The 72,089-nt window shown below is 42.7% G+C and overlaps 1 pseudogene; it reads right to left on the bottom strand.

Annotated features, from left to right (window-relative positions):
• Positions 1-40,954: 40,954 nt before the first annotated feature.
• On the bottom strand, positions 40,955-45,444 carry LOC114300302 (putative mediator of RNA polymerase II transcription subunit 26c; annotated as a pseudogene).
• Positions 45,445-72,089: the final 26,645 nt, after the last annotated feature.

Genomic DNA, 72,089 nt, shown 5'->3' with positions numbered 1-72,089 from the left:
ATAATACAGGCCAAATAATGAATCAACTATCCTAGCTAATTAATTATTACAAAACTTCTAATTAATTAACAAATTAATTACGAAAACAGCCTAAATATGAAAATAAAGAGACCGCTACAGCTCTGCCTCGGAATGCGTGGATGATGCATGCTCGATTTGCCTTGCTCGGAAACCTATTACCATGCCACTGTTGCCTCTGTTTGCACTATTCTGCACCTCTGAGGGATGTAAAAATTCTTGAGGCACCTCTGAACCATTCCCTGATCATTTTGGAATGCCACCGGCCAATGAAAAGCACCACTGACCATGTAAATGTGATCATCGACCATAAATTGGGTCACCGGCCGGACTCTGATGGTCGGTCGGCACTGAAAGTGGCCGGCCGGCCATTTATTCCTGCAGAATCCTGTTTTTGCTGCAGCAGTGGACAGACAGTGCATGGCAAGGAAATTTCAAAGCAATGTATGCATGGCCACACTCCCTGTCATGTTATGGACTCAAGGGAGTATGGCCCTTGGTCCTCAGGCCACCAATCACACATCTCGATACATGATGGCCAAAGGCACCAAGTTTGCCAATCAATGTAAATGAATGCAACAAAACGAATGAATGCTTCACGCCCTATCATGTTGAGATCAAGGGCATCGGCGACCGAGGACTGAGACATGTTTCGTCACTTTGAGTACGAACACACCTCACTCCTCGTGTTTGGTTTGACACCCCAAACCAAACACAATGCTATGTATGTATGCTATATGCAATGCGAAGTAATGCAACTAATGCAATGCAATATGAGCATGCTAAGCTAATGCAACATGACACTACCTAACCATGCAAGCCAAACTAATGCAATATGAACATGTCAAGCATATAACGAGACTATGTAATGCAACTAGCTAAACAACATGCAAACATGCAAACATGATACAATGTAAGCATGCAACCAATGTAATGTAACATGTCAATCATGCAATTTATATACAAGGATGGACTTAAACTGAAATGGGAGGCCTCGGCCATGCCCCAAAACAGTGGCCAAACATACTAAAAATGAAGGACAAATGCTCATGCAAACACGCACACCAATGGGCCTAAAACTAAGGCATAAAAGGGAGCATTCCATTACAACTATCATGACCACACATGGCATGGATTATGCAACCAAAAACAGAGTTTTAGTGCGTCAAAATACACCCCAAAATCCACATGAATGGCATCCCAAATGACTTAAACAAAAGGCATGCACTATGACCCATTTCAAGGCACAAAAGGACGACTCTTCAAAGCATGAAAGGGATGATGAATGCAAGCATACAAGCATGGATTATGAACTGAAATAGCATGGGAAATGACTCCAAATCACTGAAACAACCCAACTACAGCATGCTTATGGCTCACACACTAGAGGCCTACAAGCTAGAATGCAAAGGGGCTATACAAAACATGGCAAACATGACTCTAAAGACCCAAGATAGACCTTAAACATGATGAAATAGGACTAAAAGCTTCATGGAGTCAAACCAAAATCATGCTGAAATGTCATCTCACAACATGATACATGTTAGGCCAAAACATGGGATTACAAGGCAAGCATATAATGCATGAAATGGACCATCAAACCAACTAAAAACAGAGGTATAATATGACCAAATATCACCAAATACCTACTGAAATGATGCTAAAAACAACTAAGCATGCGTGCTACTCTTATGAGCCAAAAACATAAGCAAAAGAGAGACAAAGGGAGAGGGGTCTCCCTCCCCTATGCAAGACCTCAAAACCTCTTCTTCACCACTGAAAATCCTCTAGATTTCATTGGCGAGAAGGCCAATACACGAAGGTTCCCAAAGCTCATCAAAGAAAGCACAAAAAGGGCCAAACAAGGCCAAAGAGGGGGTGGACGACCCCCAACACCAAAGTGACCTAATGAAGTATCTTAAACACAAAAAAATAGAACTTTTATATGTTATACACAAAGCTCAAAACAACATGCAAAGTAGGTTAAAAGCTAGTGCAAGAATTGGGAATATAAAGCAATAGTGCTCACCCTTGAAGAACACTTCAAGAACCAAAACTGCAGCCCTCTTTTTTGATCAAAACCAACTCAAAAGCTCCAAGAACAACCTCTCAACACCTCAATAACCAAGGCAAGGTGTAACACTAGGTGTCTTAGTGCAAAACTAAGAACAAAACACACTTTTAGGCCCTCTAACACACACAAATGAAGAGAGAGATGGAGATATAGAGAGAGAAAGTTGTATATATCATATATCTCTGGTTTTTGCTGAACCTCTTCAAAGGAGAGGGAAGGCTCTCTTATATAGAGCAAGATAAAGACCTAAGCTTCTTAAAGAAGCTAAACAAAAGGGGTCAAGGGGGTCAAGCTTCTCAAGGAAGCTAAGGCAAAGGGTGCAAGCTTCTTGAGGAAGCTAAAACAAAGGGTCAAGCTTCCTCAAGAAGCTAAGGCAAAGGGTGCAAGCTTCACCAAGAAGCTAGAGCAAAAAAGGTACAAATGGTGTAAATCCTCCATACACGCGTATGGAGGACAAGTCCGTGCACTGCAGCTGGCACAGCTGGCATGCACAATGCCTAAAAAAGGCAAAAAGGAGGTACCAACCAGAAAAAGAGACAATCGGCCAAATAAATGGCCGATCGACCAGATACCCGTGCCGACCGACCAAATATTTGGTCGGTAGAAAGAAAGAAAGGCCGGTGGCTTCATGCCACGGCTGGTGGGTTTAAGGGATGGCTAACAAGCCACTTCCTACCCTCAGGTGCAAGAACCACAAATTCTTGGTCCACAACCAAGCACAAAATAGTCAAGTCGAGAGATCCTAAGGCAAGGCGCGCAGCTGAGTCCTTCGGGATCTCAAAATGAACACGAACATGGATGATCACTGAGTGTTCAAACGATGACGTCCAAGTCTTGAGGATGGTCAAAAATGAGGTGTCTATAGCGAGGAAGTTACACGTGAGGTTGTGAGAGTAGTGCAAGATGCTCTAGCTCGTAATGAGGCGGACAACGGGCGTACCCTCAAGCTTACTAAGGAGTTTCTTCGCTCCAATGCATCGGAGTTTTTGGGGGAGGCAAAACCGCTGGAGGTGGAAAGTGGGTTGGAACAGATTACCAAGACTCTTGATATGCTCAGAGTCGAGGACAAGGAGTTGAGGGATTCTTTGGCGACCTTCCAATTGAAGGGAGATGCAAATAATTGGTGGAAGTATACGAAGGGTACTGTAGGTGCCACGTGGGTTGTGTTTACCGAGGCCTTCTTGGCCAAGTATTTCTCTCCTTCTGCTCGGGAAAGGTTGAGGGAACAGTTTGTTGAGTTGCGTCAGGATGCTACTCCTTTGGCCCAGTTCGAGATAAGGTTCTCTAGTTTGTCGAGGTTCGCTCTAGAGTTGGTGTCAACAGAGGAGCGTCGGTGTTATGAGTTTGAGAGGCGGTTACGTGATGATATCCAGGAGAAGGTGGTTGGATCTATGTGGAAGAATTATTTTGATCTAGTAGAGGCGGCGGCCCATGTGGAGGCCATGGTTAGCAGAGTTGGTCAAGTTAGGGAGGAGGCCACTTCGGTAACTCCTACGGTTCATGAGCACTCTAGGCTCAGTAAGAGGTGGATACAAGCGCATGCTCACTCCCAGACTCAGTCCTTGTCTTCGTCGGGGGTTTCAGACTCGTCCGTTGGAAGACCCAGTGAGGTCCAGGTTCCAAATCAGGTTCACTGTTGGGAGACTACTGTTTGTTTTAGTTGTGGTCGGCAGGGCCATGTGAAATGTTTTTGCCCTTTGCATGTAGATCCTTTGAGTGTTTTAGAATCTAGTCGGACCTTGTTCCATCAGTCCAGTCAGGGACGTTATTGGTATCAGACCCGAAGAGGCCAGGCTTTGGAAGCTTCACGACAGTCGGCTTTTAAACCAGCACGGTAGTATCACCCTTGAGAGGGATTTTTGTTTTAGAGATCTATGCTATAAATTGCAAAACTTTTGTGATTGATCGGTGTGTTGTAGGATGCTAAGGCACCATGGTTATGTGTTGTGTATGTATTGTTATTTGTTACCCTCACGTGTTGGGGCTTGCTTATGAAACTTGAATTCCTTGTTATGTACGTGTAATGAAAGGTGTAAATGGAATTGGTGATCCTAGTATTATTGTATGTCAACTGTAGAATTTTGTGATGGTTTGTGATGGCCTTTGATTCTTGACTAGTTTATAAATTGTTGGTGGGGATTTAGAAGTCTGTGGAATTTTTGTGACTAGCGTAGTGTTAGGATGAGGGCAAAAATTTTAAGAGCTTTATTGTGTTAAGTTTGAGAAAGTGGGGCGTGACACCTCATTCTTGGACCAAGCCTTAGTCTTTCAAGCCTGTAGCTTCTGGTGGTTTGCCGGCCACCTTTTGAGGCTGCTGGCCATCACTTTTGGGCTACCGGCCACTGATGTGGCTTGCCGGCCACCAGTGTATTTTGCAGATATTTTATGCCAACTGTGCCACCTGTTTGCACAGATGCATGCATCTATCCCCACGTATAGGGCTGGATCTCCTTAAGGGAATTTCATGTTTTCTATATATAGTAGGCCCCTCTCTCATGTTTTAAGGTTAGAAAATTTTGAGATTAAAAATTTTCCTCTCTCTAAAATTCTCCCTCTCTCTACCAAATCTCTACACTTTTGCCTACAAATATTCAACCTTTGCCTATACACCCTTAACCAAATCTCACCATCTTTGAGCTGAGGTACTTTTGAGCTTGGTTTGAGCTCTAGAAGGTGTGTTTACTTGGTTTTGTTACTTGGAATTGCTTTTTCTTTCCAAGAGGTATAAGGCTTTACATATTTGCTTACTTTCTTTACTATTTTTCCTATTGTTTTTCCATTGTTTTGGGCTATCAAAACTCTACGTTTTTTGGGCTGGAGCTTGGGTTTAAGGCCATTAAAGGTTGAGGGGTTGATAGCCCTTCTTTGTACCTTGTTTTGGAGGCTTTCGCCCTTGTGTTTCCCACCCTTTTACTATCTTTTTCCAAGCTTTTAAATACTGATTTTTAGAGCTTTTTTAGTGGCCAAAATCATATTTTGAAGTTCAAATTTGGAGAGATTAACCTCCCCTCCTTGTGTCTTGCTTACTAGCCTAGTTGGTGCCATGTTTTAGCATATTAATCTAGCTATTTTTAGCTCAATTCCAGCATATTTTAGGACTTGTTTTAGCAATTTTTTGGGCTGTTAGTTGCATTTGAGCTTTATTTTGCATGCTTATAGTGCAATAGTCCTCATGAGTTTGGTGTTCTAGGCCTTAGACACCATCTTGTTTGAGTTGATAGCATTTATTTATGCTTTTCTCACTCATTTTCAAAACTTAATCATCTCTGCAACCTCCATCCTTTCTTGGCTTTTTATTTTGCTTTGAAAGTGGTTCAAACTATTTGTTTGTTTAAAGCATGAGATTGAGATGTCATGCTTAACAGTTTAATCCCTTAGGGGGTTCATTACTAATAGTATGATGTCTCTTTCATGCCTACAACAACTTTTGGTTTGAGCCCTCTTTCCATTAGAGGACTTAAAATCACCCTTGGACTTAATTGAATTAAACGATGGAAAGGTAACTAAAATGGAGTAATTAAAACTTGGATTAAAAGTGAGCAAGATAATAATTTGGTTGTGTTCAATCGGACGTTAATTGAACACATGGAAATTTGAACCATTTCATATTCATTAGTGATGAAATGATTCAAGATTCCAAGGTCACCATTTCCCTTGATCATTCTTGAAAGCGAGGAGGTTTGTGTCTTGTTTTGCATTTATTAAATTTGCACACTTGGTTTCACAAGCCATCATGCATTGAAATTGCATCTATTGATGGTTTGTGAACTGAGCTTGCTACTCCTTTGATTTGCTTATGAAAAGGAGGGGTGAGTTGTGCAAACAAACTCTTGAAATACCCTGTATATGCTCTGTTTGTCCTTTGTTGCAACAAGATGAACCTGTGCAGCAGTGGCTGGCAGGCTATTTTCCATGGCCAGCAGGTGGCCGGGAGACCACCTTTGATGGCCGGCCACTGGTGCAAAACTGAGCAGTGAGTTTGTAAGGCAGAGCAGAGTGAGCAGCAGTGATGGTGTTCAACTATGCAAACAGAGGCATTCCGAAGCAAAATGGTGGTCTTTTCGGTTGGAAACCGAGCATGCGCATGAACATCCCTCGTTTCTTGAGGCGTAGTAGTTAATTACTTATTTTATTGTACTTGTGTTGTAATTATTTAATTAGTTTATTAACTAGTTAGTTAATTCAAGTGTTGTAATAACTAGTTAAGTAGTTTAGCTAGTTTATTCGTTTCGGTTTGTAATAATTAGTTTAAGTAGCTTTAGCTTAGCTTAGTTAGCTTAGTTTATTCATTCGGACTCTTCTTCGTGAGAGTGTAATGTAATAATGTGTATGTTTTCCAACCCCACGTCTTTCTCCCTTTTATTTACTAGCTTACGATGGTTAGACTACGGACATCATGTTTCAATTAGCATTTTCCATATTTGCATCCATTTGTATTGCATGCACCAAGGCTCGGTTAATCATTCTAACTGCATTGTCGTTTCAATACTTCTTTGAATACATGCTTAGACTGTATGCTATTTAAATGTTTCATATGACATATTAGTAGCCGAGCCTATTTAGATTACACATTGCATGTGCTGCATTAGTCATATTGTATAAGTTAGGATCATGCATTTTCCTAACCCATATCTCTTTGGCTCGGAGTACTAGGTAAGCTTTTATTAGCTTTAGCATAATTACATGAGTGTGCTTGTTGCCATGTTTAGCGTGCTTGTTGCCATGAGGCTAAATGCTTAAGTGTTAAACTGCTTGTATGCCTGAGGATGAGGGCTTGTTGCTTGAATTGGAATAATTTGAGTAATGTTCATATGCGATCACTTTTTCAAGTGGTACATATTTCGAAACAATTTTCAAAACAAACATGACTCGAAGCGTTCCAATTCTTGCAAGTTAGTCTATACTTGCGTGTGTGCGTATCACATAGTAATGCTAGCCTAATAAACCAGAATAAGAGCATATAATGTACATAAGATTCATATCATGATTAGTAGAGGCCGATCCTTGATCAGGCGAGCGGGGGTGCTCAAATTGATTCATGGCCTTCCTCTCTCGTACCTAAGTTCCAGAGCTGAGACAATCTTGGTGAATTGGAATAATTTGAGTAATGTTCATATGCGATCACTTTTTCAAGTGGTACATATTTCGAAACAATTTTCAAAACAAACATGACTCGAAGCGTTCCAATTCTTGCAAGTTAGTCTATACTTGCGTGTGTGCGTATCACATAGTAATGCTAGCCTAATAAACCAGAATAAGAGCATATAATGTACATAAGATTCATATCATGATTAGTAGAGGCCGATCCTTGATCAGGCGAGCGGGGGTGCTCAAATTGATTCATGGCCTTCCTCTCTCGTACCTAAGTTCCAGAGCTGAGACAATCTTGGTGATGACGGACACGTAGCCTTTGGCACGAGTCATGGGTTTCCTAAATTTTCCAAAAATATTTAGGTGGCGACTCTGTATCTGGCAAAGTAGTCTATTTTTGGCAATTTGCTTCAAAATCAATTTTCCTAAAGATTTGTCGGATTTGGACTCTTTGGTGTTTATCAATTTCACATTGCACTTGTGAGATAAGATTCAGAACCGTGGGAGTCCGAATTGTAGGGCTTGTTTCGAACTTCCAAAAAAGGGGATGCGAAAAAGTTGAGCTACAGTTTCTGGCGACTCTGTTGGGGAAATTAGAGAACTTGACTCGAACTCGTGATATGAAATTTTATCTATACTTATATGATTTTTTGCATTGCATTTGCATTGGTGCGCTTAAGTCACTGTGTTTGCCATCTGCTATTCCTGGATAGTTTACCGAAGGCTTGCCTAAAAAGCTTGCCAAAAGGTTGGCCGGTCACGGGTTCTGCCATGATGGGAACACAACCCTTGGATTTGGACTATCGCTGTACCGTTTGATCCTCCTTTCACTTCTCAATGTTAGGTGTGAGAGGTATATTAGGTAGTCTTGCTGAGGTACCCTTTTTGACCATTTGGCCTTGTTGAACATCGAAAGTCATAGAGATTGTTCCAAACTAGGACAGGATGCTCACCCGACTACAGGATTGTGTGAAATCACTTTGTTTGAATAGTTAACCCTAGTTCCTAACGAAACTAGGACAGGGTAACCCTACCCCCTCATAGGGGTGTTTTGGTTCTCACTTAACTGGTATGTGCTTTACAGTGAAATTGTACAGGAACGTGCGTATCAGTTGCAAGATGGGTATCAGTTTTGGGGGCAGAATTCAGTTTTGAGTGTAGTGCTACAGCTTTGATTATATCTATATGTTGTTAACATCTGAGTTGAGGTGCTGTACGATTTTTGATTACTGCTTTCTTTTTGCTAGGTAATATAACACCATAGCGTCAGATAGTTCGGATACCCCTAAGCGCTCTGGACCCGTGTTAGGAGGATTTACAGATCCGAAGATCTTGTTAGGGGACAACTTGTGTTTGCTTCGCTCCCACCGGTTGCTAGACGGAGAAGAGTTAGGCGCAATTCACCAGTCCAGCAGTCACCTGCACCTAGTTAGGCTCAGTCTTCTACATCCAGTCTAGTACGAGATCATTCACCCATTCCAATGGCACAATATCCCTCGGTTAGCATGGAGGACCTAATCCACCACCTTCAGCAAACAGTTGAAACCATGCAGCAAGACGCTGCTCGTCAGGCCGAGGTTACAGCACGTCAGACAGAGGTAATAAACAGGCTGCAGCAACAACAACCACAGTTGGCAGCGACTTTTACATCTCATGCACCTCCTATGGGTGTCCTAGCACCCGGAGCCACAGTTCATACTGCTAATGCCCAGGCTGAGAATCAGAGCAACCCAGTAGAGCTGATCCCACCATAAGCCTCCAAAGTGCCTGTGTATCAAACTGAGGTTCCATTTGAGTTTGAGGTTGACCCGACTGTGCTTAAGGTCAACAAGCTTGAGAAGCTATTCAAAAGGGCACAGGGTGTGAACTCTATTCCTGACATAGAAGATGGGTATACCGACTCTGCAGTGACATTTCCAGATCGGTTCAAAATGCCACACATCGATCGGTTCGATGGCTCTGGAGACCCCATGGTTCATCTTCAGTTGTTTTCAGACATTCTGTGACCGATGGGCCTAACCAGATTGTAGAAGCTCTCACTCTTTGGCCGGACCCTGTCTGGTATAGTTGCAATATGGTATGTGAAGTTGGAGGATTCTGTGAAGCAGAGTTGGGAGGAAATGGCTGAGGCCTTTATTACACAATATTCCTACAACACACAAATTGAGGTCACAACTCGTGATCTCGAAGCAAAGCGCCAGGAGCCAAAGGAAGGCTTTTCAGAATTCATGACAAGGTCGAGGGCCAAAGCTTCAATGATGACCACATGGCCTTCTGAGAAAGATTAGATAAGAATGGTAGTTCGCAATCGGCACGGGAAGCTATTGTAGAAAATGATCGTCTTACCCTTGTTCATGTTCACTGAGCTCCATGAGATGGGGGTTCAGATTGAAGACGCCATGAAACAGGGCTTGATTACTGATGAGCAGGCCAAGAGGCCTTTTGTGCGCAGTTCCAATGCGACCACTAGTGGTAGCACAACTGCATGGCCATCTGATATGAGTGTTGTCACCACCACAACCAAGACCACCAATCCCTTTACCAATACAACTCCATAAACTTCAAACAACCCAGCCCGATCCTAGAGGACCTTCACCCCACTCTATATGCCTTTATCCCAAGCCATGAGTTGATCAAAAAGGGGCACCTCAAGCCGTTAGAACCCCGCCCACTACCTGATCCTCTCTCGCCGAAACACAACCTAGCCAAGTACTGTGCGTTTCACCAGCAGTACGGTCATGATACTGACCAATGCTTCAGGCTGCGTCATGAGATTCAAGACCTCATCAACAACAAGGTGATCGCACCACCCCAAAACCCAAATGTAACTACCAACCCTCCCCCGACCCACAATCAAGTCCCCCCACCTCAAAACATAAACCTAATCCATACACTGGTCCTTCCCTACGACCCTAGCGTATATATTACCCCTTCCCACCTACCTAGACTGACGGTGTTCATTCTTGAAAGCACAAATTTGTGCATGATGGACACGTCCAAACTGCAACCTAGACCTGTCGTGGTGATAGTGGTAAAAAAAGGGAGGTTGACCGCAAAGGAGAGTATGAGTCCCTTGCCTGAGTGCTCTGAGGACTTGTCTGAGCGGGTGTACAATCCAAGCTGCTGCATTGTGTCGATTGATCAAGTCAAGCCAGAAGTGGTATTGCTAACTGTAGTGGAGGTCAATGCGGTTAGGAAGGATGGCCTGAGCCAAGGTTTGGATGATTTGGTAGAGCTAGAAGAGGACTTAGACAATCTGCAGTTCTTCGATAAACAAGATCAGGGGGATGTGAAGATTGACTAGTTCGATTTGTATGGGTCGACGGACAACTCTGGGTGGTTGAGTGATGAACCCGACAGGGAGGAAGGAACTGAAACAAAATCGGAGGAAAAGGAATCAAGAATTGTTGCAGTGGCCATAATGGTTGATGAAAAGAAGAAACTGCCGGAGAACACCGGGGTGAATGATTTAGCTTAGGAATTGGGCACTTTGAGTACCGCGGACACAGAACAGGAAGCGGTGTTGAAGTAGTTTGAACAAGAGAAGGTTGAAGACAAACAGAAAGCTGGAATAACCCAACACCTTACGGGGGGATACTCATGATGTGAGAATGATCAGAACGGAGCTAGACAATTGTTTATCAGTTGCCGGAGGTGTATGGTGGGATGATAATGATCTACTTTTGGCTCACACTGATGAAGACTGGGATGAGTCCCTTCCAGATGACATGTGGTACGTTGAAGAGATGGACCACATGACAAGGAGTGGGTGGTATTTCAAGCCACCGCACTTAGACCAAGCTGAGGCCTCTAGGAAAGATAGAGAGGTTAAGAAATAGAAAGAGAAGCAGTTTTGAAGCAACTGAAGAAAATCTAAGCCGACATCTCAATCTGGGGTCTTCTTATGGCCTCCCTGGTGCATCGACAGGTTGTACTATCAACAATGGACAAAGCCAAACTGTCCATCGACACTACCCATGAACAGCTTGTGGAATTAGTTTTCCTAGGTGGCGCCAGGCCAACCCTAACCTTTTCTGATAAAGAAATGCTGCTAGAAGGCTCAACACACAACAAACCCCTGTATATATCTGTTAAGTGTAGAGAAAAATGGGTGCCAGTGGTGTTGGTCGATACCGGGTCAGCTATCAATGTTTATCCTTCTCGCACAGCTTATGCCATTGGCCTTAAACCAGCAGACTTCGTGCCACAACCCAAGTGATTCGGGCCTATGATAATACTAGTAGGGAGGTGATGGGCATAGTACAAATCCAAGTTCAGGTGGGCCCAACGTAGCAGGATGTTGAATTTCATGTCCTAGATGTCCCAGTCACCTTCAACTTACTACTAGGGAGGCCCTGGCTACATCTAGTGAAGCAGTCTCTTCTACCTTCCACCAAATGCTGAAATACCCTCACGGAAAGGGGGTGGCAATTGTATTCGGAAATTCGTCTATTCATCCCTCGCCAGAGATAACTACACCAGTGCTGGAGATCATTCATAGTGAAGAGGATGTTTTCCTTTTAGGGTTTACGCTGGCTGAGGCCCGGGTGTGGCTCGACTTTTTCACGCCCCCTTTTGGAAACTCGAAAGAAAAGCCCTACAATTCAGACTCTAACGGTTCTGAATCTAATCTTGCAAGTGCAATGTGAAATTGATAATCACCAAAGAGTCCAAATCTGGCAAGTCGTTTGGAAAATTGATTTTAGGATAAAAAATGCCAAAATTGGATTGCTTTGCCAGATACAGAGTCACCACCTAAATATTTTATTTTTGGAAAAATTTAGGAAACCCATGACTTGTGCCAAAGGCCACGTATCCGTCATCACCAAAGTTGCCTCAGCTCGGGAACTTAGGTACGAGAGGAGAAGGTCATGAATTGATCACCTGCGCTCGCCCGATCAAATATCAGCCTCTACTAATCATGATATGATTTTATCAACATTATGTGCTATTGTTCTGGTTATTAGACTAGCTTTACTATGTGATGCGTACAAGCAAGTATAGACTAGTTTGCTCAAATTGGAACAATTCAACTTCATGTTTGTTTGCGAAAAGGTTTTGAATTTGCCACCTCAAGCGGACTTAAAGTTTGTGAATTTTGCCACTCAACAAAGTGGGCTTAAAACATGCATTCATTGAATCGCTCCAATTTAAACAACAAGCCTTTATCCATAGGCATTCAAGCAGTTTAACAAGTAAACATTTAGCCTCATGGTAAGCATGCTAGACATGGCAATCACTCACACTCATGTAAGTATGCTAAGGCACTAAAAACTCACCTAGTACTCCAAGCTAAGAAGATATGAATTAGAAAAATATGCATGATTTCTAACACATGCAATATGCAATTACTAGGCTCAGCTACTAATATGGCATATGAAGAAAATTGATAACATGAGGTTAAACATGTATTCAATGAAGTAATTGAAACAACAATGCAGTTTGAATGATGCGCTGAGCCTCAGTGCATGTAAGACAAGATGAATGGATGCAAGCATAAGGTATACTAATTGAAATATGACCCTAATCTAACCATCATAAGCGATTAAATAAAAGGGAGAAAGACTTGGGGGTTGGAAGACATACACATTATGACATTTTGCTCTCGTGAAGGAGAGCCCCAATGAATAAGAACAAAAACTAACTACCTAAGCTAATTAAGCTAATTAGGCTAATTAGACTAATTATTACAAACCAAAATGAAATATAGCTAAGCTAATTAACTAATTATTACAACAATTTAATGAACTAATTAGTAAGCTAACTAATTAAGTTACAACGCAACACAAATGTAAGCAAACTAAGTAATTAAGATATTAACTATGCTGCCACTACTCCGCCTCATGAAATGGAAGATGCACATGCTCGGATACCACCTGAAAAGATCTTCGTTTTGCTCTCGGAAGCCTCTGATTGCAGAGTTGAACACTTCCAGAACAAATCTACCCATCTTACCAAAGTTTTGCTGAGATTTACATCAGTGGCTAGCCGGCCACTGGGAGATACTGTCGGCCATGAAGGTGGCCTGCCGGCCATGGATGGTGGCCTGCCGACCACTGATGCACTGGATCATCATGCTGCAACAGACTACAAACAGAGCAAAAAGAGGGCATTTCCAAGTATTGTCTGCACAATTTACCCCTCCTTTTCATGGATAAGTCCAAGGAGTTGTGAACTTAAGCCACAAACCACCAATCCAAGCAATTTCATTGCATGATGGCTTGTGATTCAAGATGTGCAAGCTCAATAAATGCAAAACAAGACACTTAAGAACCATCATCCTATCATGCTTGATCAAGGGCAATGGAGACCTAGGAAACTTGAGACATTTCATCACTTTAACATCCGATTGAACACACAACACAAGTTATTGTCTTACTCAATTTTAGTCTCGAGTTGTTAGTTACTCATTTTAACTTACCAACCATTCTTTATTCCAATTAAGTCCAAAAGGTGAGTGTAGACACCCCATTTTTGACCGCCCTTAAGACTTGGGCACCACTGATGGTTTACTTGGTGGAGAAAGGTGTGCAGGGGAAAGGTTCAGTTTCTTCGGCAAGGAGAGAGACAAATCTCAACTTCACACCCCATTTTGGACCAAAGCTATTTTGAATGGTTTTTAGACCTTAAAACCCTCTCTTTCAAAATATTTTTGAAATAAAGTTTCTACAATGTTCCGAGGCTCACATTTTGTCAAATGTTGCGCTTTTCGATAAACCGAGCAAGGACAAAGTGGAGATGAATGAAAGAGATATGAAATCTTTGAAAAATATTTCAAAACACTTTGTTTAAGGGTTTAGAGTTGAAGAAAAGAGGAAAGGAGAGAAGAAAACTAGTTTGGGAGAAGTTTGGCATGAATCCGGGTAGGAGAGAGTCGAGCAGCCCTCGCTGAATCGGGCTTATTCATTTGTATACTTGGATTTTATCTATGAGGCTACCACCGTTGGAAAGCTTACTTCCAAGGCTTCATTTTTCACTCAAGAATCTCGTAAAACCAAGTCCGGGTGGGGGAGATATGGTTGGTTGAAGTAGGGGATCAACCCGGTTGGATCGAAACTGCGCGGCTTCACTGAAATGGGCATCACTTTTTGCACAGGAGGAATTTTGATACAAGGTTGGCGCCATTGGAAAGCTAACTTCCGGGGCTTCAATCTGGACACCCACTAACCACTTTTGACCTTGGCAGCCACCTATCGGCCACCAAGAGAGCCGACCGGCCAGAAAAAATAGTCGACCGACCAAATAAGTAGCAGGCTGACCATTTATAGTAGCCGACTGACCATTTTTGCTGGTTGATGACCTTCTAGTGTATTCTACAGATTGAATGGATGCCAGCTATGCTAGCTGGAGGGCACAGACTGAATCCTCCATACACGTGTATGAAGGATCTTTGCTCTTGGTTTGAAGCTTCTAAGAGAAGCTTTAGTCCCTTGAATCTATAAAGGAAGGCTCCCCTCTCCTTATACCAGGTTCAGAACTTGGTTAGGGCATATACACATAGATCCCTCTTTGTCTCTCTATATCTCCTCCATTTTAGCTGCAAAGTGTAAGGTTCTTGGCTCCATTACCCTACACCTCATAACCTAACCTCTCCATCATCCATCCATGCATCTTGGAACTTTTTTTCAGAGGCTAAGGGACTGATTTTTGGGACCAAAGGCTGCTGGAGTTCTTGGCTACAAGGGTAACACACCCATCTCCCTTTTTAAGGCTTATCTTGCTTCATAGCTTAGCCATACTTGCAAGCATTTTTGAGCTTTGTCATAAACTGTAAAAGGTCTTATTTTGAGCTCCTCTTGAAGTTTGTTTCAGAACATTTTTCTGTTAGAGGTCATCTACCCCCTTGTACGCTTCATCTCCCTTTTAAGGCTTTATTTTGATCCATATCTTAGCCATACTTGCAAGCATATTTGAGCTTTGTCATAAACTGAAAAAGTCTTTTTTTTGAGGCCCTTTTGGTGTTTGTTTAAGATCATTTTACTATTGGGGGTCGTCTACCCTCTTCCATGCTTGTTTCGGCCTTGTTTTGTGCCATACCTTGAAGCCTTTGTATTAGTCTTTGCTTGGCCTCCTAGCCACTGAAATCCAGTGGATTTTCAGTGGTAGGCTGGCTGTTTTGAGGGCCTAAATCAGAGAGGGGTGACCCTCTCCCTTGTTGTCTTGTTTATTGGCATTTTTGGCCTTACAAAGGGGCTTATGTTTAGATCATTTGGAGGCTTGGTTCAAGCCCTTTTTGGTGACTTTTGGGACTTGCATAGACTCTTTCCATAGCTGGTTTGGTCCATTTTTGTTTGCCTCTTGCCTGTGTAGAGTAACTCCCTTTTTGGCTTATCAAAGGAGCACCCCATTCTAGCATGTGTTGACTATGCTTTAGTGGCTTTTTGGGCTTATTTTGGCATGCCTTGAAACTGTTTTTGGCTGGTTTGGTGGTCCCTCATTTGTTTCACATGCTTGTAGTGTAAACCATGCATACTAGCTCACATTGCAAGTTGTTTTGACCCTTGATGCTAGCATATTTTGGCCATGTTTTAAACTGATTTTGTTAATGATTTGGGCTGCCTTAGCTTTGGTTTTTCGGCCCCATGGTCGAATGATGCTTGCTTTGCATACCTATAGTGTAACACACTTCACTAGTTTCAATGCTTAAGCCATCCAACATGCTTCGTATGAGTTGTTGCTATTTCAGAGCTGGAATATATGCCATTGTGTTCATTGTTTCATCTTTGCCATGCTCTTGGAGAGTTGAGTTTTGTGCCTTAGGCTTGAGCCCTTGCATTGTGCATGCTTGTGTGCATTTTGATGCCTAGTTTTCATCATGTTTGGCCACTAATTTTGGCATGCTTGAGAGCTACCCATGTATAGTGTAAGTCCATTTTACCATGTTGTTGCATTCTTGTTTCATGTTGCATGTTGTTGCATGCTATACACGTCCACATGTTTAGGTTGTATGCCTATTGCATATTGCATGTTCACATGCTCATGTTGCATGCTTAGCTTGCATGTTTAGGTTGCATATCATAGCATGCATCTCTTCCCTCTTGAATTGATTATGATAGAGGTTGGGGCCCATTATTTGTTTTGTGCATTTCATTACATATTGAAATTACACACTTTGGCTTCTTGGGCCATCATGCATTGAAATGCGTGATTGGTGGTCCGAGGGTCGAGAACCATATTCCCTTGAGTTCATAACATGATAGGGAGGTTGGTTGTGCAAACATTTGCCTTGAAATGCATTGCCATGCCTTGTCTGTCCTCTGCTGTTGTCAAAACAGGTTTCTGCAGGAAGTTATGGCCGGTCGGCCATCTATATTGCCGACCGACCAAACATCCGTAGCCGATGGCACGATTTTTGGTCGATGGATGGCCGGTGGTGTTTCCTCTTGGCCGGTGGTCTCCCACAACCCCTCAGGGAGCATTTCAGAAGCAACCTTGAGACTTGTGCAGTCCTCAGAGGTGCAGAGCAGTGTAAACAGAGGCAACATGTGTCATGGCAATGGATTTCTAGACGAAGCCAATCCGAGCATGCGTGCATCCCTCTTCCCGAGGCCTTTTACTGCTTTCCATAGCTTAGTTAATTTATTAATTAATTAAGGGTTTGTAATATTTAATTAGCTTGATAATTAGTTAATTTGTACTATTCTTTCGGACCCTTCGAGCGAGGGCAATTGTGTAATAAGTGTGCATGAGTGTGTGTATGTCTTCCAACCCCACGTCTTTCTCCCTTTTATTTACTAGCTTATAATGGTTAGATTAGGGCATGTTTAAATTAGCATACTTATGTTCGCATGTTTGCATTCATTCATCTGCTTTGCATGCACCGGGCTCGGCGCATCATACTAACTGCATTTGTATTTCAATTCTAAATTGAATACATGTTAGCTGTAGCATCATCATATGCCATCTTAGAATAGCCGAGCCTATTGTAGTTGCATCTTGCATGTGTTGCATTAGCCATCTTAACATGAACTAGGATCATGCATTTGATTACTAACTAGTTTCTATTTTGGCTTGGAGTACTAGGTTAGCATTTACGCTTTAGCATCTTGCATGTATGTGAATGTTAACATGACAGCATGCTTGCCATGAAGCTAATTGCTTATGTGATATAACTGCCTGAATACCTGTGGGTGAAGGTTGGATTGTTTGAATTGGAACAATCCATTGGAATCTGTGTTTTAGCCTACTCGCGAGTAGCAAACTTCAAACCATTTCCAAACAAACGGATGCGCAATGCTTTGTTCCGAATTAGGCGATCTAGTCTATACTTGTTTGCTGTGTGCATAACGTAGTAAATCTAGGCTAATAACCGGAATAAGAATGCATAATGTTTTCAAAACTCGATATCATGGTTAGTAGAGGCCGATCTTTGATCAGGAGAGCGGGGGTGCTCACAAAGTGACCTTTCCCAATCGTACCCAAGTTCCTGAGTCGAGGCAACTTTGGTGATGACGGACACGTGGCCTTAGGCAAACGAGTCAGGGTTTCCTAAATTCCCCAAAATAAAATATTTAGATGGCGACTCTGTATCTGGCAAAGCAGTCCATGTTTGGCACTTCTTTCAAAAAAATCTGTTTTCAAAAACGATTTGCTGGATTCGGACTCTTTGATGATTCATCGGTCTTGCATTGCACTCTGTGAGATTAGATACATGACCGTGACATTTGAGTCCGAACTGTAGTGAGCCCAAATGAACAAAATGAGGATCTCCCCTAGGACGTTCAGGACGTCTACAGTGAGTTAGAGATCTCTAATGGAAAGAAGGCTCAAAACACAAGTTGCTTTAGGTATGAAAGAAGTCTCATACCGTTGGTAATAAACCCCCTAAGGGATTAAATCATTAAGCATGAAACCTCAATTCCACACTTAGGCAAACAAATGGCTTGAAACCACTTTCAAAGCAAAGAGAAAAACCAAAAACAGAGGGAGGTTGAAGAGGTGATTAGTGCTAAAATGAAGTACAAAACAACACCAAAACATGCAATCAACTCAAACAAGGGGTGTCTAATGGCCTAAAACACCAAGCTTGTGAGGACTATTACACTACAACTATGCAAAACAAGATTCAACTGACTCAAACAGCCCAAAACAGAGCTAAAGTAGTCTAAAACAAAGGCAAAAACATGCTGGAATATAGCTACAAAAAGCTAGAAAATCATGCTAACATATAGGATTAACTAGGCTAGCAAACAAGACACAAGGAGGGGAGGCTAAGCCCTCCAATTTTGGACTTCAAAACATGTTTTTTGCCACTGAAAATACTCTGAAATTCAGTGGTTAAAGGCCTAAAAAAGGTTGGTTTGAAAGTGGGAAACAAAGGTGAAAAAGCCTTAGAAGCAAGGAATAAAGAAGGGTGAGACACCTCGCTAACCTTAAATGGCTTAAAACACCAATTTTAGCCCATTAAAACAGAGATTTTTACAGCTCAAAAATGGCCCAAAAATAGTGGGAAAATATAGAGAAACAAGTGTACTAAAACAAGGTTTAAAAGACAAGTGTTATACCTCTTGAAGCCAAGCACAACTTTAGGCACCAATACAAGTCAAAACCACCTTCAAGGGCTCCAACAAGACCTTAAGGGACCTCAGCTCAAAGGTGATCAATTTTGGTTAGGGATGTGTATGCAAAAGAGTGATATAACTAGGCAAGTGTGCACAAAATTGCAAGAGAGGGAGAGAGAGAGAGAAAATTTTTGAGTTTGAAATCTTTGAACCTCAAAACATGAGAGAGGGACTCCCTATATATAGAAAACATGAATTCTATACAAGGAGATTCAGCCTTCTATGTGTGGATAGATGCAAGCATCTGTGCAAACAGCTGGCACAACTGGCATAAAATATTTGCAGAAAACACTGGTGGCCGGGTGGCCATCAGTGATGGCTGGCAAGGCATCATTGATGGCCGGCAAACCAGAAGATCTAGCCGATAGCCTCCAAGGATGGCCGACAGGCCACTAGAGATTGAAGGTTGGAAAGACCAAGGCATGGTCCAAAAATGAGACAAAAAGAATACAGGGTTTGAAAGGCTCAAAGCTGTGGCGTTTCGCTGAGGACTTCAAGCGCTCGGTGAGTGTAGACACCCCATTTTCGACTGGCCTTAAGACTCCGACGTCATCGTTTGTGCAGTCGGTGGTTACGTATGTTTGTGCTCGTTATGAGTTTCCGAAGCTCTCGGTTGTGCGCCTTGTCTCGGGACCTCTTAACTCTCTTCTTCTTGGCCTGGTTTTTGGACCATACCTTGGTGCCTTTGCCTGGAGGGAGAGAGAGGCCTGTAGGCCACTTTTTGTAGCTGTAGGCTACTTTTCTCTCTTGTAGGCCACTTGCGGTGGCTGGTAGGCTAGTTTTGGGGGTTTTCGACTAAGCGCCTTGTCTTGGGGCCTCTTGGATCTCTTCATTTTGGCTTGTTTTTGTGCCATACCTTGTTACTCCTTGCCTAGAGGGAGGGGAGAGGCTGTCGGCCACTTTTGGTGGTTGTAGGACACTTTTTCCCCCTATAGGCCACTTAAAGTGGCCTACGACCATTTTTCTGCTTTTGTAGATATTTTTGGTGCCAGCTGTGCCAGCTGGTGAGCACAAAATGCATCCTCCATACACGTGTATGGAGGGATTCAAACAAGCTCTAAGCTTGTCAAGGAAGCTTTGGCTTACATGTTTTATATAAGGGGAGGTGCTTCCCCCTTATGCAGGGTTCAGAATTTGGAGAAGCAATTTTCCCCCCCTCTCTCTCTTGTATCCTCTCTCTCTTCCCTTTGAGTGCTTGAAAGTGAGCTTTCTTCACATTTTTGCAAAGAGACTCTTAGCCAAACACCACCATCATTGACATGAGGTACTTGGAGGTCTCGTTTGGAGCCTAAAAGCTGGTTTTTGGCTCAGAAGTTGCTGTTTCTGCTGCTGTACTTCAAGGGTGAGTGTCTTCCCTCTTTAAGCTTTATTTTGATCAAGTGTTTAGCCATCTTTGCATGCTTCTTTTGGCTTAGCTTTCAACTATAAAAAATTTCTATTTTTAAGTGTTAAAAATGGTTGTTTGAGGCCTCTTTGGTGTTGAGGGTGTTCTACCCTCTTGTGTGCCTTATTTGCTTAAGCTTGGTGCCATCTTTTAAAGCTTTAGAGTCACCCTTTGTTTGGCCTTTCTACCACTGAAACTCAGGTGAATTTCAGTGGTAGAAACCATGTTTTAAGGTCTAAAGTAGGAGGGGGTGGCCTCCCCTCCTTGCTTCTTGGTTCTATGTCTTGTTGGCCTCACACTTGAGCATATTTTTCTAGCATGTGTTGGCTTGATCTCAGCCTATTTTTGGTCTTATTTCAGTATGTTGTGGCTCTATTTTGGCTTGGTTGAGTCACCTCTTGCATGCTTCATGTACTTGTAGTGCAATCCTACTCATAAGCTGTGGGAGTCGAATAATAGACAGAGTCAAGCGTACACTTCGATGGACGTTCGTTTGGCTTTAACCCCCACGATTAGGAGGCCGACTACAATTAGCAGGCCGAATAACTATGGGGCCGAATAATTAAGCAATTTGAAAGCAGAAAGTGGACCAGGTCCCGAGGCCCTGGAAACGAGTATAAATAGAGGAATAACAGTCAAGGAAAGGTATGTGAGAATTATGAAGCTTAACTTAGAATACAAGTAATCTTGAGTGCAGAGACTAACTTGCTCGTCGGATTGCTAATCCCGGCACCCCCGACCGGAGTGTTTATCTCTTTTCAGGTGACTAGAAGAGGATCACAGCGTCTCCTAGGATCAAAGGAGTATTTCCAAAACCACATCCCCACAATTGGCGCCGTCTGTGGGAATACTCAAACACATCCATGGCGGGCGTAACGGAAGACCCTTCGATAGTCACTGATGAAACCATGCAAAGAGACGACCTCACTCCAACAAACATGCTTGGACCGGAGACTATCGCCGCAAAACGTGCCTTAAACTTCGCCTCACCCTCGACTTCGGAGCATGAAACAATGCAGGCAATCATGGAACTAGCAAAGCAAAATGAACAGAGGTTGGAGAACATGATCGCTGAGAACGAACGTCTTTGTAAAGATTTGGCCTTGGAAGTGGCGAAGTCCAAACAAGGTGTACGCCTAAATCCGGAACGATCTCCGAAGGTAGGTGGTCGACGACCTCGAGCCTGACAAAATGACACTGATAGTGACTCTGACTCGTTATCCCTGGAGCCCAAGAAGAAGGGATGAGCTGAAACCACCAGTTCTTCTGAAGAAAGTCCCCGTATAAGGCACAAGCGAAGAAGGAACAGTTCGGACGAAGATCAACACGATCCCTTCATACGATGGATTGCAAAGGCAGCGCTACCCAAGAAATTCAAAGCACCGTCATTCACCTTGTACGATGGCAAATCAGACACCACCGACCACATCCGCTACTACAAGCAAGCCATGACATTGCATGCAGACAATGAGGCCCTCATGTGCCGAATATTTCCCAGCAGTTTGGGACCATTGGCTGTCAGGTGGTATTATAAACTGGAGCCGGCATCGATCAAAACCTTTCACCAATCACAAAAATCCTTCAGGGCCAGATTCATCACCAACGAGGTCCAGCCGAAACAAGCCGACTCTCTTTGGGCAATGCAAATCCTGCCAGGAGAAACACTAAGAGCATATTCGGCGTGATATTGGGAATGCTTTAATCTTGTGGATGACGCTTGCAACGACTCCATGGCCATCACTGCCTTCAAAATGGGATTACATCCAGATAGTGCCCTCCGCAGTTCCTTGACTAGAAGACCCCCCAAAACGGTCTGGGGGTTGATGAAGAAAGTAGAAGAATACTACAAAGTGGAAGATGACGCCTTGCGGGTAAAAGCCGGACACATGGCCAACAAAACGGCCCCCCCCAGAAATTGTTCAACCAATAAGTTCCATACCACCTTAGAGCCTTGAACCATGACAGCGGGCTAAATGAGACAAGAGACGAGATTCTCGCCGATCAAGCGATCAATGCTCACATCGAACAAATGAGCAACTGCAAGTTAATAGTAGGCGCACAAAGCGCACCGACAAGAAATATACGGAGCTGTCAGAGCCGATCAGCTCGGTTATGTCCAAAATCCAACATCTTCCGTTTTTCAAGTGGCCGTCCAAAATGGTGGGACCTCCTAACACAAGAAGGCGGGACAGGCGGTGTGAATATCACAAAGATCACGGTCATGATACAGACAGTTGCTACGCTTTGAAAGACCACCTCGAGGAATTGGTGCAAGATGGTCGGCTCCAGCAACATGTCCGAAAGAGCGCAATCAAAACAATTGCCTTTCAGCAGGATTCACCTCCGCTCGGCGTCATTCATATGATATACAGCCTTCCAACGCCTCTTACCGTACACGCCATTCAGTCAGCCTCCCACAAAGCTCTAAGTATTATCTTCGACGATTCCGATCTTATCAGCATAACACTCCCCCACATTGATCCATTGGTCATTGAACTGCATGTAAATCGATTTACCGTTGAACGCGTCCTCATAGACCAGGGGAGCACTTCGGAGGTTATGTATTACAAGACCTTCGTCAATCTCGGCCTCAACGAATCAGACCTGTCTCCAGCTCCTTATCCATTATTCGGCTTCACTGTAAATCCAGAGTACTCGTTGGGGAAAATCACATTACCCGTTTGAGCGGGCTCCCAAACAGTGGATGTGGAATTCTTGGTCGTCAAGCTCCCTTCGCCGTATAATCTCATCATGGGGTGAACGTGGTTGCATACTATTTAGGCCGTGCCAAGCACCTATCATCAGTTGCTACGCTTTCTGACTAAACACGACATTGAGCAAATCCGTGGATCCCAGCAATCTGCACAAGCATGTTATCTCCTTTTTGAAAAGACACCAACGGAGTCGCAGGTCAATTCCACTGAAGTGCCGAATCGAAACAGCCTTAACGATGTCGGACGGCTCCCAAGCGAAAAGCCACGAAAGCCCTAGGCGATACCAGCAGCAACTTGCTAAGTCGTATAATCAACGCGTTCAGTTGTGCCGCTACACGCCGTGAGAGTTGATCCTGAAGGTACTTCCGGATGACAAGAAACCGGTTGGTGAAAAATTGGGTCGTAACTGAGACGGCCATTATCTGATAGATTCCATATCGGCTCAGAAACATGTCAGGAAAAAGCCAGAAAAGGAAGAAACATGTTAGGAAGGAGTTTGCCACGGCCTTGGAACTGGACGCACTTGCGAAAACTATCTTGTCATTAAACCCAACTTGTGGGGAATGATCCCAGTTCTAAATGATTTGCCATGTACACATTCCGCTTTTGTAATGTAAGGAATCTTGTTTAAAAAGTTGCAATCCCACCCACTGCGAAATCTAGTTAAAAAGTGCTCCGACGAAAAAGCCTCCGGATTCGGAGCCCCATCGGCTCACAATGACTTTGGGTCGAAAAAGCCTCCGGATTCGGAGCGCCCTTCGTGGATATCACGATTGGCCAAAAAGCCTCTGGATTCGGAGCCCCATCGGCGCATGACGCCTTTCGGCCAACAAAGCCTCTCGATTCGGAGCCCCATCGGCGCACGACGTCTTTGGGCCGAAAAAGCCTCCAGATTCGGAGCGCCCTTCGTGGATATCACGATTGGCCAAAAAGCCTTTAGATTCGGAGCCCCATCGGTGCATGACGCCTTTGGGCCGACAAAGCCTCCGAATTCGGAGCCCCATCGGCGTACGACGTCTTTGGGCCGAAAAAGTCTCCGGATTCGGAGCGCTCTTCGTGGATATCACGATTGGCCAAAAAGCCTTCGGATTCGGAACCCCATCGGGGCATGATGTCTTTGGGCCGAAAAAGTCTCCAGATTCGGAGCACCCTTCATGGATATCACGATTGGCCAAAAAGCATCCGGATTTGGAGCGCCCTTCGTGGATATCACGATTGGCCAAAAAGCCTTCGAATTTGGATCCCCATCGGCGCACAATGTCTTTGGGCCAAAAAAACCTCCAGATTCGGAGCGCCCTTTGTGGATATCACGATTGTCCAAAAAGCCTCCGGATTTGGAGCCCCATCGGCGTATGACGTCTTTGGGCCGCAAAAACTTTCGGATTCGGAGCGCCCTTCTTGGATATCACGATTGGCCAAAAAGGCTCCAGATTCGGAGCGCCCTTTGTGGGTATCACGATTGTCCAAAATGCCTCTGGATTCGGAGCCCCATCGGCGCACGACGTCTTTGGGCCGAAAAAACCTCCGGATTCGGAGCGCCCTTCGTGGATATCACGATTGGCCAAAAAGCCTCCAGATTCGGAGCCCCATCGGTGCATGACACCGTTGGGCCGAAAAAGCCTTCGGATTCAGAGCCCCATTGGCGCACGACGTCTTTGGCCGATAAAGCCTCCCAAATCCGGCGGACCAAATGGTGTCCCATCGGGCGACGCTCAAGGGCCGAGTAATATTCTGAATCCGGAGCGCCCTCCAGAATAAAAATTTACACATCAAAGCAGGGATATGAAAGTTGAGCCAACACAACCACATGAACAAAACAAAACGTACCAAACGTGCCGACATTCGAAATAAGATGCTTAGTTAAGCGTATAAAAATTCAGAATGAGATAAAAACTTTCAAAATAAAACACTTTATTCGATTAAATAGTAATTACAAAAACAGCGATCCGCGTTCGAGGATTACAATATCCATTTTCATGCGGCGTCACCTCCGCCACCCTTTTCAAACTTCGAAAGGCAAAAAAGGGGGAAGCGGTCGTGTTGGTGCAATGGTAGCGCCGAATCAACGCCCGTTGCTCGAAGAGCATCCACAGCTTGAAATGTTCTGATCTGACCACGCTTGAATCCACGATGTTCACACCGGCAAGACAATCACCCTCGAGGTAGAGAGCTTTGACACCATAGACAACGTCAAAGCCAAGATCCAGGACAAGAAAGGAATTCCCCACGAAAATAGTAAAACTCAACGGTCGCGGCACTACGTCGGCCTCATTTCTCGGTCGTGATTGCGGAGAACTTCCCTGTTGCTGTTTTTCCCGTTCTTTCAACGCCCTACCTCTCGCACGGGTAGGTCCTTTGCTACGATTCATTACAGTATCAAACTCAGCCAAAGTGCGAGCCTCTTGCTCCTCTGCTGATTAAAGGAAACTCCAATTCACATTTACACTTATCTAACCCCATGCAACAAAATTGTTTTAAATCGAGTCTGAACACAGTAAGTGAAGTTACTGGCGTGCAGAGTCTGAGGCGATTTATTTCTAAATCCTTGCAGCGACCCCGAAGCGATTTCACTAACACTCGACTCCAAAAGACGGACGCCGATCGGTATTGGCCATAGCCACCTCACATACTAATTTTTGGCTTTTTGGAGCTAAAATGGCCTAATCATCTAAACGGCAATTATAGATGGGCTGACAGTCTCCAGAGTCGGAGCCCGTGGTGCATGACACCTTTGGGCCGATCAAGCCTCCGAATTCGGAGCCTCATTGGCACATCAATCGTGCTTGACGTATGCCAAGTATATATTTAATGAAGAATGCTCATGACAAGCCGTCATATAACCGTTCAGAATCAAATGCCTAGTTGATTCGGGCCGGTCAACGTTTATACAATGAAACACATGCATATACGTGTGTGCCGAATATAAATTACAATGAAACATTTAAAATAAGATTGATCAAACGAAGCAAACAGTTGAACTGAACAATGTTCTGCTATCCAAATTAAAACCTCCGCAAACAAAGGCTGAAAAATACAAATATTCAAATAAGATTGTTCAAGCCGCCTAAACGTAATCCAGAACGTGCGCACATTCAGAATAAAATGTGTCATATAGATAACAAAAATGCTACAAATTGTGAAATAAGCATTTTATTAAAATCGGCCAATGAAATACATAATTTCACTTTCTTTTCTTTGGTTCGGCGGCTTCTTCATCATCACTCTTCTCAAATTCGAAAGCGGAGAAGGGGAAATCATTCTATTGGTACAACGGAAATGCCGGATCCTACCCTGCTTCCTTGAGACTCTCAGATTGCTGAAGTGCCTTGATCCAACCGTGCCTAAATCCATGATTTTCGCATCGGCAAACCTCTTCAGTGAGTTTCTCCTTGGTATTCTGAATTCTGACCTTTCGGCCGTCGTGGAAGCCTTTTTCATAGGCCGTAGTCCTCGCAGTCTCGATCGCGAACATGCTGGCCGTGTTCCGATCGGCGATCGCATGACTAATCAGCCTTTGAGTAACCCTCTCTTCCATAACTGGGTTTGGGTGGCTGGCCGATTGAGGCTCGGTAGACTTGATTTTCCGTAGCTCCAGCTTGGCCTTCTCGGCACGAGTTTCTAACTTCCGAATGCGCTCATCTCTTTGTTCTATATCGCGACGAGCGGCTCGGAGACGCATGCCAATCTCATAAGCAGTGTACAGTCCCCTCACCGCCCCGTGAATGCCTTCACAAAACACTTTGAAGTCATGACAACCTACCATCGATTGCTGAACTTCGGGCAGAAAGATTTGTCGAGCGAACTCGATTGCCACATTTGGATCTCGAATGATCGAATCCGCCTCTGTCATTGGTCTATTACCCACAAAGACCGCGAAACTTAACGGGCTAGGAGTAGCGTTGGATTCCTTTCCAGAACGAGGTTAAGCAGACTTGCGCTGCGGCTGCTTGTCCTTTCTGGGCGACCTACTTCGATGACAGGGGGATTGGCGTCTCTCCTAATCCCTCGAAGTCTTACTGCTCGTGCGAGAAGGTTCATTGCTTCGATTCATGTTTCCTCCCAGTTCAGCTAGTGTCTTCGCTTCACCTCTGCTTTTGAAGAAAAGTCTATTCGACATTCACACTTGTTTAATTTTCCGTTAAGAACTGGACTGAGTTGTCGTCAAAACATATAAGTAAGACCTTCGTTCACGAAGTACACCCCCTTTAACTCCCTACGAAGGCATCACCTCCGAGGCAATTTCATTAATATCGACACCTAAATAGCCCGGCGCCGATCAAGTCATGTGCCCCAATCGCCCCCTGTATTATTCGGTGTTTAATGTTCGTGAACCAGCTGGGGCAAGGGCAGATTCATCAATCTAGTCGGCTTGAATACCCCAGCCGTTCCACGAATCGAATCCTTAGTACATGATTCATAACGAATTGTTCGGTGTTTAATGTTCGTGAACCAGCTGGGGCAAGGGCAGATTCATCAATCTAGTCGGCTTGAATACCGTAGTCGTTCCACAAATCGATTCATCAGTACAAGATTCATAACGAATTGTTTGGCATTTAATGTTCGTGAACCAGCTGGGGCAATGGCAGATTCATCAATCTAGTTGGCTTGAATACCCCAGCCGTTCCACGAATTGATTCATCATTACAAGATTTATAACGTATTATTCGGCATCTAATGTTCGTGCACCAGCTGGGGCAGGGGTAGATTCATCAATCTAATCAGCTTGACTACCCCAGCCGTTCCACGAATCGGCACCTCATGAATTCATTTTGTTTATGATTAAATCAGATCCATAAATCTAATCGGCTTCTAAGTTTGCCGTCTCACTATAGACGCGCCCGAACGTCTCGGGAGAATCCCGTTTTGTTCATTGGGCTCACTACAATTCGGACTCGATGTCACGGTTCTGAATCTAATCTCGCAAAGTGCAATGCAAGATCGATAAATCACCAAAGAGTCCAAATCCAACAAATCGTTTTGAAAAACTAATTTTAGAAAGAAGTGCCAAACATGGACTGCTTTGCCAGACACAGAGTCGCCACCTAAATATTTTATTTTTGGAAAATTTAGGAAACCCTGACTCGTGCCTAATGCCACGTGTCCGTTATCACCAAAGTTGCCTCATCTCGGGAACTTGGGTACAATTGGGGAAGGTCATGCAATGAGCACCCCCGCTCGCCCGATCAAAGATCGACCACTACTAAACATGATATCTTGTTTTTGAAAACATATGTGCTCTTATTCCGGTTTATTAGCCTAGAATTGCTATGTGATGCGCACAACATACAAGTATAGACTGGACCGTCTAAGTTGGAACAAAACATCTCATGTTTGTTTTTGAATGCGATTTGCTACTTGCAAGTAGGCTAAAATGCGGATTTTGCCACCCTTAAGTGGGCTTTAGAAAACATGGTGATTTGCCACTCTCAAGTGGGCTTAAAACTCGCAATCGATGATTTGTTCCAATTTAATAATCCAACCTTCACCCACAGGCATTCATTCAGGTATATCACATAAGTAGTTAACCTCATGGCAAGCATGCTATCATGGCAGTCACTCACACACATGCAAAGATGCTAAAGCATAAACACTCACCGAGTACTCCAAGCCAAAATAGAAACTAGTTAGTAATCAATACATGATCCTAGTTCATGTTAAGATGGCTAATGCAACACATGCAAAATGCAACTAAGATAGGCTCAGTTATGCTAAGATGGCATATGAGATGCTACAGCTAACATGTATTCAACTCGGAATTGAAATACAATGCAATTAGTATGATGCATCGAGCCCGGTGCGTGCAAGATAGATGAATGAATGCAAACATGCGAAGCATAAGGATGCTAATTGAAACATGCCCTAAAACTAACCATCGTAAGCTAGTAAATAAAAGGGAGAAAGAAATGAGGGTTGGAAGACATGCATCACACACACGCACACTTATTACAACATTTCCCTCTCGGAGGAGGGTCCGAATAAATAATACCAAACCAACTAGCTAACTTAAGCTAATCTAATTAAACTAGTTATTACACAACAAAATGAAAACAAGCTATATCTAATTATTACACAACACTAACTAATTAACAAATCAACTAAATTAGCAATTAAATAAGCATGCGAACTTATGGATGTGGACTACCTCAACTCTGCCTTGAATGATAAAGGATGCATGCATGCTTGAATTACCTTGTTCGGAAATCCCTCGCGACGCCTCGACTTGCCTTTGTTTGCAATTGACCACAGAACACTGCACAAGGCTCTAGAAGGCTGAAATTCCACCCTGGGAATCTGTGGGAATGCTGCCGACTAGCTATTGGCCTTAGAGACCTCCTGCCGACCACCTTTTGTGGGAGAAACCAAAAGGGGTGGTCGGCCTGCCAAAAAAGCTAGTCGGCCGACCAGTTTCTGCCTCTGGTTTCTGGTTTTCTGCAACAAGGAGCAAAAGAGAGGCATGGCAAGGTATTTTCAACATGTGTGTGCACGACTACTCTCCCCATCATTGTACAAGCTTAAGGGAGTGTAGGCCTCGATCCTCGGGCCACCAATCATGCATCTCGATGCATGATAGCCGAGGAGCCGAATTGCACAACTGAATATAGAATGAATGCACATATGAACACATAAATGCCTAAACTCCATCATGTGTAGTCAAGAGTGTCGGCGACCGGGAATCGAGGCACGTTTCATCACTTCGAGTATGAAACATCCCTTGTTTCTCGTGTTTGGGCTAACTCCTATCCCAAACACAATGCAACAAACATGGCATGCACCAATGCGACTCTAAGTATGCAACCTAAATGCTATGCAACTAAGTGATGCAAACATGCAAAGGATGACATACAAACATGCAACTAGCATACACAATGCTATGAACTAACAATGGCATACTCAATACACGTGGTACTTAGCATACACAATGCACCTAAGAACTAACATACACAATGAGATGAACAAGGCATGCACAATACAATGATCAATCATGCGACAATGTGGCATACTCAATGCAAAAATGGACTTAAACCAAAATGAATGGGCCTCAGCCACACCCAAATTAGTGGCCAAACATGATGAAAACAAGACTCTAAAACTCATGCAAACAAGCCCAATGCAATGGCCCCAAGCCTAAGGCACAAAAACACAACTTTGCACATGCATTGAAAGGATTAAACATGGAGTACAATAGCATATATTCCAACTCTGAAATGGCATATAACATGACTCCAAAATGACTCCGGCTCATGCAAACAACTCACACAACGCATGTTGAATGGCTCAAGCATTAAAACTAGTGAAGTACATTACACTATAGGCATGCAAAGCGATGCTCAAATGATGAAACCAACCCCGAACAGACCTTATGCAGGCACAAAATAGTAGCAAAATGAGTTGGGATGATGGCTTGAAAGGCACAAAAGTGAAGCTTATGCAATGGCTCGCAAATAGGGCATAAATGCACAACTCTAAAGAGCACTTAAAGCATGGAAAGTATGGAAGTGTAGCACCCCTATAAGCTCTGAAATATCATGCCCAATGATGCCAAAACATGTAAATAGCTCAAGTTAAGCATGCAAGGAACCTCCAAACTCAAAGCTAGTCAATGCTATTACACAACAAGTATGCATGGCTAGCATTTTTTGACCAAGGGACCTTAAAACAGAGCTAATTCAGCCCAAATTATGAACAAAATCAGTTTGAAGCATGGCCAAAATATGCTAGAATAGAGGGCCAAAACAACATGCATTGTGAGCTAGTGAACATGAGTTACACTACAAGCATATGAAGCATGTGAAGGAATACCAAACCAAGCAAAAACAGAGTCATGGCATGCTAAATGATGGCCAAAAATCTACTGAAACAAGACCAACATATGCAAGAATGACATGCTCCTTTGATAAGCCATGAAAGGGATTACTCTGCACATGCAAGAAGCAAGCAAAAGGGGACCAAACCAGCCATGGTTAGAGCCTAGGTAGGTCCTAGAAGTCACCAAAAAGGGCCTGAACTAGGCCTCCAAATGGTATAAACATATGCTCCTTTGGTAGGCCAAAAGTACTAGTAAACAAGACAACAAGAGAGAGGGTCACCCCTCTCTGATCTAGGCCCTCAAAACCACATGCTCACCATTGAAAATCCACTAGATGTCAATGGTAGGAAGGCCAAGCAAAGATTAAATCAAAGGCATTATGGCATGGCACAAAACAAGGCTATTTAAAGCATGCAAAAAGGGTAGATGACCTTCAACACCAAAATGGTCTTAAACAAACATCAAAAGGACCTCAAAACAAGACTTTTTTCAGTTGACAACAAAGCTCAAAAAAGCATGCAAGTTTGGCTAAGAGAGTGATCAAGACAAAGCTTTAAAAGAGGAAAAAGAGATTACCCTTGAAACTCAACAAAACCAGCAACTTCTCCAGCCCAAAACCAATTCTTTAACCTCTGAAAATACCCTCCAAGAACCTCAGATCAATGGTGGAGGTTTGTGGCTATGAGGTGTGGTGCAATAGGCCAAGAACAATGCACTTTTTGAACCCAAAATGTAGAGATATAGAGAGGGATATATATTTTGCCTTAAACAAATTTTTTTGGAACCTGGTATAAGGAGAGGAAGGCCCTCTCTTATAAAGGAGCAAAGGTTCAAGCTTCCTCAAGAAGCTAAAGCAAGGGTGAAAATCCTCCATACATGTGTATGGAGGATACAGTCTGTGCCTTTCAGCTCGCACAGTTGGCATCCACTCAGTCAGACAAAACAAGAGAAAGCTGGCCGACCAAGTAAGGTGGTCGGCTGACAAGGGAAAGTGGTCTTCCAGATAAAGGGTGGTCATCCAAGGGTATTGGTGGTCTCCACTTTGAAAGTAAGCTAGTGGTGTGGTGGGAGACCAGCAAATGTGGCCCAAAGACCAAGAAAACCAGCTTCCCGGCAAGAAAACCAGTTTCCCGACAAGAAAACTGGCCGGCGGGGAAAAGTGGTCTCCAAGGAGAAAAGGTGGTCTCCCACCCTTGTACCACCTCCCAAACAAGGAAAACAAGGTTCATGCCAAAAATGAACCAACACGGATGCAAAACGAGAGTTCAGGGGGCAAAGCGCGCGGCCGGGTGCCCCGAAAACTGGCTGTTGAGCACCAAAAGTGGTGTACGGCCACAAAAGTGGTCTCCCAGACCATAGTGTCCCTCTAGAAAGAGGAAACAAGGTGTGTTCCAAAAACCGTGCCAAACAGAGAATGTTAAGCGGTCCCGAGCCGAGGCGCACGGCCGACAGCTTCGAAAATCGGAAACTAGTCTCCAAACAGGAACAGTGGCCTACGACCACGAAAAGTAGTCTATGACCACTGAGAGATGGTCTACAAGACCTCTCCTTTCCTCCGGGAAGAAAAAACAAGACTTAGTCCGCAGACCGAGTCAAAGCATAAAAGGGTCCCGAGGTCCGGGGATAAAAACCTCAGCCGAAACTCCGAAACCTCAGAATGAGCACAACATGCGCAATCACCGAGCGCTCAATCGATGACGTTTGAGTCTTAAGGTCGGTCAAAAATGGGGTGTTTACACTCACATGAGCATGACATTTTTTTCTAAATGATGATTCTCCTAATTACGTATTCATACAACAAACAATACAAGCAGTAACTTGAGTACAATATTAAATTTTCATTTATAAATTGGGCGCTAGTAGCGGACATTTTACATATGAAAATCCAAAAATGATGAAAATCTACTAGAGAAAGACATACAGTGAAATTCAAAATACTTAATAAAAGTAGTGTCTCCCAAATCAATCCTCGGGATTAGACTCAAGTGGCTCAACGTCCACTTGCTCGTATGGAATTGGCATGCCCAACGTAACTCTAGCGGCAGCAAGGGCTTTGAGCCATCCATGTTTGAATCCCCGATTCTCGAATTTGGGGACTTCTTCTACGTAGTCCTTAAGGGCAGCGCTCTTTCCAACCTCGAGCGCCGCAGAAGCCTCAGAGTCGGATTTTTCCTTGGCCTTCCTTAACTCTTCCAACTCGGCCTCCACCTTAGCAAACGCCTCCTTGGCTAACTTGAGCGATTCCTCACTCGCGTTCGCCCTCTCTTCGATATCGGATCTGAGCCGATTAGCAGTCTGAGCCCTCTCCTTCTCCGCCTCGGCTCGAGCACTTTTCATCGCGTCTCTCATCGCCTTGAACTCGACCCTGCTTCTCTCACTCTCAATTTCTATCTTCAGGCGGCCGATTCTTTCAAGGGCTTCGTGCTGACGGTGGCCTAGTTCGGCTATCCTTCCAACCGTCTGCAAAACAAGGAGTCAGGATCATTACATACCAAGAAATATCGTATGCAAACCGAACCAAACAAGGAGTAAAAAAGATCAAGTCACATACAAGAAGGGCCGACTGAGAAGCTAACGCTATAGCTACCAAATTCGGCTCTGCTCGAAAGGTGGCCTTGTCAACTGGAAACGAAGTTGAGGTGGCCAAGCTCAACGCTACAGCTGGATCCTTCAAGGCAGACGCGTCAGAGGAGATCGACATATTTTTGATCTTCGGTTGAATAACGAAAGGAACAACCACATCCGATTCCTCTAGACGAGGCCGTTTGTCAGTAGGGCTCCCCTCTGAGCCGGCCTCTCCCTCGGCAGTACATTTTTCGCCCCGCTCTTCTTGAATCGGCCTTTCTTCTGGGTTCTGCTGTTCGGCCATTTTATTCGACTCGGCCGAAACAACTTGAGCCGTCTCTTTTACCATAACGGGTTGCGAAGATTCAATTGGGGCAGGCCCAGAATGGCTGGCCTCGACTTTTCGTCGCACGGCCATGCATTCGATATTTCTCTTTTGCGCCATCTACGTTAGATTTTCCGCAGCCATGCCTTCAGAAAAATCACCGGGTAGATCTCCCAAATCTGTAAAAATATCTCCGAAGGAAAACTCTGCCCGACCCGAAGTGGACGGTGAGTCAGACTGGTTAAGACCGGCTGCCTCAAACACCGCGTTTAGAGCCTCGTCGACCTCTTCAGCCTCCGCAGCAAACTCTCTCATTGGTTCGGCAACTACCTCGACCACCGTTTCTGCGTCTCGCTCTGAATCAGAAGCTTCGAAACCAATTTTTCTGAGGGTCTTGAAGCTGGGGAAGATAAGAGCTGTAAGATGGTGTTCGCCAGATAGAACCAGGATATTGTCCGCAGCCGAGAACGTAGTATAAGTAGGCTCGTACCACAGAAGTATATGGGCGGCCCTCCCTTGCTTTTGTATGTTTGGACGGCCAAAATACTTGAGTGCATTCTTAATCTCTGCAAGGACTGCGTCATCAGCCGAAGTCTGAATCTTCTTCAACTTATTACCTGTAAAAATAAAAGATTAGACTTGAAGAGAAAGCCGAGTAAAAGAAAGATCAACAAACATAAGGATCTACTCGGCCACCTGGTTCACCCCTCTTTCTGGGAACAGGGTCTAGGCGATCTTCGCCCTCGCCGAATTCCCAGTTACCGCGGACATTGACCATGACATCGTCAACTCGTTTGCCAGAACTGGCAAGCATGGTTACCAAGCGATGGTCGGTGTCCTTGGCCTTGAGAAAGTAGCGCCCAAGCCGACTGGAGGATTTGACCAGAGCGTAGCAGTGCCGAATCGCCGGAATGTCGAGGTTGATCCTAAGGCGCCGGTTCAGTTCTATGATTCCCATTATGATTCGAAAGAGATTCACATTGGGTTGAGAAGGAATCAGACCCCAATGGCGGAGGACGACCCTAAGATATGGGTGCAAGGGAAAGCGAACCCCGCTCTCCGCAATGGATAAGAGAGGAAAGACGATAGTATTTTGGTCCTCCCTCTCCATATCAAGGGTATTGTCCGTCTCTAAAGATATATGGACATCATCAGGGATAGAGAAATGTCTCCAAAACCCAGAGATACGACCCTCGGAAACGAGGTCTTTCAAATGCTTAGCCATTCTAGTAAGGATTTGGGTATTCTAAATCAAAAATGAATACAGAAAATAGGATTACAAAAAGGAAAAGAAAACTTACGAGAGGCAAAGGAGACACGGAGACACTGGGAGAAGTTGCAGAAGATGCGAGATAGAGAAAGAATTTCGGCTGGCAGTCCAAGAGGCCCTAATATTCAAAGGGTATGCGCTCGAAGTGACTGAAGTTTCAAATCGTAATAAATGCAAAGGATGCACGAATAAGGCGGGAACGTATAATGATGACCGAAAGGCCTATGTTCTGACATACACCTTGGGATAAGGGAAGCCATTTAATTTATCCTTCTCTTTGACTTCTCAAATTCGAAACCAAACACACCCATTAACTGACTGTTAATAGGGAGTTTAGGGGCCAATTGTGGGAGCCGAATAATAGGCAGAGTCAAGCGTACGCTTCGATGGATGTTCGTTCGGCTTTAACCCGCACGATTAGGAGGCCGATTACAATTAGCAGGCCGAGTAACTATGGGGCCGAATAATTAAGCAGTTTGAGAGAAGAAAGTGGACCAGGCCCCGAGGCCCTGGAAACGAGTATAAATAGTGGAACAACAGTCAAGGAAAGGTATGTGAGAATTATGAAGCTTAACTTAGAATACAAGTAATCTTGAGTGCAGAGACTAACTTGCTCGTCGGAGTGCTAATCCTGACACCCCCGACTGGAGTGTTTATCTCTTTTCAGGTGACTAGAAGAGGATCACAGTATCTCTTAGGATCAAAGGAGTATTTCCAAAACAACATCCCCACATAAGCCTAACATGCTTCATGATTTGGCATTTTATTCTAGCATGTATTGGCTTCATTCCAGCATGTTTTTCGCCATTATTTAACATGCTTTAACTCTGATTTTGGTTGGTGGGATCACCTCTTGCTTGGTTTTTGCACTTGTAGTGCAATCATGCTCACTAGCTTTACATGCTTGATGCTTTAGCCCACCTTTCTAGCATGTGTTAGCTTGGTTCCAATACATTTTTGTCAATGATTTAACATGCTTTAGGTCTGATTTGGGTGGTCTTGATCACATATGCTTTGCTTTGTATAGCCATAGTGTAAAGTCCCTCCACTAGCTTTGTGCTTTGAGTCCACTAGCATGCTTTGCTTGGGCGCATCATTTGATATATGATTTCAGAGCATGTTTCACTGTCATACTCTTATATGTATCACTCTTTCAATGCTTTTGAGAAGTTGAGCCTCATGCCTTGTTTGTGAGCCAATACATGAGCCTATCTTTGTTGCCATCTATGCTGCAAGACTAGCATGTTTTTGCTACTATTTTGACCTGCCTTAGGTCTGTTTTGAGTGGTTTAGGTCATTTGAGCATTGCTTAGGATGGTTGTAGTGTAAAGCCCTTGACTAGCTTTGTATTTCAAGTCTCTTGGCATGCTTTATTTGAGCTATTTGCATGATATGGCATCATTTGGCATGGTATTTTAGAGCATATACTTCCATCGTACACTCATATATGTCGCTCTTTAAGTGCTTTCAAGAGTTAAGCCTTATGCCTTGTTCATGGGCCAATGCATGAGCATGCATTTGTTGCCTTTCATGCTACCATCTCAGCACATTTTGGCCACTGTCTTGGCATGCATGAGGTCTGTTTAGAGCTGGTTTAGTCCATTGAGCATTGTATTGCATAGTCCTAGTGTTGTGTACCTCACTAGCTTTAATGCTTGAATCCTCTTGCATGATATGTTTGTGTTATTTGCATGATATGTCATCATTTGGCATATGGTTTTAGTGCCTATATCTCTGCCATGCTCTCTTATTTATCACTCTTTCATTGTATTTGAGAGTTGTGTTTAAATTCCTAGCTTGCGAGCCAATGCATGTGCATGTTGTTGTAGCTTTTGATGCTTTATTTCCAGCACGATTTTGCCATTGTTTTGGCATGGTGTAGGCCTGTCCATAGTTGGTTTGACCATTTGAGATTGATAGTCCATGCCTCATGTGTAATACACTTCACTAGCTTTGATGCCTTAGCTTCTAAACATGCCATGCGTGCATTGCTTATATGATAGAGCCTCGTACATGCCACTCTAGCATTGATAGATAAACATGTTATTTGCATGTGTGTTGCATTGCATGCGTTTGGATCGGACGTTAATCCAAACACGAGGAACGAGGGACGTTTCATACTTGAAGTGATGAAACGTGCCTCATTTCTTAATCGCCATCCCCCTTGATTGTGCATGATAGGGTGGAGGCCTCTTGAGTCTTGTGTGCTACTTGTGCATTCATTAACTTGTACAAACTCGGCTTCTCGGCCATCGTGCATTGCGATGCTCGGTTGGTGGCCCGAGAGTTGAGTCTCGCACTCCTTTGAGCTTGAGAAATGATAAGGAGGGTGGTTGTACACACATACCCTGCAAATGCCTTGCTTTGCCCTTGTTGAACTTTGTTTGCAGCAAAATGGAAGTGTGCAGAAGCAACTGGCCGACCGGCCACTTTAAGTGGCGTACAGCCTCCTTAAGTGGCCGATAGGTGGCCTACAGCCTCCCCTGGTGGCCGGCAGTCCACTAGCTTGAAGATGGTTCAAAGTTGTTCTGGTTCTGGAGTAAAAGCAGTCTGGGAATTGGTTTGGTGTTTAGAATCGAAGCGAATGAAAACAGAGGCAACCGGTGGCAAGGTGATGGGATTTTCAGGAAGAAGCAACCGAGCATGCATGCATTCCTCGCCCCGAGGCTCCTTTTAACTGCTTTGATTAGCTAGTTAATTCGTCAGTTTTGTACTTAATTAGTTAATGCACTTAGCTAATCGATTTGTGTTGTAATTAGTTAGCTAGAATTAATTAATTAATTAATTTGTAATAAGTAGCTTAATTAGCATAGCTAGTTAGGTTTCATTTCATTTGGACCCTCCGTCGAGAGGGCAAATGTTGTAATAAGTGTGCGTGTGTGTGTGAATATCTTCTAACCCTACATCTTTCTCTCTTTTATTTACCCGCTTTCAGTGGTTAGTTTTAGGGCATGTTTCAATTAGCATACTTATGCTTTGCATGCGTGCATTATTCATTCGTATTGTATGCACCGAGCTCGGCGCATCATTCAAACTGCATTGAATTTCAATACTTACTTGAATACGTGTTTCAAAGCATGTTATCGAGTGTTGCACTCACATGCCATCTTAGAATAGCCGAGCCTATTTAGTTGCATTTTTCATGTGTTGCATTAGGCATTGTTGACATAGTTAGGATCATGCATCGATTACTAACTAGCTTCTGTTTTGGCTCGGAGTACACTGTAAGTGTTTACGCTTTAGCACCCTTGCATGTGTGTAAGTGACTGCCATGATCGCATGCTTGCCATGAGGCTATGTTCTTATATGCTATAACTGCATCAATGCCTGTGGATGAAGGCTTTATTGCTTGAATTGGAATAATTAATGAAATGCGAGTTTTAAGCCCACTTGAAGTGGCAAATCATCATGTTTTAAGCCCACTTGAGGGTGGCAAATCCGCATTTTAGCCTACTTGCGAGTAGCACTTTCAAACCATTTTCGAAAAACAAACATGAGATGTTTTGTTCCAGATCGAGCGATTTAGTCTATACTTGTATGCTGTGAGCATCACATAGTAAGGTTAGCTAATGAACTGGAATAAGAACACATGTGTTTTCAAAAACAACATATCATGTTTAGTAGAGGCCAATCTTTGATCGGGCGAGCGGGGGTGCTCATTTCAGGACCTTCCCCTCTTGTACCCAAGTTCTCGAGCCGAGGCAACTTTGGTGATGACGGACACGTGGCCTTAGGCACGAGTCATGGTTTCATAAATTTCCCAAAACAAAATATTTAGGTGGCGACTCTAAAATCTGGCAAAGCAGTCCATGTTTGGCGCTTTTTGATTAAAATCGATTTGCCGGATTTGGACTCTTTGGTGATTTATCAATCTTACATTGCACTTTGTGAGATTAGATTCAGAACTGTGACAGGAGTCCGAACTGTAGTAGCTAGGACCTAATTCGCGCCCTCTCCGAAAGGGGGGCGCGTAGAGAGAGTTCTGGGTGGTCTACAGTCAGCAAACAGACTCATCACCAGATGTACCTGCAAGAACATCTAAGTCTTGAAGGGCCGTAAAAAATGGGGTGTCTACACCGGGCAGTACAAACCATCTTAGCAGCAGATGAGGGCATGTATGTTAGCGCCCAATCAATCTATTTCATGAACAAACTCCAACATGTTCCAGGAATGAGGCTTGGAAGAAGTGGCCGAAAAGGGGTCACAGCATTGGTTGATGTGCCGCATAATCCACATGCCTTTGGTCTTGGCTATATGCCCACCAAAGATGATTGGGTCAGAAAAAGAGAAGAGATGGCAGGTAGAGCTAGAGCTAGAGCCAAGTAGGCTGGGAAACGCTATGAGGTCGTTCACAGGCTAATCCAGGGAACGTTAAATGGTCACTTTGTTCGGGAGGGAGAAGATTTTCCCTTTTGCGGCTTTCCCAAGCCTTGGATGAATTCTATGAAGTAGCGTGTTCCTGGCTTTGAAATCTTCTTCGACTTGTAGCTGCAAGATAGTGATGCCGAGGAGAAGGCTGAACCAAGTGCTGAAGCTGAACAGAGCATAGAAAGTGACTCAGACAACAGTGAGCTTGGAGTAGGGACAGCACTGGCATGTCTCCTTGTAGATCCTTCGGCTAACTCAGAGAGCTTGAGGGATAACCTGACCATCTCCATGATTGGGGACCAACCAGGTGTGAACCCATCTAGTAGTATTTTGGATGCATTTGAAGCACCATCTCTCGTCTGGCAGCTGGAGGAGGGCTACCTGCCTAGTTCTGAGTTGGGTAATGAGCTAGAATTTGATTCCACAAAGTCTGTGGAGTTGGAATTAGATTCCTGTTCCTCTGAGTCTGAGTTCGATATTCCTAGGAGTGATAACCCGAATGCCAAGGTCTTGTCCAGGTCCTCTTTTTCTTTTACTTTTGAGTCAGTTATAACTGAAGCGCTGGATGAGCTGGACTTTATGAATGAGAATGCTGTTGATTCTGAGTATTTCTCTGTGCCACTTGTTTATTGCGTTGACCAAGATTTTCAGAATTTTAATGAAAACAATGAGGAAGGAATTCCTCTGGTTTTGAAAAATTTGTTAATCGAGAGGAAGAGAGGTTTGCAAAATCCCTTGCTGATGAAATCATTGCTTTTAATGTTGGTACTAAGAAGGATCCGCGTCTGGTCCAGATCGGGTCCACGGTATCTTCGGAGGAGTGCGAGCGCTTAGTCACTTTATTAAAAGATTTCAAAGATGTTTTGCGTGGTCCTATGATGACATGCCTGGAATCGATCTTGAGATTGTACAGCATTGGATCTCTCTTGACCCCAAGGCCCGACCCGTCAAGCAGAAGTTGTGCAGAATCCGTCCAGATTGGGCATTGAAAATTAAGGAAGAAGTTACCAAACAGATAGAGGCAGGGTTCTTACTTGTGTCTGAGTATCCAACGTGGTTGACCAACATTGTTCCAGTCCCAAAAAAGGATGGGAGAATTCGTGTGTGTGTGGACTTCAGAGATTTGAACAGAGCCAGTCTGAAGGACAACTTCCCTTTGCCACATATTGATGAGTTGGTAGACTTCATCGCGGGCCATGCATTGCTCTCTTTCATGGACGGATTTTTCGGGTATAACCAGATTCTGATGGTGCCCGAGGACAGAAAGAAAATTGCATTCACTATGCCGTGGGGTACCTATTGCTACAGGGTGATGTCGTTTGGGCTTTAAAATGCTGGGGCTACCTATCAAAGGGCTACAATCACTATTTTGCATGATATAGTCCACAAAGAGGTCGAGGTGTATGTGGATGACATGATTGTCAAGTCCAAAGAAATAGAGGGCCACTACACCGCCTTGACGAAATTCTTTCAACAGATCAGAGAATACAGACTGAGGTTGAATCTGTAGAAATGTACTTTCGGCATAACAGTAGGGAAGATGTTGGGTTTCTTGATCACACAGAGGAGCATGGAGGTAGATCCTTCTAAAATCAAGGCCATCCTAGAAATGCCACCACCAAGGACTAAAAAAGAGGTACGAGGCTTTCTGGGTAAAGTGCAATTTATAAGACGGTTTATTTCTAAATTAACCTTGACTTGTGAACCACTTTTTGGTCTCCTAAAGAAAGGAAAGAAATCCGATGGGATGATCGATGTCAATTCGCTTTTGAGCTGATTAAGCAGTACCTTCAAAATCCACCTGTGCTGTTGCAGCCAGAGCCGGGGAAGCCTTTGATTCTGTATCTGTCAATAACGGACACAACAATGGGATGCATGCTTGCTCAGGAATCTGAGGATAGGGAGGAGAAAGCCTTCTACTACTTGAACAAGAAAATGCTGGATTACGAGACCCGCTATACTCCGTTGGAGAAAGCTTGCTTAGCCTTGGTATGGGCTACCAGGAAGTTGAGGCACTACTTGTTAGCTCACTCCGTAATTCTGGTTTTGAGATTGGATCCCATCAAGTATCTCTTTGATAAACCAACGCTTACGAGTAGGCTAGCTCGTTGGTTGCTTCTTCTCTCCGAATTTGATCTCAAGTATGTCACTTGCAAGTCGGTCAAGGGGAGAGTTGTAGTGGAGTTCCTAGCAGACCACCCAGTAGAAAGGGATGAAGCGGTAGAATACCTGTTCCCAGATGAAGCCATTCTGCAAGTTGAGGAAGAGACTTGGAGCATGTACTTTGACAGAGTGTCCAATCAATACGGTTATGGGATAGGTGTGTTGCTGATAACACCCGACAATTCCCATATATCTTTAGCCTTCAAACTCCCGTTCAAGGTGTCCGATAACGAAGAAGACTATGAAGCATTTCTCGCTGGTTTGGAAGCCGCCCTGGAACTAGGGGCAAAAAGGTTGGATGTTATCGAGGACTCGAACCTAGTTGTTTCTTAAGCAAATGGAGACTGGAAAGTCAAGGAAGAAAAAATGAAGATTTATCACCAAACCCTGGACGTTCTAATTCCTAGGTTTGAAAAGCTAACTTGCACGCATCTACTAAGAGAGAACAACAGGTTCGCTGATGCTTTATCAACTCTATCTTTCATGATAGACATTCTGCTTGGAGTCTAGATGTGTCTGATCATCATTGAGCAGAGATACATGCTAGCCTATAAGACTATCGCCGCAATAGATGAAGCGCAAGATCAAAACCCTTGGTATTATGATATCTGTAACTTCTTGGAAAAGGAGATTTATCCACAAGGGGCAAATGCTAAGGACAAAAGGGCAATACGGCAGATGGCCATTCAATTTATCATCTGTGGAGGTAAACTGTACAAGAGGGTTCATCTGGGAATGCACAAGTTGTGTGTCGAAGAAGAGGAGTCAAAGCGCCTGATGGAGGCCATCCATGGAGGAGAGTGCAGAGCACACATGAATGGAGTGATGTTAGCTCGAAAGATTCTTAGGCAAGGTTACTTCTGGTCTATCATGGATGAGAATTGTATTGGTTTTGTTCGGCGATGCCACAAATGCCAAATTCGTGCTAATCGCATGATCATCCTACCGTCAAAACTGTACAATATGACTTTGCCATGACGTTTCTCAGTCTGGGGAATTAACGTCATCGGCGCAGTCACATCAAAAGGGTTGAATGGGCATGAATACATTCTGGTGGCAATTGATTACTTCACAAAGTGGGTGGAGGCTTTATCCTATGTAGTGTTGAAAGTAGTGCATGTGGCTAAGTTCATCAGAAACAACATCATTTGCCGTTATGGGGTCCCAAATGAGATTATTTCAGATAATGGCTCTTACTTTAAGAAGGAGGTGATAGACTTGTTGGAGAAATCCAATGTCACTTTCCATAAGTCATCTACATACCGGCCGCAAACCAACGGAGCTGTTGAGGCTGCCAAAAAGAACATCAAGCATATTCTACAGAAGATGGTTAAGACCTATAGGGACTGGCTAGATAAATTGCCATTCGCACTCTGGGGTTATAGAACTTCAATCTAGACGTCTACAAGGGCAACACCTTATTCTCTTGTCTACAAGATGGAAGTTGTTCTGCCAATTGAAATAGAAGTCCCATCGCTGTGAGTTATGGAGGAGTGTCAAATAGCAGAGGCAGACTAGCAACAGAGCAAGTTTGAGGAGCTAATGCTATTCGACGAAAGAAGGCTGAAAGCATTATACCATGTTTAGGGCTATCAACGTAGGATTTCTAGGGCTTTTAACAAGAAGGTTAAGTCCTGGAATCTCAAAGAGGGAGATATCACTACTAAAAAAAACACTTTTTGTGACCGCTACAAGCCGTCGCAAATAGTAAAAATACAGTCGCAAAAGACCTTTTGCGACGGCCCATGCGACGGCAAATGGGGGTCGCGAATGTGGGGGTGGCAAATACTTTTTGCGACGGCAAACCAACGGTCGCAAATTATTCGTAACCGCCTAAACTACTTATGGTGACCGCTATTTTGCCGTCGCAAAAAACAAAGAAAAATGCTAACATGTTTTTTGACAACCATCTTGTTACCTTTGCACGAAAATTAAAAAAAAAGAAGAAAGTGTAACGTTAAGCATTTTAGAAATAGTAATGACAATCAGACAATATTGTAGTTTAATTAGGCATTCCATTTGAGTATCAAAATTGGAGCCATATGTGAAAGTTAATACAAAAAGTTCTTTTATGACAAAAATACAATTCAAATAGAATGCTAGTAAAGCCAAAATATAGTAAAGTATCTATTCTCAGCTTCTTGGTAATTCTCATGAAGCTGTTTTCTTGTTCAAGGTCGAGGCTTGATTCCTTCTGTTGTCTCTGCAATTCACAGTAAAAGTAATGTGATTCACAACACTTTCTTTCTACCGCGTGGAGGCTGGTGCTTGCTAAAAAGAAAATGTGGAATCCAAAAATATTTTCTCTAAAAAGCCTAAAATTGAGTTCATTTTTGTTTTTCTTTTGGGGATGATTGAAAAAATGCAAAAATCCAAAGACCTAAAAATGCCCTTTCCACTTATTTCCTCCTCAGTTTTCTCATCAACCAAATAGAGGACAATTTAAAGGGTACCTTAGGAGGAGGGGCAGAAGCAGATAGGGGAATAGAATGGGTCGGTTTGGCAGGAGGAGCATCTTTTCGAGGAACTACTTTTGCTTTAGGTTTTAGTTTAGAGTTGTTCTTGTCTGAACCAGAGCTCCCATCTACAACAATTTTTATTAAAAAAGACAAAAAAATTGATATATATCATATCAAATCAAATCCACAAAAAGATAAAAACAAATAGACCCAATTGAGCTAGGAATTAGATTCAATAGTTACTTTGTGGATTTGGAGAGTAGGCAAAATCAGGAACCTGTAAAGACCACAACTTTGGAGATCAAAAGTTTGGAATTTTCACAAAAACCTTAAAATATTTTGTTTATCAAAAAAGCGCAGCCAAGCGAGGAAGTAAACGCTAACTTTTACCTGGTGGTGAAGACCATTTCAGGTATTACTAGGTGGTACATTTTGTTGAGGAGAGTCTCCATCAGCTGCTAACACCCCCACCATCACCATTAATGAACCTCTTTTTTAGTTCAATTCAAACAAGTAATTATTCTATCTACAAAGAGAAAGTAAGAGAGATAAAGGTTAAGAATTTTGGGTGATATTACCAATGAGAGAAGAAGAACCAAGTTGATTGGGTGTATTCAACTTAACCTATTCATCAACCAAATCTTTCCATTTTCTGTAAAGAAAAAAAACCATATTCTAACAACTCCCACAGCTATTTGTCCATGTCTGTGTATAGTAAAACAAACAAACATACACTATTTTCTTTCAAAATTGTTTGTTTTAGTTTCGAATCTTCAAACCTGACGAGTTGTTTAACTAATCTCCGCACATCATTTGATGGATTCTTCCGCAAACGATTCACATGCCTTCCAATATCAGCTTCCTGAGATAGAGACTCTTAGAAAGAATGAAAATGAAATATATATATATATGTATATATATTAGACATGTTTTCAATTACCTTGAGTGCTTTGAATGTTATATCCATATCTGCAAGGCTTTGAAGCAGTTCAACCTGGGACTCTTCAGACTGAAACAAAGAAATTATAGTTCAACAACACAGTTTCAAAAATTAATACTTGTAATAATAATAATAATCAGAAAACTAAGATTCAATAATTGTAGATAAAATTGAATGAATTCCTGGTCTGGATCTTCAAGTTGTTCTTTGATGTTAAGAATTCTGGTCTCTTCATCATCGAACAATCCTCCGTACGGATCTCATTCTTCATTGTCATCGTCATCGTCTCTATGAATTGACTGCGGAGTTGAAGGCGAACCTCCTTCCTTTTGTTGTTGTCGTTGTTCATCATCATGACTTCTCTCTTTCTTGATGAAATCCAAAGACAAAGCCTCTTTTTTGGAAACGCTGTTGGGTCTCTGGAGATCAACGTCGTAGTTCTGGAAATGCAAATCAGAGCTCGTTCTTGTGTAGAGTCGCTCCATGATTCTGTCCCTCCGATCCTTCAACTGGTGCTCGTAGTCCAACGAAGCCACAGTGATTGCTATTTCGATTAACTCCCACACGTTCACTCTGAAATTCGACAAAATCATCTGAAACGCATCCAAATCCATCCTCCAAAACCTAGTCGATCCAATCCAATCCAATCCGATCAAAACACCAAACTTCAGATCCCTTCTTAACTTCCTCTCTCTCTCTCTCTCTCTCTCTAAAACTTTATTCAACTAAAAGTAATGTGTTTCACAAACATTTTGTCCACAAAGATGAATAGATATTTTAAAGCAGAAAGAGGAGTCACGTTTATCATCTTCCTCACAAAACTAACTCACAGAAGTCATCTGGCTCCTCTGCTAACCAAAGTGAATCATGCATTTTAAGAAGGTACTCTAATACATATTCCACATTATTAGAGTACTCCATAGGTAGTGATGAACAATAATGGCATAAATGGTTTAGTGGTCATACCACTCCTAGACACATTGCTGGGTGTTGGATAGGCATTTGGGGTTTCAAACACATAGAGATTCAAACAAAAAATAGGAAGAGATTGAAACAAAAACCAGAGAGGTAAAGATCAACAAAATGCAGATAAACAAACATGTAAATGAACACGTTGAACACTTAGCATTTTTAACATATGAAACACTTCAAAATAAGCAGAATGAAATCAAAAATGACTTTTGTGATATAGAACAGAGCAAGAAACAATAAATTGATCAAACAGATGCAATCAAAATCAAAGACTAAAATCACATTACCAGTAGTTTCCTGACGAGAGTCACAGTTTTATCATGAATAGCAAGGAAAAACACCATGACATCAGTCTTGAACTCTTCATACTCAACGTGAACCTCATTCGCCAATTCATTGCGACATGATAGCTCTTCCTTTCAAACCTTCAAGCACACAACACCAACGAAGTTGACATCGATGAACCGATCGAAGATGCAATCAAGCGTAGATTTTAGATTGTTATAGTGAGAAGCTTCGAGGAGGCACTGCGAGACCTCCGCTTTGCACTAGTGATCTCAAGAATTTGAAAATAAATACTCTATTAAACCCAAGAATTGAAAAATTGGAGAGGTCTCTATAGTTGGCTTTGGTGAGAAAGAGAAAGAGAAGCGTCCATCATGGAGAAGAGGCGCAGCGGAGGGGAGAGAGAGGGAGAGAGAGAGAGAGTTGGATTCATTCATATAAATTAGGCTTACCGATTACGAATCGATCGAAATTTTCAAATCTTCATCAACAATTGATCAAAATTTTCAAATGAACAATAAAATTGAGAGTGGAGAATCGAAAGAAAGAGTCGTGCGACAGAGAGTGGAGAGTGAGATTTTGAGAGAGAGAGAGAGAGACATACCGTTGGAGGTCTCTTTAGCCGAAGAGAGCGCGAAATGGAGACAGGATTGGGAAATAACGCGTTTGGAATTTTAAGTACAATTAGAGTACAATTAGATTGTGGTGTAAAAAGTAATTTTTTGCGACGGTTAAACAATCAGTCACAAAAGGTCATATTTCTAGTAGTGTATGGTGCTAAAAGACAACCAAGCTCCCATCGATGACCCTAGGGGCAAGTTCAGACCCTATTGGACTGGTCCTTACACTAGCAAAACTATCTAGTCGGGTGGAGTTGTTATTCTCATGGACCTGGATGGCCTAGAATTTTCCCAACAGATCAACATGTACAAGTTGAAGAAATACGATCCCTGAGAGGCTCACTAGGCCAAGAACCCAGAAGGGCGACCTGGGCAAAAGTTAGAGCACAAAAATAGAAATAAAGAAAAACTGAGCTCGTAAGGTTGAAAACCCTAAAGGGCGGCCTTTGCAAAAGTTAGAGCACAAAAGGAGAGAGTTAATACCCGAGTGAACCCGAACTGAACTACGTAAGGCTTGATTCCCATCTTTGGGATATGTAGGCAACTTCATCCTGAAGTCCGGCCGTAAGCATCTCCAAATCAATTGTCCTGTCCACGTGTCTGATCAGTTCAACTTTGTCTGTTCTTTACTTAAGAGTTTGGTTGGGATCTCCACTCTGAGAGAAGAGCTAGTTACAATGCTGAGCAGTGGTGTTCAATTAAGGGGCAATTCGTGATATTTGGATTTGGGGTTGTACATCTTGAGGATTGATTTCGTGCATGTCAAGTGGTGATCCTTTTTGAAAATGGTTTTGAAAAGTTTTAATAAAAGTTGATTTTGTTCAAATTTTACCTTTTACAACTTAGACCATTTTTGGACCAAAAGGGAAAATTTTCAGTGCTTACAACTTTAATTTCATTTATTTCAATACAAAATTCTCCAACTTTCTGATACAAATCAAAGTTGCTTTTATTACATCGAAAAAAAAAACATTAAAGGAAAGGTCAAAACAATAAACTAGGGGCATAGATAAGTCAGGTGCTCCCGCGTCCCCCGCTCGTGCTTGTGGAAGCTTCTGAAGCTAAAGTGGGCCTAGTTTGTGCCTCATCCTCGAGCCAAGTCAAACACTCGCCAGAAACAGCGCAACTAAAACTAGGGGCAGGGGCTAGAAGCTCTCTCGTCCTCCAAGTAGTGAGGTATCTAGCCAAGTGTGAACCTTGGATCAGGAATAAAACTGGGTACTCTATCCCCTCCTTCGGGCAGATCTGATCATGCCCAAACTGACGCCTAAACCAAAAAGAGAAGTAGAACACATAGTGTGTGAGGCTGATCAACTGAACACTGGGCTGTCGAGCCATGCTGTAGCTCATCTCGGTCAGGTTAAGCCAGGGGTAATGCCAAGCTATGTCAACAGCAGACCTGTTGCACATCCAGTGGCACCACCATCCTTCATTCTAGAAATCCACTAGTTGGTGGCGGAAGAAATAGCCGCGAGTTGAGTACTTAGGGCAATAGTCCATTACCTTCAGCTTATCCATATGCCACACCTAGGAAGGGGTGAAATGAAAGAGAGATTAAAGAATAGAGAGATGTATGATGAGAGAAAAGTGAGAAAAGGGTTTTGAAAGAAAAATAGAGCATGAGTGCCGAGCGATGCGAGAAACACATATGAGAAAGGGTGGGAAACATTACCTGAAAAAGTAGTAGACTCCCCCCGAATTTGGTAGTCTCCCGCCGATGACATGTGTCTAAGCCCATCGAAGTCTCGGCCAGTGCCAAACTAATACAACTCTTGCCTTCTTTCAAACCTTGGGCCACTTCGATTAATTGAATGTTGGATTTGCCAAAACTAGGGGCAAGAAGGAAATGAGCTAGCGTGCATAAGCAGAGGGCATGTTGCTGAAAACCCCACCAAAGACGATTGCCGCAGTCACCAACATTGGAAAATCGATGAATCAAACTGGAAATATCTAGCTCTCCGTTGTGGGCCAGAGATCGAGCCTCGTACAGAGTAAGCCCACACATTTGTCCCAAAGCTTGAGCGTGACCAAAACGGGGCTGAGGCATGATTTTCTCGTCGTGCCGAGTTTCCATTAATGCCTGAAATTCTTCAATTATTTGGCACATTTCTTGTCCCCCGAAGCTAAAGACGAGTGTAATCGGGTCCCAGAACCTAGCCGTGGCATGAAGGAATGGAAAACAAAATGGAGATCGGCTCAACGGAAAAAGTGCATTTATGCCAAAACCCTAGAAATTTACCTTTTCCGAGCCGTCTAAAGTCGCTGTCCAATTCGAGAGTCTTTCGGTGAAAAATGACTCCATTTGTGAAGAATTTGCAGTTGAAATAAAGAATTCTCGAAGTTCAACCTTTTGTAGAAGATAAGGCAGTGAGTGGAAGTCAACTGTTAACAATCTGGAGGTTCTGCACCTTGATGGCCGGCAGGTGGCCGGCAAGTTTCTTTTCTGGCCTGCAGCCTTCTTTTCAGCCCTGTTATCCACCTTTGTGTTGAACAATGCTGAAAACATATGTTTCGTTCTGCTCTTTGTGTGTTTTTTAAGGTCTTGTTTTGAGTCCTTTTGGTTTTAGCAAGTTTGTTGAGTTGTATTTGAGTTGTTTTGTTTTGTTTATCGAGTTGGTATTTTGCTTATCGAGTTGTATGCTGCTTTTTGTATTTGGATTGTTGGTCGATTCATTACCCGATTAAGAACATTGTCTTAATCAAGTGCTCTTGGCCAATTCAATTCTATGTCCATTTCATGCTAATGTGGTGCTCATGATGTAAAAATGACAAACACTTTTCATAAAAACTGCGAGGGTTTTATTCCGATCATGGCTTTTTACAAAAGAGGAGTACAATTTTTAAAGCAATAAAACCTGAGGCTACACATGTGCTAATGCTACCATACAAAAAGAAACTAAGCAAAAATATGAAAAATTAGCGCCAGCCGCCTTAGGCTCGAGAGGCCCTCTTCGTCCTCTTCCTCAGAGGAGAGGACTCTGGGGCACTATCTCTGCCTCTCTTCCCTACTGTTGGAGAAGGTGTTGTCGCTGCTGGCGTTGGAGCCATCGGTATACCTAGGATCTGAAAAGGACAGTTTTCATATATCAGTTTCAGTGTGTGTATCGGATGCAAGCATAGTATGAAGTGTGTGTATCAGATGCAAGCGTGCCATGCAGAATGAGTGTATGCAGAAGTCAAATATAGTAAGTACAGTGTGTGAATGCAGCGTGCCAATACGATGTATTAGTGCAGTTTGGGAAACTACAGGTGAAATGCATCAGTGAAAATTTGATAGCATAAAGTGCAAAATTGGAGAAATTATCGAGATGCCGTGGAGACCAAGTAGCGTCTCCCTCCTCTATATCATACCCATCAAGGAGGCTATCAGCTCAAGAGCGCCTCCTGTGTACTCAATGGATGCCTACAAGTGCATTTGGATAATTAGTGTTCGTAGTGAATATGTCTAAAATGAAATGTGGAGTGCAAGTGGTAAAGAGTGGTCCATACCTTAGTCGGGCCTCTAACCCCGACAAGCTCATGCCCGGCCGCTGCGGGCTCAATTAGGATCTGATAAACATTCTCGGTATGCCGCAAGCATGTCAGCGCGGTGGGAAGTTCTGGCCAACTAGTCCTCTGTCTTGCCTGGGAAGCCCCTCTAGCACGGGCCTTGGTTTCCCTGGTCGCCCTGGTCACTCTAGGCATCTCTCTCACAGTAGGAGCTCTCGCTCCCTCACCTCCACAAGCACCGGTCAAAGGTGGCATGAGATGTGTCTGGATAAAGGTCGCGTAGTCGCCCTCTGCTCGGAAGTAGTCAGCATCCAAGCCCACCATAAACTGAGTGACTTCATCAATGGATAGGCTGTCTGCTGATCGCATGGACTCTGGCAGTGCCATTGGAAAGATCGGGTCAAGCAGGCCCACAGTCTGGCACACGATCCGCTCGCTCAGGAACCAGGCTTAGTAGACTAGGCGCTCAAGTAGGATGCAGAAGCGAGAAATGGCCCAGGCCTCGGTGTACTGGTCCTGAATCCTAGCTGGCATCATGGCCCATGGCTGCCATATGATTTGCAAGTAAAGGTTGTATAGATTATTAGTTGATGTCAGTTGCTAAATGTGAATCAAGACAGGTGTATAGAAAAAATGGCTATGTTTTGGGTTACCTCATGAGCAACTACTATGTCGAAGTAATGGTGGAAGAATGTGAATGTCTCACGGGTCCTACACTGGTGCCGGCCGTCATTCCTTCGTAAGTAAGGGACTGCCAATGGGAGCTCCTCTATGGGCTTTGGAGCCAGAGTCAGAAAATAAGCATACACCTACAACTGCAGAGAAAATGCAGTGATATGTGATCAATACAGTATGAACAGATACAGAAAGTGCAAAGTAGAAAGCACAATGTATGAATAGATACAGAAAGTGTAAAGCAGAAAGCACAAAGCATGAACAGATATGTAAAGTGCAAAGTGGAAAGAACAGGTGTTAAATAGATGTAAAGCATAAAATGTAGAGAAGAAATGTAAAGTACAAAGATAAAACTGAGATGCATACCTCCCAGGCTCGCCAGTAGCCTCCGATCAAGTCTCCTGTTAGGCGGGAGGTAGAGCTCATGCAACCATACAGGGTGGCGAGGCCAGCTTCGCCTCAGTCATAGAAGTGCACCTGAGGAAGGGTCACCAGAGCGCTCAACAGATATAGGCCTACGGTGTTCCACCTGTTCAAAAATAGGGTGCTACCGAAGACGAACATCAGAAAGCCTCTGGCGTACTGCTCTAGCTCCTCTATGGTCTCGGGTTCGCTCCCTCTGAACTGCTCTGTGAACGAGCTATATCTAACCATGCCTATCTGGTATATGGGTGGATGCGTTCCCAGCAACTCAACCAAGGCCATCTCTCACTCCCCCATGTCTGTATCAAACGGGATCGGATTACTCCCTACGTTTAAGCTGGTGAGCATAGTGAAGTCGTAGGGAGTCATCGTCATCTCGCCAGTAATGAAAAAGTGGAAAGAGTTGGTGGTGTCCCACCATCTCTCCACAAGTGCGCCTAGAAGAGGATGGCTCGCAATAACCCGTGTCAGGCTGGAGTAGAATAGGCCAAAGCTGGTCTCATTTACAATGTCATGAACTCCTACAGGGAGCTCCTCATACCAATCTCGTGCGGTCGTAGCTCCGTATCCTCTGAAGGCATGAGACTCGCCTTGTGGCAAAGAACAGATGAATCAGATATGGCAGTGATGAAAGTACAGTCAGATAAAAGGTAGTGCAAGAAATGCAAGTAAAGACAGGCAGAAATGCATGAAAATAGAGCTCATACCTCAACGACGACGGATGGAAGGTGAGAAGTCGGCTCCCTCAGCAGGAGATCCTCCGGCACACAGAGAACGAAGTGACTAAAGCGCCTAATGTCACCGGCTGGTAAGATATGTGTCTGGGGATGGTACCTCTCCAAATCAAATGGTTGTACTCTCACTGGTAGTGGCTCAGGCTCAGGCTCAGGCTCAGGGTCAGGCTCAGGCTCAGGCTCAAACTCTGCCTCGAGCTCAGCCCAATACCTCCAGCCACTTCGGCAACAACCGGCTTATTTGCCTCGAAAATAGGTGGAAATACGGGGAGAACCTCTGGAGGGGCCCCGTCGTATGGTGCACCATTCGCCATCTGGAAAATGGGTGAATAGTAGGTGAAAAATGAAGAGAAATGAAGAAAATAGGGTAAACCTGGAAAAAGTCAACCCTAGGAGAGAGAAAATGGAAGAAAAAGTCAAAGCCGAGAAAAGTGCACAGAACTCAAGAGAAACTCGAGGGGAATAAGCCTAGAAGGGTGAAAATGAGGAAAAGTGTGTCGACATCAAATTCCAATCGGTTCAAAGAAGTTGCTACTGAATTCTTTTTTTTTTTGTGTGTGTGTGTGTGTGTGTGTCAAATTACGCTTTTGTTCCTTGCATAGAATATGCATTTCACTTTGTTCCTTGCATAGAATATGTATTTCACTTTGTTGTATAGAATATACATTTTACGTTGTTGCTTAGAATATGTATTTTACTTCACATATATATTGCACGCGTCTCTTGCATCAGTTATGAGTCACACACAAAATATGCATGTTGTTTAATGCATAGAACATGCCTTCATTTAACTTTATATTTCGGTTGCTTATCTTGCATAGAACAACCATTGTCACTGTATTGCCTCCTAACCGGCAAACGATATTGTATGTATGGTTCATTCAGAGGGGTTCTGGTTAGGTCATCATTCGTGTCTCAGTAGGAGAACCTGCACGCATTCGTTTTGTGCATCTATTGTACTTGCTCGTTTTGTGCATCTATCGCACTTGTTCATTTTGTGCATCTATCGCACTTGTTCACTTTGTGCATCTATCGCACTTGTTTACCTTCGTGCATCTATCGAACACCATTCTCCTGTTCCTAGGGACATGTGAAGCATGAGCCCGAGTGGTTTTCTTGTTTTCTCAAGATGTGTGAAATGCGGCCCTGGGTGGGTTTTACCTCGGGACGTGCGAAGCACGTGCCCAAGAGGTTGTTTATCTTAGGACGCGTGACGTGCTACCCTAGGCGGGTTTCATCTTGGGATGCGTGAAACGTGAGCCCGAGTGACTTTTCTCATCTTCTCACAATTTTAGCGTGATTAGAGTTATCCCAGGACGCGTGAAATGCAGCCTTGGGTGGGTTTTACCTCGGGACATGTGAAACACGGCCCTGAGCGATTTTCTTGTTATCTCAGGATGCGTGAAACACGGCCCTGGACGGGTTTTATCTCGGGACGTGTGGAATACGGCCCCAGGCGATCTTCTTTGTTATCTCAGGACATGTGAAACGCGGCCCTAGGCGGGTTTTATCTCAGGACGTGCGAAGCACGCGCCCAGACAATTTTTTGGTTATCTTAGGATGCGTGAAATGTAACCCTGAGCGGTTTCTCTTGTTTCTTGGGACGTGTGAAACATGACCCTGAGTGGTGATCTTAGTTTCTCAGGGTGCGTGAAACGCAACCCTAAGCGGTGTTTTCGTTCCTCATGTCTTGTTTTGGCGTGGTTAGAGCTCGGTTTTATCTTCTTTTTGCTTGAATCTGCTCATTTATGTGTTGTTATCTTGTTTATCACATTTGTTATTACCTATTGCATCATCTCGCATGATCACGAGTTTTCAAAATAGCTGGCTTCGTGAGGCGTGTGAGTCCAGCTTTCAAAGTTTTTGTGCATATTGTTTGCATTTTTGCCCCGGAACTATGTTGGTTTGATTCCTTGCAAAGGGATGCATAGGCAGCCTGTGGGCGCAACCATTTCTTTATGTTTTGATTGTTTGCCCAAGTCTTACAGCCTTGTCAAAATGGGTTGTCTTCGGGCTTTGACATTCACTCACGTCATTTCATGACTCTGAGTTCTGTCAAAGAGGGGCAACTGTAGGCACCCCATTTTATACGGCCCTTACGACTTGGACATCCTCGCATGCACACCCGATGATGAGTTTATACGCTCGCCAAGTGCTCGAAGTCTCTCAGCGGAATGCCACAACTTTGAGCCTTTAAAACCATACACCCTTGTTGCCTCATTCTTGGACCAAGCCTTAGTCTTTTAAGCTTGCAGCTTCTGGTGGCCTATCGGCCACCTTTTGAGGTTGCCGGCCATCACTTTTGGGCTGCCAGCCACTGATGTGGCTTGCCGGCCACCGGTGATGGTCGGTCGACAACCAGTGTATTTTATAAATATTTCATACCAGCTATGCCAGCTGTTTGCATAGATGTATGCATCTATCCCCACGTGTAGGGATGAATCTCCTTGAGGGAATTTCATGTTTTCTATATATAGGAGGCCCCTCTCTCATCTTTTAAGGTTAGAAAATTTTAAGAGTAAAAATTTTCCTCTCTCTCTAAAATTTTCTCTCTCTTTCTCTCTACCAAATCTCTACACTTTTGCCTACAAATCTTCAACCTTTGTCTATACACCCTTAACCAAATCTCACCATCTTTGAGCTGAGGTACTTTTGAGCTTGGTTTGAGCTCTAAAAGGTGTGTTTATTTGGTTTTGTTACTTGGAATTGTTTCTTCTCTTCAAGAGGTATAAGGCTTTACCTATTTGCCTGCTTTCTCTACTATTTTTCCTACTGTTTTTCAATTGTTTTGGGCTGTCAAAACTCTATGTTTTTTGGGCTGAAGTTTGGGTTTAAGGCCATTAAAGGTTGAGGGGTTGATAGCCCTTCTTTGTACCTTCTTTTGGAGGCTTTTGCCCTTGTGTTTCTCACCCTTTTACTATCTTTTTCCAAGCTTTTAAACACTGATTTTCAGAGCTTTTTCAGTGACCGAAATCATGTTTTGAAGTTCAAATTTGGATGGGTTAGCCTCCCCTCCTTGTGTCTTGCTTACTAGCCTAGTTGGTGCCATGTTTTAGCATATTAATCTAATTATTTTTAGCTCAATTCCAGCATATTTTATGACTTTTTTTAAGCCCGTTTTAGCATTGTTTTGGGCTGTTAGTTGCATTTGAGTTTTGTTTTGCATGCTTATAGTGTAATAGTCCTCATGAGTTTGGTGTTCTAGGCCTTAGACACCATCTTGCTTAAGTTGATAGCATTTATTTATGCTTTTCTCACTCACTTTCAGCACTTAATCATCTCTACAATCTCCCTCCTTTCTTGGCTTTTTTATTTTGCTTTGAAAGTGGTTCATATTATTTGTTTGTTTAAAGCATGAGATTGAGATGTCATGCCTAATGGTTTAATCCCTTAGGGGGGTTCATTACCAACGGTATGATGTCTCTTTCATGCCTACAACAACTTTTGGTTTGAGCGCTCTTTCCGTTAGAGGACTCAGAATCACCCTTAGACTCAATGGAATAAAAGGATGGAAAGGTAACTAAAATGGAGTAATTAAAACTTGAATTAAAAATGAGAAAGATAACAATTTGGTTGTGTTCAATCAGACTTTAATTGAACACATGTAAATTTGAACCATTTCATACTTATTAGTGATGAAATGATTCAAGATTTCAAGGTCACCACTTCCCGTAATCATTCATGAAATGAAGGAGGTTTGTGTCTTGTTTTGCATTTATTAAATTTGCACACTTGGTTTCACAAGCCATCATGCAATGAAATTGCATCTATTGATGGTTTGTGAGCCGAACTTGCTACTCCTTTGATTTGCTTATGAAAAGGAGGGGTGAGTTGTGCAAACAAACCCTTGAAATACCTTGTATATGCTCTATTTGTCCTCTGCTGCAGTAAGATGAACCTGTGTAGCAGTGGCCAGCAGGCTATTTTCCACGGCCGGCAAGTGGCCGGCAAACCACCTTTGATGGCCAGCCGGCCATCACTGGTGGCCGACATTCCTCATCACTGGCCGGCCGACCGCTGGTGCAAAATTAAGCAGTGAGTTTGTAAGGCAGAGCAGAGTGAGCAGCAGTGTTGGTGTTCAACTATGCAAACAGAGGCATTTAGAAGCAAAACGGTGGTCTTTTCGGGTGGAAATCGAGCATCCGCATGAACATCCCTTGTTTTCTGGGGCGTAATAGTTAATTACTTATTTTATTGCACTTGTGTTGTAATTATTTAATTAGTTGATTAACTAGTTAGTTAATTCAAGTGTTGTAATAACTAGTTAAGTAGTTTAGCTAGTTTATTCGTTTCGGTTTGTAATAATTAGTTTAAGTAGCTTTTGCTTAGCTTAGTTTATTCATTCGAACTCTCCTTCGTGACAGGGCAATGTAATAATGTGTATGTTTTCTAACCCCATGTCTGTCTCCCATTTATTTACTAGCTTACGATGGTTAGATTAGGGACATCATGTTTCAATTAGCATTTTCCATGTTTGCATCCATTTGTATTGCATGCACCGAGGCTCGATTTATCATTCTAACTGCATTGTTGTTTCGATACTTCTTTGAATATGTGCTTAGATCGTATGCTATTTAAATGTTTCATATGCCATATGAGTAGCCTAGCCTATTTAGATTACACATCGTATGTGTTGCATTAGTCATATTGTATAAGTTAAGATCATGCATTTTTCTAACTCATATCTCTTTGGCTCAGAGTACTAGGTAAGCTTTTATTAGCTTTAGCATAATTACATGAGTGTGCTTGTTGCTATGTTTAGCATGCTTGTCATGAGGCTAAATGCTTAAGTGTTAAACTGCTTGTATGCCTGTGGATGAAGGCTTGTTAATTTGAGTAATGTTCATATGCGATCACTTTTTCAAGCGATACATATTTTGAAAGAATTTTCAAAACAAACATGACTCGAAGTGTTCCAATTCTTGGAAGTTAGTCTATGCTTGCGTGTGTGCGCATCACATAGTGATGCTAGCCTAATAAACCAGAACAAGAGCATAAAATTTATATAAGATTGATATCATGATTAGTAGAGGCTGATCTTTGATCGGGCGAGCAGGGGTGCTCAAATTCATTCATAACCTTCCCCTCTCGTACCTAAGTTCCCCGACCCGAGACAATCTTGGTGATAACGGATACGTGGCCTTTGGCACGAGTCATGGTTTCCTAAATTTTCCAAAAATATTTAGGTAGCGACTCTGTATCTGGAAAAACCGTCAATTTTTTGCAATTTGCTTCAAAATTAATTTTCCAAAAGATTTGCTGGATTTGGATTCTTTGGTGTTTATCAATTTCATATTGCACTTATGAGATTAAATTCAGAACCGCGGGAGTCTGAACTATAGGGCTTGTTTCAAACTTCCAAAAAGGGGGGCGTGAAAAAGTTGAGCTATAGGAAGCAATAATTTTTGCTAATTATATACTTAATAAAGTACCCCGAAAGAAAGTGAATCAAACACCTTATGAAATGTGGCATTGGAGAGTACCATCCTATAAATACTTAAAAGTGTGGGGGTATTTGGCTAAAGTGGCCATTCTTAGTCCTAAAAGGACTAAGACAGGTCTTAAAGCCATTGATTGTATTTTCATTAGTTATGCCAAGAATAGTAGTGCATATTGGTTTTTGATTCATAAATCACAACATTCTGAAATGCATGTAAATACTATTATTGAATCTCGGAATGCATCATTCTTTGAACATGTATTTCCAAATAAGACTGGATAAGAGACTCGTAATAATAAGGATCTTATGATGCTATTACTAGTCATGATCAAGAAAAAAAGCAATAGATAGATCAAATTGATGAAGAGGAACCTAGGTGAAGTAAACGTGCTAGAACCTCAAAATCTTTTAGTACAAATTTTCTAACATTTTTGTTAGAAAATGAGCCTTTAACTTTTAAAGAGGCTATGTCTAGTCCTGAAGCTCGTTTATGGAAAGAGGCTGTAAACAACAAAGTTGAATCCATCCTGCAAAATCACACTATTGGGAATTGGTGGATTTACCACCAGGGTGTAAACCTCTTTGATATAATTGGATTTTCAAAAGAAAAATGAAAGCGGATGGATCAATTGACAAATACAAGGTAAGACTTGTGGTCAAAGGTTTTAGACAAAAAGAAGGTCTTGATTACTTTGACACATACTCATTGGCTACTAAAATAACATCCATTAATTGCTAATTGCTATTGTATCGTTGTACAATCTAGAAATTCATCAAATGGATGTGAAAACCGCTTTCTTAAATGGTGAGTTAGATGAAGAAATTCACACGGAATAACCAGAAAGATTTTATGTTTCAAGGAAAGAAAAGAAAGTGTGTAAATTGGTTAAATCATTATATGGTTTAAAACAAGCGCCAAAGTAATGACATGAGAAATTTGACAAAGCAATGATGTCAAATGGTTTCAAAATTAATGAATGCGACAAATGTGTTTATATTAAAAACACAAGCAAGGGTTATGTTATAGTATGTCTTTATGTGGACGATATGCTCATTGTAGGTAGTAATAATGATATGATTAAAACTACTAAGAAAATGTTGAATAAACATTTTAACATGAAGGACATGGGGATTGTTGATGTAATACTTGGTATGAAAATTACTAAAACATCAGAAAAATATGCTTTGTCACAATCACATTGCATTGAGAAAATACTCGATAAGTTTAGCAAAGATGATGATCATCTTGCTAGAACACATGTGGATGCTAATTTGTTTCTTTCTAAGAATATACAGGAAAGTATTTCTCAATTAGAGTATGTCCAAATTATTGAAAGCTTAATGTACTTGATGAACTGCACTCGCCCAGATATAGCCTGTGTAGTAAGTGAATTAAGTAGATATACAAGTAATCGACGAATAGAAAACTGGAAAGTAATTATAAGGGTTCTAATATACTGGTAGTCATTAACAATTTAGAATATTTATTTGTGAAATTGGTCAGAAATTAACTTTGGTTTTCAGAAATAATTTTTGAGTTTTCATTAATTAAAATTCTATTTCAGTATTTTAATTTTTGAAGTGTTACAGAAATTTAATTTTTTGGGTGGAATTAATTTGTTTAAATAAAATTTTATTTTATTTTCAAATTAATTGGAAATAAAAGTTACAATTCTTGTTTCTTTCATTTTTTACAAAATTTAATTATGTGGTTTTGGTTTAAATTTTCTATGTAGTATAAAATTCTAATTATAATTTTGTTTTATAATTTAAAATTTTATGGCTATTGAAATTGGTCAAACTAATGCTCAAACAAGTACTAGTATGGTGGTTGCAATTGTGCCAACCCTTCCTCCTGTTGTGACTGTGCTAGTCAATCACGGTGAGAAGCCAGAAAAGTTCTCAAGAACTGATTTTAAAAGATGGCAGCAGAAAATGCTATTTTATTTTACTACTCTCAGCCTGGCGCATTTCCTCCGTGAGGATGCTCCTACTCTGAAAGAGGATGAAACCAGCTGGCAAGTGGTTGCTGCAGTCGATGCCTGGAAACATGCTGATTTCCTTTGCCAGAACTACATCTTGAACGGATTTGACAACATGTTATACAATGTTTACATTCCTATCCAAATGACAAAGAAACTTTGGGAGTCTTTGGAGAAAAAGTACAAAACAAAAGATGTTGGTTCAAAGAAATTTGTGGTTGGAAAATTCCTGGACTTTGTGATGGTTGATTCTAAGACTATGATTAGCCAAGTTCAAGATCTCCAGCTCATTCTGCATGACATTGATGTAGGAGGCACGTCTCTCAGTGAATCCTTCCAAGTTACAGCCTTAATTGAGGAATTACCACAAGGCTGGAAGGAATTCAAGAACTACTTCAAACACAAGCACAAAGAAATGTCTTTGGAGGAATTAATTGTGTGTTTGAGGATTGAGGAGGACAACCGCAATTCAGAGAAGTGGGTTGGTAAGCATCCAATGGAGTCAAAGGCAAATGTGGTAGAGCATGCTCCAAAAGCCAAGAAACGGAAGTTTTCGGGAGAAAGTTCCTCAGAAGGCTCTAAAGGAGGAGAAACTAAAAAGTACAAGTTTAATGGAAAATGTTACATCTATGACAAAGAAGGACATCGGGCCAAAGATTGCCATAGCAAGTGCAAAGGCAAAGGAAGATGAAGCAAGAAACCTGCTCAAGCCAATATGACCGAAGTGGACAAAATTTCCAATGGTGTAGATGACATAAATCTTTCTGTAGTTATTTTTGAGGCAAACCTTGTCAAAAATCCTAAAGAGTGTTAGGTGGACACTGGTGCTACTTGCGACATCTGTGCCGACAAAAAAATGTTCACATCTTTTTTAGTGGTGGACAACGGTGAACAACTTTTTATGGGCAACTCGTCAACTTCCAAAGTTGAAGGATAAGGAAAGCTTATTCTGAAGATGACATCTAGAAAGGAACTCACTCTCAACAATGTGTTGCATGTACCGGACATTCACAAGAATCTACTCTCCGGATCTCTGTTGAGGAAAAATGAGTTTAGGCTAGTTTTTGAAAGTGACAAATTTGTACTTACAAAAAATGAAATGTATGTAGGAAAATGTTACATGTCTAATGGCCTTTTCAAAATGAATGTAATGACTGTTGTACCTCTGTTATTAATAAAAATACATCTTCTTTTTACTTACTTGAATCTTCAAATTTATGGCATGGTAGATTTGGACATGTTAACTATGGATCTTTGCATAGATTAATTAATATGAAATGTGTACCTAAATTTGACATTGATTTAAATCTTAAATTTGAAATTTGTGTTGAGGCAAAATTATCCAAAACTCCTTTTCATTCAATTGAAAGATGTACATAACCATTTGAATTAATTCATAGTGACATTTGTTATTTTAAATGAATTTAAACTAGAGGTGGGAAAAAATATTTTATCACTTTAATAGATGACTATACTAGATATAGTTATATTTATTTAATTTGGACCAAAGATGAAGCTTTGGAAACTTTCATCCAATATAAGAATGAAGTTGAAAATCAACTTGGTAAGAAAATTAAAAAACTTAGAAGTAATAGAGGTGGTGAATATAAATCACCTTTTGGTGAGTTTTGTAAAGAACATGGAATAATTCATCAAACCACTGCTCCTTACTCGCCTCAGCAAAATAAAATTGTTGAAAGGAAAAATAGGACTTTAAAAGAAATGATAAATACCATGCTAATAAGTTTTGGATTACCTCAAAACTTGTGGGGGGAAGTAATACTTTTTTGCTAATCATATACTTAATAAAGTACCCTGAAAGAAAGTGAATCAAATACCTTATAAAATGTGGCATGGGAGAGTACCATCCTATAAATATTTAAAAGTGTGGGGGTATTTGGCTAAAGTGGCTATTCTTAGTCCTAAAAAGACTAAGGCAGGTCCTAAAACCGTTGATTGTATTTTCATTAGTTATGCCAAGAATAGTAGTGCATATCGGTTTTTGATTCATAAATCACAACATTCTGAAATGCATGTAAATACTATTATTGAATCTCGGAATGTATCATTCTTTGAACATGTATTTCCAAATAAGACTGGATAAGAGACTCGTAATAATAAAGGATCTTATGATGCTATTACTAGTCATGATCAAGAACAAAAGCAAGAGATAGATCAAATTGATGAAGAGGAACCTAGGCATAGTAAACGTGCTAGAACCTCAAAATCTTTTAGTCCAGATTTTCTAACATTTTTGTTAGAAAATGAGCCTTTAACTTTTAAAGAGGCTATGTCCAGTCCTGAAGCTCGTTTATGGAAAGAGGCTGCAAACAGCGAAGTTGAATCCATCCTGCAAAATCACACTTGGGAATTGGTGGATTTACCACCAGGGTGTAAACCTCTTGGATATAAGTGGGTTTTCAAAAGAAAAATGAAAGCGGATGGATCAATTGACATATACAAGGCAAGACTTGTGGTCACAGGTTTTAGACAAAAAGAAGGTCTTGAGTACTTTGACACATACTCACTGGTTACTAGAATAACATCCATTAAATACTAATTGCTATTGCATCGTTGTACAATCTAGAAATTCATCAAATGGATATGAAAACCGCTTTCTTAAATGGTGAGTTAGATGAAGAAATTTACATGGAACAACCAAAAGGATTTTCTATTCTAGGAAAAGAAAAGAAATTGTGTAAATTGGGTAAATCATTATATGGTTTAAAACAAGTGCTAAAGCAATGACATGAGAAATTTGACAAAGCAATGATGTCAAATGGTTTCAAAATTAATGAATGTGACAAATGTGTTTATATTAAAAACACAAGCAAGGGTTATGTTATAGTATGTTTTTATATGGATGATATGCTCATCATATGTTGTAATAATGATATGTTTAAAACTACCAAGAAAATGTTGAATAAACATTTTAACATGAAGGACGTGTGGATTGCTGATGTAATACTTGGTATGAAAATTACCAAAACATCAAAAGGTAATGCTTTGTCACAATCACATTACATTGAGAAAATACTCGACAAGTTTAGCAAAGATGATGATCATCCTACTAGAACACCTGTGGAGGCTAATTTGTTTCTTTCTAAGAATGTACAAGAAAGTATTTCTCAATTAGAGTATGCCCAAATTATTGGAAGCTTAATGTACTTGATGAACAACATTCGCCCAGATATAACTTATGCAGTAAGTAAATTAAGTAGATATATGAGTAATCCAGGAGTAGAACACTTGAAAGCAATTATATATGTGAAGTCTAAAGACAACATAGCGGATCCACTAACCAAAGGGTTAGCAAGAGCGTTAGTTGAGAATTCATCTAGGGGAATGGGACTTAAGCCAATTGAATAAGTGTTACCACAACGACAACCCAATCTAATTGACTGGAGATCCCAAGATCTAGGTTCAAAGGGACAACCGAGTTATGTATGACTCAGAAGTATTACTGGGGAGTCAAACTCCTATCCATCTCTATGATGAAATAGTGATGTCTGCAGCGTTTTAAGTTAAGTAATACTTTTAATGATTCTTATAACTACGAATACCTAGTGGAGTATGACAGGATACTTTTCATAAGATTCACCTATATGAGTGTGAACTGGGCTGGGTCTATGAGATTTGTGAAGGCCTACAATTCTTTAGGGCACTCATGAAAGACTAGGTTGTTCAGGGCCAACATGAACACAATAGTGAGAACTAAACTGTGTGAGTTCTATTGTCTTATTTTATATAAATGGCTAAACTGTTCAAGACATCATGTCCACTGGTTAGCTAGTAAATCTGATAGTGTCTCACAAGGAAAGGTTCAAAGCCAAAAGCTACCTATCCATTGCAGAATATTTTCAATTTATGTACTCTCTGTATTTAGATCATATTGTTGCATTTTCTCTCCGTGAAATTCCATTCATGTGGGGGATTGATGGAATAATGATTTTATAGGCTTATTTTGGGTCAACTTTGAGCCCAAATATGAGTGGGCCCTACACGTCTTTTGGGGTGGGTCCAACGAGGTAACGTGTTCCTTGCCGCATGGCAAGTCACACGGTGAAGGCGGTTTGTCAAAACCATTTATGAGTGAGTGGAAAGTTGACGTCGTTTTCGGGTTCGTGGAATGGACAATTAAAGAATAAAATATGAGTTTCCTTGTAAAGCTTATCCCACATTGAAAACTTAAGAGAACTTATGTGTGTATATAAGTTCTAGGTGGCAATACTTGGGTTGGGTCCCAAGGGGCACCCCAAGTTTGTTGAAGGGAGGAGTTATGGATAAAGTGAATCTTGGCTCAAACCACCACACGCGCGTGCGCAGTTGGGACACCCCAAGTGCGGGTGTAGGTTGGGTCGGTTCTTATATTAATTTTTTGGACAAAATTTATTTGAATTTTTTCCAAAATTCTTGCAGGAAAAATTAATTTAAATTTTGTTTCAATTTTTTTCTATCCAAATAGTACCCATTTTCAGTCTATTTTCTTTCAATATTTAGGTGGCGCGGGCGCGAATTGTAGTTCTAGCTACTACAGTTCGGACTCCTGTCACGGTTCTGAATCTAATCTCACAAAGTGCAATGTAAGACTGATAAATCACCAAAGAGTCCAAATCCGGCAAATCGTTTTGGAAAATCGATTTTTATCAAAAAAACGCCAAACATGGACTGCTTTGCCAGATTTCAGAGTTGCCACCTAAATATTTTATTTTGAAAAATTTAGGAAACCCTGACTCGTGCCTAAGGCCACGTGTCCATCATCACCAAAGTTGCCTCGGCTCGGGAACTTGGTTACGAGAGGGAAAGGTCCTGAAATGAGCACCCCCGCAAGCTCGATCAAAGGATTGGCCTCTACTAACATGATATGTTATTTTATAAACCTCATGTGTTCTTATTCCGATTATTAATCTAACCTTACTATGTGATGAGTACAGCAAACAAGTATAGACTCAATTACGCGGATTGGAACAAAACAACTCATGTTTGTTTTTGAAAATGGTTTGAAAGTGCTACTCGCAAGTAGGCTAAGACGCGGATTTGCCACCCTAAAGTGGGCTTAGAAAAACATGATTTTGCCACTCTCAAGTGGGCTTAAAACTCAAACTTTGATGAATTGTTCCAATTTAAGTAATGAAGCCTTCATCCATAGGCATTCATACAGTTATAGCAGTTAAGCACATAGCCTCATGGCAAGCATGCTAACATGGTAGTCACTTACACACATGTAAGGATGCTAAAGCATAAACACTCACAGTGTACTCCGAGCCAAAACAAAAGCTATGTTAGAAATTAATGCATGACCCTAGCTATGTCAAGGATGCCTAATGCAACACATGCAAAATGCGACTAAAATAGGCTCGCCTATCCTAAGATGTCATGTGAATGCAACTAGATAACATGTATTCAAATTGGTATTGAAATACAATCCATTTTGTATGATGCACCGAGCTCGGTGCATGCAAGACAAATGAATGATGCACGCATGCGAAGCATATGCTAATTGAAAATGACCCTAAACTAACCATCGAAAGCGGTTAAGTAAAAGGGAGAAAGAAATGGGGATTGGAAGACATGCATCACACACACGCACACTTATTACAAAATTTTCCCTCTCGACGGAGGGTCCGAATAATAAGCTAACTAGCTAATCTAAGCTAATTAAACTAACTATTACAAGTCACAACTAATTATCTATTCCTAGTTAACTAATTATTACAAAACAAAGCGATTAGCTAAGCATGTCAACTAATTAAGTACAAAACCAAAGCATTAGCTAGAAAAGCAAAGCAGCTAAGTAAAGCAGTAAAAAGAGGTCCTCGGGGCGAGGGGTGCAAGCATTCTCGGTCACCTCGTTCGGAAATCCATCACTATGCCCCGAATTGCCTCTGTTTGCATTTGATCTCTGGAAGGTGCACTGACCTCCAAATAGCTTCTACTCCAACATGGAGACCTCCAGGAGGGCTGCCGAGCACTTAATGGTGTTGTAGACCACCTGTAGACCACCTAAACATGCTGCAGACCAGAAAAAGTGGTCGGCCAGCCACTTTTACTGGCCTGCCGACAAGAAAATTCTGCCAAGCTCCAGTTTGCTGCAACAGAGAACAAGAAGGGGCACGACAGTGTATTTGCAAGATATGTGTGCGCAACCACCCTCCCTATCATTGCTTAAGCTCAACGGAGTGCAGTACTCAACTCTCGGGCCACCAATCGAGCATCGCAATGTACGATGGCCGAGAAGCCAAGTTTGCACAATTCAATGTCAATGAATGCACAAATAACACATAAGGGCCTTAACCTCTATCGTGCTTGATCAAGAGGGTCGGCGACTGAGAAATGAGGCACGTTTCATCACTTCAAGTATGAAACGTCTCTCGTTTCTCGTGTTTGGATGAACGCTCAATCTAAACACCATGCAATGCAACAACATTCCAAACAACATGAGCATGTCAAGTTAGAGTCCTTAAGCATGAAAGCTAGTGAAGGATGCAACACAAGGGCAATGTGATGCAATGCTCAATGGACCAAACCAGCCCCAAATAGATCTCATGCATGCCAAGCCAGTGGCCAAAATACTCTGAAATGATGGCATGAAAAGCAAGATAATGCATGCTCATGCATTGGCTCATCAACTAAGCATAAGAGCACAACTCTCAAACATGATCAAGAAGTGACAAACATGGAAGTGTGACAACACTATATGCTCTGAAATCATGTGTGAAACGATGCCAAATCATCCAAACAACACAAGCATAGCATGCTAGAAGGCCTAGGGCATAAGGCTACCAAAAGGGACTACACAAGAGGCATTCAACACATGACACAAATGATAGAACCAACCATAGACAAAGCTCAATTAGGTCAAAATAAAGACCAAACATGCTGAGATTGGAGCTCAAAAGCCTAGGCATGCATGCATGCATACAAGTTAGGCCATAAGCGAGGCACGAAGGCATAACTCTTAGAAGCACTCAAAGAGTGAAAGAAGTGAGAACATGGCAATGCTATATACTCTGAAAGAACATGTTAAATGATGCCATGACATGCAACTATCTCAAACAAAGCATGCTAGAGGCATCAAAACACAAGGCTAGTCAAGCCCATTGCACTACAGCTATGCAATACATGAACCATATGGTCAAGACACCTCAAAACAGTCCTAGAGCATGTCAAATCAAGACTAAAACATGCACGGAGTGTAGCCAAAAAAAGCTAGCATGGTAAGTCAAAACATCAAGTAAGCTAGGCTAATGAGCATGGTTACACTACAAGTGTAAGAAACAAATGAGGGATGCTCTAACCAACCAAAAACGGAGTTGTATCATGGTAAAATAACACCAAAAACACACTGAAATGGTAGCCCAAAATCTTAGGCAAGATGGCAAACATATTGGCTCATGTTTAAGGCATAAAGCACAACCTTCCAAAGCATTGAAAGAGTGACACATATGAGTGTATGACTGTGGAGAAGTAGTTCGGAAATACTCTTCGGATCCTAGGAGACGTTGGTGATCCTCAGCTAGTCACCTGAAAAGATACAAACACTCTGGTCGGGGTTGCCGAAATTAGCACTCCGACAGACAAGTCAGTTCAGATACTCAGGGTACCTTCTTTACTAAGTTTTGTCTAGTGATTTTTTACATACCTTTCTATAACCGTTGTTCCTGTATTTATACCTATTCTTTTTGATCCTCGGGGCCAGGGCCTACTTTTTAATCATTGTCCTTTCATCTATTCGGCACTAAGGACTTGCAGTTATTCGGTACATATATTATATTTGGCTCCCCAATCTCATAGGATATAGCCGATTAATATCAGTCTTCCAATGGTACGCACTATCTGATTTTTTCCATGTATTCGGCCCCCACAATTGCCCCCCGAACTCCCCATTGACGGAAGTTAATCGGCGTGTTTGGTCTTGAATTGGAAAGGTTAAAATAGATCAGGCAGCTTCGCGTACCCCAATATAGATGTCAGGATGCGCACACCTTTTCGTTCATCATTACGCTTTCCCGCCTCAATCATGCGTCTCGCATTTATTGTGATTTGAAATTTCAGTCCTTTTGAGTGCACAGTTCGTCGAGTATTTGAGACTCTTGGACCGCTAGCAGATATCCCTTCTCTGACTCGTATTCTCTGCAACTCTTCTCCGTCTACCCTCGTCTCCCTTGCTCCTTGTAAGTCTTCTTCTCATTTCTTTGCAATCTTACTTTTTGTTTATTATTTTCATTTCGGTGAAACCTTTATTCCCTGTGAAAATGGCCAAACACTTGAAAGACCTCCTTTCTGAGGGTCGTGTCTCCGGATTCCGGCGACACTTTTCCATCCCCAACGATGTTCATCTATCTCTAGTGACGGACAACACTCTGGATATGAAGAGAGAGGACCAAAATTCAATCGTCTTTCCTCTCCTATCCAGTGTAGAGGGCGGGGTCCGTTTTTCCCTACATCCATTCCTTAGGGCCGTCCTCCATTATTGGGGTCTGATTCCTTCTCAGCCCAACGTGAACTTTTTTCGAATCGTAATGGGGATCGTAGAGTTGAACCAGTGCCTCAGGATCGACCTTGGGATTCTGGCTATTCGGCACTGCTATGCTTTTGCCAAATCTTCTGGTCGGCTTGGACGGTACTTTCTTAGGGCCAAGGATACTGACCATCATTTGGTAACCATGCTCGCCAGTTCTGGCAAGCGTGTGGATGACATAATGGTCAATATCCGAGGGAACTGGGAATTTAGCGAAGGCGAGGATCGCCTAGACCCTATTCCCAGACGGAGGGGTGAACCAGGTTGCCGTGTGTCTCCTTGTGTTTTACTGAAATTTTCTTTTACTCGGCTTTCCCCCTGTGTCTAACCCTTTGCCTTTGCAGGCAGTAATTTGAAGAAGATTCTGGTTTCTACTGACGACGCAGTCCTTGCGCAGGTTGCGACTGCACTCGGATACTTCGGCCGTCCAAACTTACTGAAGCAAGGGAGGGCGGCCCACATACTTCTTCGATACGAGCCTACTTACACTACTTTTTCGGCCGCTGACAACATTCCAATTCCATTCGGCGATCGACAGCTTGCGGCTCTTATCTTCCCTAGCTTCAAGAGTCTCAGACAAGTTGGTCTCGAAGCCTCTGACTCGGGGCAAGACGTCGAGCCGGTGGTAGAGGTAGTCGCCGAGCCAGACAGAGAGTTCGCTGAGGAGGCCGAAGAGGTTGACGAGGCCCTAAACTCGGCGTTTGAGGCAGCCAGACGTAGTTAGCCTACCTCGCCATCCACTTCGGGACCGGCGGAGTTTTCTTTTGGAGATATTTTTGGAGGTTTGGGAGACTTACCCGGTGATTTTTTTGAAGGTATGGCTAGGGAAAGCCTCATGCAGATGGCTCGAAAGAAAAATGCCGAGCGTATGGCCGCCCAAAAAAAGGCCGAGATCGCCCGTTCTGGACCTGTCTTGGTTGAGTCTTCTGAACCCGTTATTGAAGAGCCGGCTAAGATCGTTGCGACCGAAACGGCGAAAGAGGTTGAACAACCGGTCATTGATGAACGGTTTATTCCGGAAGAGCGGGGCAAGAAGCGTAGCGCCGAGGGAGAGGACGGTTCAGAAGATAGTCTTGCCGACAAAAGGCCTCGCTTAGAAGAATCGGACGTGGTTGTTCCTTTTATTGTTCAGCCAAAGATCAGAGACACGCCGATTCCCTCTGACGCATCCATCATTACCGACCCGGCGGTAGCCTTGGGCCTGGCGACGTCAGTCTCCCTACCAGCTGATAAGGCATCCTTTCATGCCGTGCCAGATTTGGTGGCCATAACCCTATCTGCGCAGTCGGCCCTTTTGGTAGGTGAACTTTGACTTGTTTTGATTTTGGTTGCCTATGGCATCTAACGATCCCAACTCGTTTTGCAGGCGGTTAGTAGGATCGCCGACTTGGGCCGTCGCCTATACGATGCCCTTGAGAGGATTGACCGTTTGCAATCAAAAGTGGTCGATCAAAAGAGCAGGGCCGAGTTTGAGATGATGAGGGCCGCTATGGAGACTGCGCGAGCCGAAGTCGACGTGGAAAGGGCTTGGGCTGCCGATCAGCACCGTTCTGATGCCGAAGATAGGGCAAACGCGAGCAAAGAATCGCTTAGGCTAGCTGAGGAGGCGCTTAACAGGATGGAGACTGAGTTAGCAGAGTTGAAGGCGGCCAAGGAAAAGGCAGAATCTGAGGCTTCTGCCGCATTTGAGGCGAGAAAAGGCGCCGCCTTCAAAGAATACGTAGATGAAGTCCCCAAGTTTGAGAATCGGGGGTTCAAACACGGGTGGCTCAAGGCCCTTGATGCCGCTAGGGTTACATTGGCCTTGCCAATTCCTTATGAGCAGGTAGACATTGAGCCACTTGAGTTTGACCCCGAGGATTGATCTGGGAGTCATTCGAATTTTATGAAATTCTTTCCCTTTTAATGTGTGTTTTCATGTATAAATTGGCTACTGTAGTTTTACGAATTTTATGAATTGACTTTTATTGGTTCCGAGTAGTTTTCATGTATAAATTGGCTACTGTCTGCGCTCAATTTATTAATGAAAATTATCTTCTTGTTTTACTACTAATGCGCAGTTTGTGATGTTATGTTGGTGTAGAATGTTTGCCTTTCACTACTTTAGTTAGAATGACTACTCTGTTGACTTTTCTATGATTGAATGTCATGGCAATCTCATCATTCGTATGCTGAATAGTTCGTTGGTATTATGCTGAAACGATTTATGGGCCGCCTGGGGCATTTAATCCGAATAGATTGATTAATCTTCCCTTGCCCCAGGCGGTGCATGATCATTCGGGCGCCGGAGGAGGTGAACTTGGTTTTGTTATCAATTCATGAGCCGACTGGGGCACCTAAGCCGAATAGATTGATTAATCTTTTACGCCCTTGCCCCAGGTGGGGCATGATCATTCTAAAGTCGATTCATGAGCCGACTGGGGCACTTAAGCCGAATATATTGATAAATCTATCACGCCCTTGCCCAGGCGGTGCATGATCATTCGGGTGCTGGAGGAGGCGAACTTAGTTTTGTTGTCGATTCATGAGCCGACTGGGGCACTTAAGCCGAATAGATTGATTAATCTATTACGCCCTTGCCCCAGGCGGGGCATGATCATTCTGAAGTCGATTCATGAGCCGACTGGGGCACTTAAGCCGAATATATTGATAAATCTATTACGCCCTTGCCCCAGGTGGTGCATGATCATTCGGGCGCCGGAGGAGGCGAACTTAGTTTTGTTGTCGATTCATGAGCGGACTGGGGCACTTAAGCCGAATAGATTGATTAATCTATTATGCCTTTACCCCAGGCGGGGCATGATCATTCTGAAGTCGATTAATGAGCCGACTGGGGCACTTAAGCCGAATATATTGATAAATCTATCATGCCCTTGCCCCAGGCGGTGCATGATCATTCGGGCGCCAGAGGAGGCGAACTTAGTTTTGCTGTCGATTCATGAGCCGACTGGGGCACCTAAGTCAAATAGATTGATTAATCTATCACGCCGTTGCCCCAGGCGGGGCATGATCATTCGAGCGCCGGCGGGTCTATCCAGTCGGCGTTGGGCGATTGAGGTTTTCATAATTAATGAAATTGCCTCGAGGGTGCTGCCTCTGTAAAGGATAAATGATTAAGGGTACAACTTTTATGAACACAGTAAACAACTGACTCCAGATTTTGAAGGTATCGTGTGAATGTCGAACAGACTTTTCTTTAACAGCAGACGGGAAGCGAGGACGCTAGTTGAGCTGGGTGGAGACATGCATCGAGGTGGTGACCCTTTGCGCACAGGGGGTAGGAGTTCCAGGGATCGAGAGAGGCGTTAGTGTCCTCGACGTCGAAGCAGGTCGCCTAGTCGGGAGAAGCAGTCGCAGGGCAGATCTTCTCAACCTCGAGTCGAGAAGGGATCTAACTCGAATCCGTGCCCATTAAGCTTTGTGGTGTTTGTGGGGAATAGACCCATGACAGAGGTGGACTCGATCGTTCGGGACCCAAATGTAGCGGTCGAGTTTGCTCGATAAATTTTTCCTCCTGAGGTTCAGCAATCGATGGTAGGTCGTCAGGACTACGAAGTATTTCGCGAAGGCATTCACGGGGCGGTGAAGGGGCTTTACACTGCCTATGAAATCGGCATGCGGTTGCGTGCTACCCGCCGAGAGATTGAGAAGAAAGAGGAATGTGTTCGAAGTTTGGAGGCTCGCGCGGAGGCGGCTAAGCACGAGTTAAGGAAGACCAAGGCGGCCCAGGCACAACCTACCGGGCACGGAAACCCAATTGTGGAAGAAAGGGTTACCAGTCGGGTCATCAGTTCCATGCTTGCCGATCGTGAGACGGCGAGTATGTTCGCAATGGAGAACGCGAATGGGGGGCGTATGAGAAAGGTTTTCATGACGGCCGAAAAGTTGGAATCGAAAAGACCAAGGAAAAACTTGCCGAAGAAGTTTGCCGATGTGAAAATCGTGGATTTAGGCACAGTTGGATCAAGGCATCTCAAGCTGCAGAAGCTCTTCGAGCGTCGGGCATTGATTTGGCATCGCCACTCTACCACAATAAACATTTTCCGTTTTCTGCTTTTGAAGTCGAGAAGAGTGAGGATGAGGGTGGTGCCGTATAAGTATACTTATTGTAAGGTTGAAACGCAGATCGCATTCAAAACTATGTAATATATTGCTTGTTTTATCGAATAAAAAACGTTCTATGATAAATATTTTGTTGCAGTTCATATT

Source organism: Camellia sinensis, chromosome 14 (assembly GCF_055761805.1).
Source record: "Camellia sinensis isolate YWXY chromosome 14, ASM5576180v1, whole genome shotgun sequence".
Taxonomy (NCBI): domain Eukaryota; kingdom Viridiplantae; phylum Streptophyta; class Magnoliopsida; order Ericales; family Theaceae; genus Camellia; species Camellia sinensis.
This window is presented reverse-complemented; position numbering and strand designations above follow the sequence as displayed.